The 60,948-nt window shown below is 38.6% G+C and overlaps 1 protein-coding gene across 1 annotated transcript; it reads right to left on the bottom strand.

Moving 5' to 3' along the window:
• Window positions 1–356: 356 nt before the first annotated feature.
• On the bottom strand, window positions 357–40,700 carry LOC149799716 (putative E3 ubiquitin-protein ligase makorin-1). The gene is made up of 7 exons (XM_089959084.1): window positions 40,552–40,700; window positions 36,149–36,274; window positions 20,974–21,203; window positions 16,939–17,165; window positions 12,661–12,875; window positions 10,732–10,842; window positions 357–3,477 (listed from the first exon to the last, which is right to left on the bottom strand). The coding sequence occupies exons 1-7, from the start codon at window positions 40,605–40,607 to the stop codon at window positions 3,162–3,164; spliced, it is 1,281 nt and encodes a 426-aa protein (XP_089815210.1). The 5' UTR covers window positions 40,608–40,700; the 3' UTR covers window positions 357–3,161.
• Between the last annotated feature and the right edge of the window lie 20,248 nt (window positions 40,701–60,948).

Below are 60,948 nucleotides of genomic sequence, written 5' to 3'. Positions count from 1 at the left end.
GAACAGGAGTGATATCAGGTGACTGCTGTAACAGCCAGATACATAACTGAGCAATCAGGTGCTTATATTGAGGTCTGTTCAATGACAAATGTGTGAGACTGATAAAACCATCATGAAAATCTGGCATGTAAGTGACCACTCAGGTGCCCATTCAGAGATCAGTTCAATGATATTGCCAGAGAGAAAATGACAGCTGTTTTAATTCTCTTTTCTTATGTTTCTTTCTTAGTTTTGCAAAACTGAATAAGCCACTAAAATAACATAACAAAGGGAGGTAACTAAATGCACCCTGTGGTACCACTTCACTCAATGATCCATTGTAAAAACCCCAGATATGGTCTCAAAATAAGAAGAAAAATACTCGTTTTCTTTATTGGCATATTGAGAAACGTTGTTCATATCTATGAAAAAATGTTTGGATTCACTGGAGCTAGGTATTGTACATATTTAAAGAACGTCACTTACTATATATATTCACTTACGAGTCCAACTGCAAACACCACAAACCGTGCATAATGTGATGGCAGATCAGTGTTCATGTTGTTTGCTCCACTGATTATTCCTAACAAATTGCACAGACCTAGATCTGCTGCATATTATGTACAGTTTACAGTTGGACTTGTAAGAGAGTATATATGGTACACTGCATAAGTATCAGGAGATATAACCTGCATTTCTAATAGTGATTTACACATATCAGAATATTGATACACACATCAAACTAGTGGTTTCCATATCAGACTAGTGATACACATATCGTACTAGTGATATACAGAGCAGACTAATGATACACACGTTGGACTAGCGGTTTACATATACCAGTGATACACATATCATACTAGTGATACACATATCAGTCTAGTGGTTTGCATATCAGACTAATGACACATATACTAGTGGTGTACATATGCCTTTAACTATTCACAATTTTTCAGTTTCAATATTTTTAACATTTCTATTTGTTTGTCTGTCTATCCATCAATTATCTACTTTTGCTTCTGAAGCAAAGTTTCAAAACTGTTGAAGATATCTCCATGAAATGTAGTACATATATTAGACTAGTGATGTAGCTTATGTGTGTGTGTGTGTGTGTTTTGGATTTTTAACATATCTTTTAAAAAATCCTGTCATATTGCTAAAGAGTCTGTAGTGAGACAGTTTATAGTGATGTCTAGCATGGGGCATCATACCACACACATGTATCATCATGTCCCACCAAATCACTTTATCCTGATACCAGGTTGACCAGTCCTAACATTAACCTCATAATGCTGAGTGCCTAGTGAGGCAGATGTCAGTACCATTTTTATAAGTCCTTGGTATGACTCGGCCGGGGTTCAAACCCATAACATACTGCATCCAAGACAGATGCTCTAACCACAAGGCCATATAGCAAATTTTAAAACCAGAACCGTACAACAAATTTCCTATGACTATGACCTTGGTTCCAAGGTCAATGGAGTCAGCATGCTATATTTCTATGTCACCTTCACTCAAGGGCAATGCGGTAAGCAATAATATTTCAGAATCAATTGCCATAGCTGTGTAATGATTCAAAAGAATGAATAAAATCTATAAGAGGGTTTATGAAATAGAAGCAAAATTAAAAAATGTTAACCACAACCTTAAAGCAGATTTTCCATGACCATGACCTTGACTTCAAGGTCAAAGGGGTGAACATGCATGTTGCAGAATGAATTGTCTTAATTTCATAATAATTTATGTCAAGTAATAAGAGGAAAGATAGGCAAATGAAATAACTAATTTAAAACCTTGATCAAGATGTTGACACTGCCACCACTGGCATAAAAGCAACTGTTACAGCTCACATTTCCACTAATATGGGTTCAGGCAAATGATAAACCCTGAAGCAAAATCTGAACAGAAATTCTCCGTGACTGACATGAACCCCAAACTGAAAGTGGCAAGTGACCATGAAACAGTGTGAACTGTCTTAGCTTCCTAACAAAATCCATGAAAGGTTTAGAAAATATAAGGTGCTGAAAAAATTTAACCAAAACCTTACTGCAAATTTTACAGAACTGTAACTGTGACTTCAAGTTCATATAGCATAAATGAAATGTCTTAACTTCGTAATGATTCATGCCAAGTATGAAGAGAATTTATCAAGTTTAGGAAATACATGCAAATAAAAACCTTTAGCCAAAACCTTAATTAATTAAGATAAACTCATTGTCAGCACCATTGAAAGTGACTGCTATGTCTAGGTTTCTTACCCTTCAGGCTTCGCAAAAAGTACATGCATTAAGTAAAAGCTCTGAGCAAAACAGTTACTAATATAGTTTATACAATGGAAGATAATTTAACAGTTTATGTGTGTGTGTTTGTGTGTGTGTGTTCATGTATCATGTGTGTATATATACCTTTTGAATGAGGTTACCTCCCTTAGGGATGTACATCTCTTGATTTATTCCGACAATGCACATCATTTACATGAGCCACATTCTTTGATGTATCCATTCAATTACATTGAGAAGAAAAAAAATTCCTTATTTGTTGTTGGATTCAAGAGTACTTTTAACATAGTATTAGCTATAAAATGATGAGGAAAGGGGAGCTCCCAAGTGCCTTTCCCAAGGACACATTAAGGCAGTGGAATAGCAACCACGCAAGCAACCCTGCAACAGCGAGGGGGGGGGGCACAATTTTCTTCTGTGCTACTGATCTGTGCTGAAGAACTCTTGACGACTTGTCTAATTTATTTGTACTGAAGAAGGGAAGCACCACTAGATCAGTTTGTAGAGAACTGGGTTGTGTGTTTTATACCTGTCCAGGCAGGTTGCCTTAGTCAGTCCAGGAGAAAGGCTCTTACCCTGTATTTCCTCGGCATGTACAACCAATGATGTGTTAAAATTGCTGTTAATATTAAGAAGAACAAGCAACTGTATGAAAGATTTAAAGGAATATGATTTTCAGGAGTGGTAACAACAATCACATTACTACCCATATTATGCAGGTATGTAAATCCTTTATATAAATATGTTCAAATTAGAGTAATTATTCTCATTTGCCAAATCTAATGAAAAATTAAATACTTGTCATAAAAGCCATGGGCAATAAACATATACTAACCTAGATTACAATATACAAAATGTGCAACATCAACATATTAGGCATGTACCTAGGTATGATTACATTAATTAATAATGTTTAAAGTCCAAATCTGAGTCACTGTCATCATCACCATCTGATGAGTCTATTGTCAGATTAAAAATCAGGTCATTCAGTTCATCCTCCAGTTCAAACAAAAGCAGTCTATTTTCACGTTCCTCCAGAAAATCCCACAGTATTAGTTGCTGTAACAGATCCATATCACCATCAGCATTTTGACGATGCCGTGCTTTTCGGGGCTGAGGTTTAGCCTTAGTTCCATCTGGGTAAGCATGTAGATAGAAGCATTTATCATTAAATGGACACTCCCCTTTCCCTTGCTTGAAATATCTGCATTGCTTGGTGCTGAAATATAAAGGAAATGACTTGTTTTTGTATGTATGTCCCCACTTAATGGTCAGAGTTTCCACTTTGGATGTGGGAGGTGATGGGCTCAAACCCCAGCCGAGTGTATGATTTATGAAAATGGTACTAGCAGCTGCCAGCATTAAGAGGTTAGTGATGAACAGGAATTTTAGGGTCATCATGCTGCATCAATCCAGTCACGTTATCTTGATGGCCAATCAGTCCTAAGACTAACCTCTAAATGATAAGCGTCAAATGAGGCAGCAGCCAGTACCATTTTAATATGTCTTTGGTATGACTTGGCCTGGGTTCTTACCAGTGACCTCCAGCATCCAAGGCAGATTCTCTAACCACTTAGGCCACTGAATCGGTATGAACCTTAAAATGGATACTTTCAATACTGGCAGATTTCTTTCTTTCTTGCATGATGTTCAACAAAATAATATGGACATGCAGTTTGAATTGCTTCAAAGAATTCAATTTTCTGATTGTTCTCGGATGCAAGAAGCAGCTAGGTCCTTGCATTATGCAACTGAGAAACAATCGGGCACTGTTTTACTGTAAACCATACATGCCAACCCCTGGCGAGGAATAAGTGTAATCCAAGTGGACAAAAAGAGTAATCTGAGCAGAAAAAGAGTAATCCACATATAACACAATAAAATTCAATGAGCATATGTACAAAATGATTTATTTATCCCTCTGGAACTTTAACATCAATTACTGCTTCAAGTTTTCGTATATAACACTTTCAGCTTTCAAAAGCAATCAACTCTCATATTACATTTCAAAACACTTTGTACCAGCTGAGATTATGAATGTTTTGGACACCAGTAAAGCACTAAGTGCCAGGTTAGAGAGCCTGGATATGAATCCCAATACTGAACAATCTCTCACAGTCAGCATTAGAATGATAAAGAACCAATATTCCTTTCATAACCTGACAAAGAAGAGGACATTTATATCTTACAGTTATTGGGTCTTTTAGCGGGGAAATAAGATGAAAAAAATCAACTCTGTCCGCATGAAGTACATTGTCAGGTAGAGTGGAGTGCCAACTTGATACTTCAGGAGTTCTTCTAATTTATCAGCAGCTTTTCCTGCAACATGGTGCATTATATGACAGAGACAATCTCATATGTACAATGATGGAGACATTTTTCAAAATATAGAATGCAACTCCTTTATGAATTCCAGTCATCACTGATGCAGTATCAGCTTAAAACCCCATAAAATTGTGCCAACTTAAGTTTATTCAAAGTATTATCAAACCAATTTAATAAAAATGTTTTCTTCAGTGGAATCTACTGTTAATTCTGGCAATAAAAGAACAGCACTCTGACTTTGTCCTTTTCATTGTCAGTCTCTTACACAGACTGGGTACAACTTTTTGTCACAATCACTACTCCTGTCTGTCGCAATACTAAATGACCCAATTTTCATGGCTTCTGCAATTTTAAGTGAAGTATCTTCTGCTAAACACCTAACAATATTAGATGATTTTGTACTTGCACATGCAAATGTAGTCTTCTACCGCTAAAGGTTGTCTGTGTTTTATTAAGAACTCGGTAGATAACGCATTTGCATTTATAAAATTTGTGTCCACAATTTAAGTTTGCTGTATAAAAAGAAGTTACCTCAGTACTGGAGTTAGTAAACTACTAATTCAAGGTTTCTTGTTTTACCACCATGACCAATATTAAAATCCTTTCCACACAGCCTAGAATGGGCATGAAGATCCCTAGAATGGAATGCTGTATTGTGTAATTCATGTATTCATCTCTGAATAGGTTTTTCGTCTTTTCCAAATCCATCTGTGAAAATTTTTGAAAAATATTTTTGCTCTAACATGCATCGACTAAAATAAATCTGACTTGACTTTTAGCACCAAATACCAACAGACTCGTTCCGTTCTGAATCAGAATAAAGAATCTGCGAGCAAAGATTAAAAGTTAGGAAACCAGCCTGTTCTCTCCTAACTAAGCCATACAGCTGCTATAAATAGAAACCGAGGTCAAAAGTTGAAAGTAGAAAACCAGCACGTTTCTTGAAGTAGGGAGCAGCTATAAATAGAACATAATACTGTTAGGAAAGTGCATGCAAGTCTTTGGATGAGCGTACTCTTATGTCGCAGTTACAAAGAAGCCATCACTTCTACAATACGGTCTGTGGGATTAATGGGATGTTAATAAAAATGAGAAAACAAATTAATAATTTTCTGGAGGAGGATATACTGAAAACGCGTAATCCGAATACAGTTACACATAATTGTTATTTAATTGATTAAATACAGTTTGAGTAACAAACTGTGCATCATTCTCTGGCCCCTTGTTGGGCCCATCGTTGTATACTATGGTTACTCTGCCAGACATGAGGTCAGTGCAGCCAGTATGTTAATAAGCTAGTAACTAAATTTAGATATTTTCATGTGGAACCAATCAGACGACCAAGCTGGAGCACGTGATGAAACATTGTTTGTTGTATGAGGCATTCAATCAGCAATTGGGATGCCTGTGGAGATGTGTACTTTTCAGTGTCGACGCTGCATTTAACGTAAAAAGTTATCTGCGGAAAGAAGATACAATCCTTCTTCTGTTTACCTATACTATATGTTACGTGATGTAATTTGGGGATCACATGTTTATTTAACTTGCAATGGCTTCTCGTAGATCAAGACGAACTGTTAATCGTTTGACCAACATTCGCAATAAAGAACTTAACCAGAGCACCGTCACTGCGACAAATTCAACTTGGGCAGACATTCCCGAAAATTGGACTGCATCAAAATTGGTTACAAAGTTAGCTGAGAAGAACATCAAGGTTTCCGTTTCAATTGGAAAGAAGCATCTTCTTCAACTGTACAGAGATAATGTACAGCAAACGGGAGATTTTTCTTCGGATTTAAGAGCATCATCACGTGATCAGACAGATGTTTCATATGTGTCATCACCAGCATCGTCACATGACCTGCCAGCAGCTAATACACCACGTGATCACAACATATTGGACATAGCAGCTGTAAAGCAACAGTTAGCCACATTACAAGCATCTGTCGCCGCAATGACACAATTCTGCACAATGTCTACCATATCACCGCGAAATACAACAGCTTCACATTCTTCATGGGGTCCGGCTGCTGAAGATACATGTCAATCGCATAGTGACTTTAACCTCCAATCAGCCCTTGCTAGGCGCGGGGATGACAACATGAGATTCTCCCAACATTGCATTATGCTGTACCTGTTGACAAACTCCCGCCAGTGGACCTGTGCCCACCAATATACGCAAGGATATACTCAATGGTAAGCACGTTAATCTTGCCCTACTGCTGATACCGGGAATGGACTCTTTCTCAGTGACCAGGGAGGCAATCAAATTGTAGTGAAAGGGAATGACCCATGTTTGGCAGGCACATTAACTATTTCTGAATTTCGTAAGGCCTTCTCTAAATACAAAAACTTTCTATGTGAGGTTTATCTGTTTAGGAGGCCTGAATTAGATTCTTATGCTGACTTTATTGATGAACTGCATCAGAAATATAATGGAACTGGTTTTTATGAATATCATAATGCATTTTCATGCAAGGCTGCCCAGTATTTACTACAACATAATGTTGTTGTTGATTGGTCTTCCAGGGATACCGAGTTGTTTCTAGCTTTTTTCTCTGGTAGAAAGACTGAGGTTTGCTTTCATTGCAACAGTACTCTGCATTCAAGTGGATTCTGTCCAGCTAACCTCACAATGCCTTTGAATACTCAACAAGCTAAGAGAACTACCAAATATTCAAATTTCAACTCAGCTAGTCATACTCCAATGGATCGGCGTGGCCATCCCATAATTCTGTTCAATGGGAAACAAATTTGTAACAATTTCAATGAGACCTTTTGTAGCAAGCCTAACTGCAGTTTAGTACATGTATGTAAACTGTGCAAGAACGACCACCCTCAGGCCACATGTAATCAGAGAATCAAGAATGATAACCCCATTAAAACTTTAAGTCATGCTAAAGAAAATAATAAGGACCGACTCTTTTCTGTTCCTGGTGTGGCGCTAGATAAGATACAAGGAAATTATGTTTCTTCCATGCCTACAACTGCCACTACCCCTTTAAATGTTGATGTGCTTCTTCAAGAGCTCCGAGCTCACCTTGATGCTGAGTTTGTAACAGATTTAATAAACGGTTTGCGTGAGGGCTTTCATTCTGGTATTCAGAGAGAACCTTCAGCAACCTTTGAATGTAAAAATTTAATGTCTGCTAGATCTCAGCCACATGTAGTTCAAGATATTATAGAACAGTACCCCATAATGGTGGCAGCAGTGTTGTGGGGTCAGGAATGGCAGCAAAAGAAAATACTTTTCCACTGTGACAATGAGACTACAGTTACAATAATAAAAAAAGGCAGATCTAAGAGTCCTGACATTATGAAATTAATGCACTGTCTAACTTTGGCAGCTGCTACTAATGGCTTTGTCATATATGCTGAACATATACCAGGGAAGAAAAATGCTATAGCTGATGCTTTATCTCGTTTACAGATTACACGATTCTGGCAGCTGGCGCCCACAGCAGCACAACAACCATGCGAGTGCCTTCCTCCAGCAAAACTACTGCTCACCTAGAGCCTACCATAACTTTCTTGTGGGACTCATCTTTGACCACGAACACCAGATGTGTGTATTCAACAGGCTTCCAAACCTTCAGGTCTTTCTTGCTAATGGTAGGATTGTGGGTTCCAGGATCTACTTTGCCCCCTGCTGTGAATGAGGACACCTTGATTTACTTTGTTGCACATTGTACGCAGATGCTGCACCTGACGTATCAAACTATGAAACTTTATCTAGCCGGTATTCAGCATTCATATTTACATCTTGGTGTTCACACACCATTAACTAATAGTAGCTCTTTAATTAGATTACAGAATATATTAGGAGTCAGAAAGGTACAATGTGACTACAGACAGAAACGACTTCCGATTACATATGATATATTGTGTGACATATGGCAGTGTTTGCAACACTATGGACTGAGTGAGTACACTAAACTCTTACTACAGACTGCCTGTGTACTTGCTTTATATGCTTTTTTGAGGTGTGGAGAATTTACTATTCATGGTGCCCATTTTTCTGCAACAAACAATCTGTGTCTATCGGATATAATATTCCATACAGATAAGCACCTATTCATTCTGCATCTTAGGGCATCTAAGACTGATGTTTTCCACCAAGGGGTGGATATCAGTATTTATGCTATGAACGGTGATGTCCTTATATGCCCATACCGTGAGATGAAGAAATTCCATTGTATTCGGTTATTAGCTGGAGCTCGCCCTTCTGATCCTCTGTTTCTCATGGACAATGGTCGCGCTTTAAGTAGAACTTTCTTTATCACTACCATTAAGAACGTTTTGTCCAGGTTAGGTTATGATTCACGTCGTTATAATGGGCACTCCTTCCGCATAGGGGTGGCTACCAGTGCAGCTTGGGCTGGAATTCCAGACCATCTTATTCAAACCTTAGGTCGATGGTCCTCTAATACATATTGTAGATATATTCAGGTGCACCCAGACAGAATTAACTTTGCACAGAGACAGATGTCACAGCGTGTGCTTCTCTAGTTGGTTCACGTTTGTGTCAATAAATGCAATATTCATTTCTTTACTGTATCATCTATTAGTGGACATATGAATTCCAAACTGGCTATCTAATACATATATCTAACATTTCTACGTTTATGCACATCAGGCTTATCATGCAATTCCAACCTTATTTCATGCATTTTCAACCATTATTATCCATATATATCCTTACATTTACTTTAAATTGGAGGCCTTCGTTACAGTCACACTGTTCCATAGTCACAGCGCTCCCTTCGCTTTGTTTGGGCCATTGCCAAGTTTCAGGCATTCATAACTTTGCTTCTGAACCCCCAATTTGTGTCAGTACTTAAATGTACTCAACTATTATGCCCTTATATACTTCATACCTGCTTCCTAAGGTGCATGTATGGAGTATCGGCTGATGTTTGTTATCATGGCATCCTCAGGATCAGACTTGTCGAGTTTCGGTTATCAGTGTCCCTATATACCAAGTATCAGCCACTTGCGGCTCCACATACAGGTGTCGGACACACTTCACAACCCTACAAACTCCCACAAGTCTCTCTTCCCGAGTAATTCCTATAGAACAAACAATTTAGAGCTAGGCTGGTGCAGTGTGCTGTGACAGGACTTGTCCCTGATATGCCAAAGATTATTTTATATGTATAATAAAGTGTCTATTGAACCTGGGTATTGTGTGTTATTTAAAGGTGTAATTTAGTGAAAAAAGCGTAATGATTACGCCAACAGCGTAATGGTTGGCATGTATGGTAAACCAATAAAACAAGCAACAAATAACGAATGATTTTCTTCATGACAAAAACGACAAGAAATCAAAACAATTTTGAAATGTAGAAAATCACATGCATTTTACATGACATAAATTTTTTACCTCATTCTGAGTTGAAAATCAGGTGCACAATGTACTTAAATTAGTACATGTTATACACAATAAAATATGGTAGAATAAAATGACAACATTCATCATATTGTTTAACTTTGGCAAATTTCACTTTTCTCTATGATAATACAACCACATTTGCCTTCATCTTGGGGTTAAATGACCATCCATGACATACATAGCATGTTATCCTATGGTACAAGAGCATATTTTTTATTCTATGATATTATTATTAGTGCATGCTCAACCATTTAACAGTGTCATCATCAGCAAGTTGCAAAGCCTGCTGTCCACCAGGGAACTTTGTCAGTGGACAGCAACAGGAAGAGTCAGTTGCCTGGCCCCATTGGACAAGCTTGACTGCACAATGACCCTGTCCTGTCTGACTGGTTCAGCGTGGTCCACAGATGATGTGGAAGGTTGAAAACAGGAGGGCTGACAGATGGCTCAGCTATGAGGGAGTGGTTTACAACATCTGTTGAAGACCACTCGATTCTCCATGCTAAAATAGCTGTCATATCCTCCAGCAACAAACCTAGCCAGATTGGGCATCTCGAAGTCAAGCGGACTTCTGAATGTGAGGTGATGTTCATGTACAGTGCAAGTTTCCCACTGGCATAGACCTTAACCAACACTTTTGTGGTTGCTTCCTGATAAAACAGCATTACCCTTTTGTAAAGTAATATCTGCTCAGGGTGAACAATTTATCATTTAACCTTAAAAGAAGGGTAATAATTGTACATAGCAGGACGTTACCTCAGAGCTTTCTTGTATCCTTCTATTAATCTGACTTTTTCCTCTGTACTTTCCACCCAATATTTACTTGGGGTGACAAAATCCGATGTAACTCTACACTCTGGACAAGACCTGTAAGAGAAATTATGGGCACCGCCATTTTAGTTTCAACTGGTCTTTCACTCAAAAAGAAAGAAACAAAAATCTCAGGAAGTGAAATGCTATGAATAAAACTGTCAACTGATTCATCGCATTCTGCCTTACTGATGTACGATGCATACAGAGTTACTCAAGATGGAAAGTCAAATGATGAGGGGTAGATATACGTACATGTGAATGGCATAATGATGATGTAGCTTTCTATTTATGCAAACAAGACAGGAAATTCCTGCATTATTAGAGTAGAAACCAGAAGCAAAATAATATTACAGGAAGACTGGAAATTCTAGCATTATTAGAGCATGAACTTTAGACAAAAAGCATACCTGCCAACCCTGACAAGACTGTCTCAGTAAGGCAGTCGATTGTTTTTCATAAGTTAAGGAATTTTTGAGTAAGGTGTAACAAATTAAATGTACTGCTATTGTCAAGCTGGAAAACAAGCATTTAAAAGTCCATTAGTGTGATTCAAGGCTAAACATGTTCAACTCAAATGCTTGTAAAGTTAACTTTAATCTTAATTGCCTCCAGTACAGTTTCACAAACATCAGTTCCAAACCCTATGGTACTCAACGGTTTCTTCATATCTCTCCACTTGACGTAATCCTAATACAAAAAGACACATTTCATGTGGGCCCGATGACAATCATCTTTCCTGCCATGTGATGTACTAAATGTAATTCCTCCAAGAATCTGATTATTCCATTTTATTCTAATATATTATTAAAACTTTTAAGATCTTTATTGTCCCTTTCATCCTGACCACTCCCTTGATGAATGCCATTTAATAATAATAATAATAATAATAAAATAACATGATCAGACATTCTGCACCACAAAATATGTGCAGTTTAAAGCATCTGAGGTACTCCGCAAAAGTTAGTCTGATTCCCTGACCGATTCCACTGAATCTAATATGAAACCTGGATCCAAACCGAACATGGACAAGCCGGTATCCAGATTTTACTGCAAACAATTGTATTTCCATAATTTGTGCTTTTATTCCGTTAAGTCCATATTTTAAGAGTAACTTCTGTAAGACTTAAGGCAAAATTGTAAGGGTTGGCAAATCTGCAAAATCGTAAGGGTTAGCAAATTTGCATAAAGCAATATTATAATAAGATAGGAAATTCTAGCATTATCAGAGTATGAACTTTAGAAATAAAAGTAATATTGCAACAATTCAGTAAATCCCAGCACATTAGGGTATGAACTTTCAATATAAAGTAATATTACAAGAAGACAGGAAATCCAAGCATCATTAGTGTATGAACTTTAGACACAAAGTACAATAACAACAGAGATCGAGTTCAATTTATCCACATATATTAGATGTTATGTAATCTTAAAAGCACAGCAGACTGTTCTTGATGACAACACTGTTCCCCATATTATTACTGTTGAAACAGTGATTCCCATGTCTTGCAATTTGCATGCAGGACAACAACATTTCCATGATGCAAATTCCATCTAACCACAAAATGCCCTATTCCTCCAGAGTCCTTTCTTGGTATTGCTACTCCGTCTAAAACAGGCCATGCTAATTACTTTTGTACTAAATATTAGTCCATATTATGTAGTTCAACATCATTAATGGCACTACTCTTTGTATGTTTCTATTTTAAAATGAGAAAAAATTAAATTTTTACTGGCAATTTGAAATTACAGGTATTGTTGTTTTTGTCAATACTTTTCCTTCCAAAATTTGGACACGAGTATTCTTGCAAAGCAAAAATTGTATGTCCTGGCCAAGTAAAACTTAAATTTCACCTGGCAATCTCTGTTTAATACCTGACTGTCTTGTTTTCAAATTGTTTTGCTGCTCTCCACTGCCGGATGCAGGTCAGACAGAAACAGTGGTTACAGTGAGACAGGATACCGAAACGCCTCTCTGTGGATGGCTCTTTATCCATAATGATCTCCAGGCAGATTCCACATGCTTTGTCTTTGCTTTGGGCAACTGCAAAAGCTAGTTCCATTTCCTTTTCATGGTGATTTATGCACTCCTGAAATCAGAAATTGTACATGTACGCACAGTAATTCATGCAAATTTTTTGGCAGAAAATTAATAATTGTTATCAAAGTAAAACAACAATTTAAAGCAAAAAAATTAATTTTGGGTAGTGACCATGTATAAGAAAGTATGGTTCTGAACATGACAATGAGCTATGTAACCAAAAAAAACCTGCCGACCACCCATGGTAACCTAATAAAAACTATTACAATTTTGCTTCTTATTTTGCCAATACATATCTCTAATCCAATAAAAACAAATTTTTTTAATAACAAATAAAACAACCATCAGCAATAAATAACTAAGAAGCCTTGGTGAATTGGACACTTCATTCATTTGTCAAAGTTTGACAACAGCCAATTAAGTTAATTGCTGAAGTTATGTTCAACTTGTGATTCTACAGTTACTTGAACCTGATGACTCTAAATACAGTAAAGAATAAGTAAAAGTCCTTTCAAAATAGAGAAACTCAAAGGTCCTTCTGCATGACAATGGTACATGCTATAAACAGAGATTACTTTAGTGCTGAGTAATCATTTCTCACTTCATAATTGTAACCCTGATTATACCAAGTTTCCAGTCAAAAAGTGTTGGGCCATGCTGATGAGGAACTAGTCTTTAATTGCATTACTCTTTGTTGATCAGATGATGTGACCTTCCTAATATGGACACTCTATACTTTAAAAACCACATGAATTATAAAAAAATGCATTAAACTGGTTTTTACAGGTATTTAATAATTCTGATCCACATAAGTTCCCTCGTTACTGTAAACACAAACATCTGTGATTTGCTCCTTTTTAAAGCAAAAGAGTTATGTTTCCTAGGTTATGTTAGTAAATGAGAGTTAATTTTTTGATAAATTTTGGACTCCACATGTTAATATACTATGCAACAACAATCATGAATGGTATCAACGAGAAAGTATATTATTATATTATCATTTTTTTCTTAGTTAACATTACATTGTCAAATTCATGCAGTTTTTTTCTGTACTGCATGACTTTTTGGTTTATTAGATTTGTTTGTGAAAAAACTAAGGAAACTTTTCTGTCCATTTTAAGTAGAGATGATACAGTTAATGATGAGTTCACCGAGTCACAAATTAAACTTTCAAACAAGCAAACCAATGAACAAGATATCCACATTGTCCACAACAAACGCGAGAGAAACATTATAAAAAATATCATTCTGATCATTTAAACAGTTATTTCGGAGAAATGTTAATAACTTTTCGCTAACAGAATGGTTCAGACTATGAACAGTGCTCTCTATGTTCTCTATAACAATAACATAGAAAAACATACCGTGTCCAAGGGCTATCACATATCTATCAGATACATACCATTTTACAAGTCGGTCAAAATAAAAAAAAATTGAGATTAAAAAATGGAACTGAAGGTTCTGGTAGAAAAATAACCACTTGCATACAGATACCTGTTTGGTGGGTTGAATCCATGTGATGTGGAAAGATATATAATTGTGACCGAATGTCTTGTTACAAGGGGTTGACAAAATAATGCTGTTGTTGTTGTTGGCTTAACACAATTTTTCAAGATATTCTATACATGGTATCCAGTATCGATGGTGGAGGAAAACCCCAGAAAGAACCATCGACCCATGAGAAGCTACTGGCAAGCTTTCTAATGTACCCACACTGGCTGAGTATTATTGGGACTAGAGTAGTGATCTAATGAACAAAGGTCTAGCTAGGAGTCTAGAGCAGATTCAATCAAGGGCAATTGCTACAAGCTGATGAGTGATTTCATGAGTAGACCTGGTTATGGTTCCAGAGGTAAGTTGAGATCATTCTCAATAGGCAAGTTGAGATCATTCTCAATAGGCAAGTTGAGATCATTCTCAATAGGCAAGTTGAGATCATTCTCAATAGGCAAGCTGAGATCATTCTCAATAGGCAAGTTGAGATCATTCTCAATAGGCAAGTTGAGATCATTCTCAATAGGCAAGTTGAGATCATTCTCAATAGGCATGGGCACAGATAGTCAGTCTGATCTAACAATTAGGTCCAACAAGGTCAAAACATCTTAGGAGAAGATTCAGTTGATTAATCTAAAACCAATGGATGGCTAATGATAGTTATGCATTGGAAAGAGTAATCCCATGGAATATGTCCATGTCCATGCAGGCAGAGATAGAATATTAACATATCACAATTAAAATCACGAATGATTAGATTATATGGTGTTCAACTGGCACAAGACTTTCCCAAGTTTCATATATGTTTCTTTTCAAGCGGTATCATAAAAAACAAAACAAATGGAGAAGAAAAAAAACCCCTGAAAATGCATGTCATTTTCTTCCTTTCTTCCTTCATCTTTTTCATTCTTTGATACATTCTCATCTAGTTCTTCTCCCTGCTTTTTTCATTCGATGTAAATTTCTTTTTTCTTTCATGCCTCCACACCACATTACATTATAGCGTGAGTCATCATGACATCAACCACTCTGGTGGCCTAGTGCTTAGAGCATCTGCCTCGGATGCAGGAGGTGGTAGGTCGAACCATTGCAGAGTCATACCAAAACTTATAAAAATGGTACTAATAGCTGCCTCTCTAAGCACTCAGCATGAAGAAGTTTGTGTCAGGCCTGACCTGCCTTGCGTTAGGATAATGTGATTAGGTGGACATGATGCTACATGTCTGCAGCATGATGCCCCAGTGCTAGACATCACTATAAAAGGCCACACAGCAGACTTCGCAGTGATATGACTGAAAAACTGTTGAATCTACGTTCAAAATTCAAATCATACACACTCATCATGGCATCATTTTGCCATAGCAAATAAGAAACGAGAATACATGCACACAAAATATATATTTTTCCAATGTATTAAGAGATTTCCCATCTTGTAAGACCACCCCTCTTGCAGCTGTAACGTGACCTTATAAGAAAATGAAAATGGTACTTCCACTTCAAATTACATCAAAAGAAATATAAAATGTGTTATTGCAAAAGATTCTTTGCCTTCAAACAGCAGCACTGGGAGAAACCTTGTAGACTGCAGTGCAATTGCAGCCATAAATAATCATTCAAGTAACGCAAAAAGCATGAAATACTCTGTTGAATCTTTTATATGCTGCTCATTGAATAAAATAAAATACAGAAGATCCAATACTGTATGTAGAATATAAAGATAATGAATAGTCTGAAAAATACGAGTGTGTGGGGTGTGTGTGTGTGTGTGTAAAAATGTCAATACAAGAAAAACTAAGCTAGCTGACCTTTCTTGCATATCTGGATGAAATGAAAGACACCTGAACAACTATATGCATCATGAATAAAAATTATCACCTCTTCTCAGGTGATTCCACATGCAGTTGTCTGTATGCTGGGCATTGTCTGGAAATGCAAGTTTCCTATTTTGTGGCATAACCAATCAGTGCAGAATTTACTTGTTCTTCAGCCAATGGAAAAGGGACTTTCAAAACTAATTTGCGATCAACACGTGTATTTTAATCTACATGCCGGGTCTACCTGAGTGTGTCTACGCATAATGTTTTGACTGATACGTTCACTATGGACAAAATAAGCCTTAGCTGATCCTTGACAACAATATAAAAAAAATACTGATTTCAATAGGGGGTCCACTGTTGCCCTTCGCCCTCATTTTTGCATCATAGACCACACATTATTTACACACACACCCTTCAAACACCCTTGTTTGTTTTTAACTCACTCTGACATCCAGTTCTGGCACCAAGGTTTTTTAAAACTCTTAACCATGCACCCCTAGGGGAAACAGTGGGGGGACAGAATAAAATCGCATTGTGCCGCACTGTCATGGTGAATTTCTTCTCAATGATTATTAATCTGCCCGAAATGTGCCATTCATAGAATAAGCATAATATAAATGGAAATCCAGAATTTGTCAAAGAAACCTGACAGCTAAATATTCTGGAGTTAAACATTAGTAATCTACATAGGACAAAACTTGGTTGCTTTAAATGAGAATGAAATGTCTTGGTAAATTGGAGACACTAACTGCTGGCAAATATTTGTAGTTTATAGCAGTAGCTACATTAGTCACAACTCACACTTCTGTGTTTCTCCCGCTGTTCTTTATCTGTTGGGTGTAATACTGCCAATCCGCACAGGTCACAGATCTCACCATGGAGATATGTGCACTTATTGCCGTACGGACACTCTTTATCCACGGAGAATGGACAAAGAAGATTACCATCCCCCACAGGAACTGATGTACTTGTGGCTTCATATTCAGCATTTGTACCAACCTGTGCAGCTTTAGCATAAGAAAATGGAACTGGAAAAGGCAATGAAAAAGATGTGATGTAACTTCTTGTTAATGACTGCTTACTGGAGTGGCTGGAAGGGCAATTAAAAAACAAAATGCACACCATATACACATTTTAATTAGACTGGTCAGCATAAAACACTTATTACTCCCACCATCCACCTGTGCTGTGAATTCATTTTCAAAATTATCAATTAAAGGTGTAAAGATTCAACGATACACCCAGGTACTGCGTAAATTCTTTCTGCAGATGCATGTATTGGCCAAAATCATTAATTTCTGATTTATCATAATGCAACACATCAATGCATTCATTGGCCCAACTCATAAAATATTTGCATCATGCTGCATAAAAAAGAAAAATATACATGTAATCAAGCAGGAACCTTCCCTTGCAACACAGCAAAATCTGATTTTCCTCATTTTGTATCAACTGAGAACAATCCATAATCAAAGTAGAGATAAAAAAATAAGGGTATTCAAATAATGTTAAATGAGATACAAGTGTATGTCAAGAAGAATAGCCTTAATATTAAGTACCAGTAGAGTGTCTGGTATTTCCAATATTCCTGGTAACAAAAACATCTATCTTGCTGGTGGACTTGTTCGATTAACAAGGCATTATCACACTGCAAATTCAATCTCACAATGTGCATCAGACCTAGAATTTAACCAAACGTTTCTTGTGGATTGAAGGACTTGTAGATTGAAACATTTTACTAGTCCTGCTGAATCTTCACTACTCCTTCACATAAAACAATGCCAGACATGTATCCAGATTAACAATAATTTTATTTCCTAAATATCAAATCATTCGTATTTCAAAATTACAAATCTTGTTTTAGGAAACCAACAAGGTTACTTGAAAAAGATTCACTACAAGTTCACGTGAAAGACGGTGACTGGTTTTTCCAGACATTAACTGTAAAAAAGATGACCCAGTAAACATTTATAGAGCCTCCTCATCCAGAAAAAAAATGATGACAACAAAAGCCTCATTCACACCAGTCATTACCATAATTCCACAGACAGATGATTTAAAGCAGTACCCATTGTGACACAGTGTATGTGTGTTTTTGATTTTTAATGTAGCTTTAAAAAATTTCAGTCATATTGCTACAATGTCTGCAGCATGGCATTTTACAGTGATGTCTAGCACTGGGGCATCATGCTGCAGACATGTAGCATGATGTCCCACCCTGTTACACTATCCTGACACCAGGCCGACCAGTCCTAACACTAACCTCTTAATGCTGAGCGCCAAGCGAGGCAGCTGTTAGTACCATTATTGTAAGTCTTTGGTATGACTCGGCCGAGGATCGAACCCACAACCTCCCGCATCCAAGGTGGCTGTTCTAACTAATAGGCCAACAGAGCGGTCTATTGTGACACAGTGAAAGCAAGGTGAGAGGAACCCTTATAACAGCATAGTAATTGTGCAGTTTTCAATACAGATACAAGCCTTTGGATAAAATATTTAACATGGCACTACAATGGAAATGTTAATCACAATATGGATTTGATGACCATGGCACTGCAATGGAATTGTTAATTGCAATATGGATTTGATGACCATGGCACTGCAATGGAAATGTTAATCACAATATGGATTTGATGACCATGGCACTACAATGGAAATGTTAATCACAATATGGATTTGATGACCATGGCACTGCAATGGAAATGTTAATCGCAATATGGATTTGATGACCATGGCACTGCAATGGAAATGTTAATCGCAATATGGATTTGATGACCATGGCACTACAATGAAATGGTTAATCACAATATGGATTTTATGATCATGGCACTACAATGAAATGGTTAATCACAATATGGATTTGATGACCATGGCACTGCAATGGAATGGTTAATGATAATATGGATTTGAAGACCATAGCACTATAACAGAATGGTTAATCAAAATAGGGATATGATGACCATGGTATTGCAATGGAACTGTTAATCAAAATAGGGATTTGTTGACCATGGCACTGTAACAGAATGGTTAATCAAAATAGGGATTTGTTGACCATGGCACTGTAACAGAATGGTTAATCTAAATATGGATTTGATGACCATAGCACTATAAAAGAATGGTTAATCAAAATAGGGATATGATGACCATGGTATTGCAATGGAATGGTTAATCAAAATAGGGATTTGTTGACCATGGCACTGTAACAGAATGGTTAATCTAAATATGGATTTGATGACCATAGCACTATAACAGAATGGTTAATCTAAATAGGGATATGATGACCATGGCACTGTAACAGAATGGTTAATCTAAATATGGATTTGATGACCATAGCACTATAACAGAATGGTTAATCTAAATATGGATTTGATGACCATGGTATTGCAATGGAATGGTTAATCTAAACAGGGATATGATGACCATGGCACTGTAACAGAATGGTAAGCTTCTGACAAAGTGGGTGAAATAAAAAATGAATTTTTCAAAACTGTTCAATAAATTTTTAGTAACAAACCAGCAAACCCCCTTCAATTAATAAACAACTAAACAATGTGACTGTCTGAGTCTGCCATTGTGTATTTACCAAACCAAGCTAATCCTCAGTTTCACTCTGGTGAAACCAACGTCATTTGTTTATAACCATACTCACCAAAACTGCATAGCAATAACCAAAGATAAACCTTGCCACAGGTTGCCAAGACACACTCAAAACTGCATAGCAATAACCAAAGATAAACCTTGCCACAGGTTGCCAAGACACACTCAACACTGAGAAATCAACTAAACAATGACTGATGTAAAACAAGATTTAATAGCACAAATGAATTATTATCTCCAGACAGCATGTATTGATACAGAGTCTAAAAATTGTTCAAGGCATTCACATAACAGATTAAGGTCTATATTATTTTGATCTACTGATTAATCTTAACAATCTGCATAGGTCCAGATCTGCCAGCACATTATGTGATGGCAGATCTGGGTCTGTGTAGTTTGCACTTAGACAAGACTTGTTTATTTGAGTCTTCCTGATCTCAAATTCTTGGCAAGGTTTCCACCTTTTGGTTGAGTCAAATTCCTATTACCTTTTCACCAATATTTTGCACTTTTCACAACAGCTCGTTCCTTCATCAGCAATTTTTTTTCTACCACTGTTCACTGTGCAGCTTTTAAAGAAAATGCTACTCTTACAAAGGAAGTGATATTTAAATGTGGTTGACTGGTTATAGTGTAGTATTTTGTCCTAAACATTTCTCTTTTCCATGCGTAAGAAGCCAAAAATACATTCATACAAATATTGCGTCATGCTAATCTGTGCTGAAGAATACTGCACTTTTGGCTGCAAGCTTTTGTAATCTTGATAATTATTGGCAGAAATGATAGCCATTAGTTGTCAAATTGAGAGAAAAAATGTCAGACATCTCAAAGCAAAATAAGTTAAACAATATTTCTATGTGATGTTAACTTGTACTGAGTAATAAGCACATCTCAGTTGTTACATTTCATAATCATTTGTAATTATCAAAGTGAGAAAATCTGATATCTAAAAAACAGTGTAAGGGTACTTGGATTACTCACCTCTCTCTATGGATTAAAGTTGAAGTACTTTATACACATGCTGGAACAAATGTCTTTTTGAAGAAATTTTGAAATCAATAAATATTAATTTTTACAATGAGACCACGACTACAGCAAATTTTATATCTACCATATGTACAAAAACACCTCTGTGCAAGCAAATTGGTAGCATGAGCAAAGCTGCCACGATGGCTGTTAATTTTCCTTAAACCATCAGAACAATAAAAGCTCAATCATGAATAGTTCATACTGTATTACCTGAGTAGCAGACAAAAGGTTGCCCAGGAACAAACTCATTTGCCTGGATCCACTCCTCTGGTGGTAGCGGAGTGCTGGGAGTAGTCTCCCCTTTCAGAACTTTCTTCAAGGAAACCATGTTCGATGGTGATGGGTATTCATTTGCCAACATTTGCAAGTTTGTTGACCTAATTGCATTATCCACTTTGTGATCAACACTTACTGTATTGGAAGGTTTAACATGAACATATCTGCAAAGAGAATCAAATTCCTACTTATAATACACCAACTTTTATCTAAAGACCAGACGATTGTAAAATCAGAAAGGCCAATGTCATAATGTCAGTGATATTTCAAAGTGATGAAAAATATTTTTTCTCATCCAGATGGTAGCAAATGGTAATTTAATTTTTAGAAACATATTTAACAAGTCAATCTGCAAATCAAAACAATATGGATGCAGGAATGGTCCTGGCTTTAAAAAAGTTGTCACCAAAACAATGGCCAACATCAATATTTTGTCGCCAATTTTAAAAAAATGTTGCCAGAACAAGTAGTGAATATTTTTCCAAGTCCATTAATGTTGTTGTTGTTCTAATAGGGTTTAACACCATTTTTCAGCACAAGTGATAGGCTATACATGGCAGCCAGTATTAATGGTGGAGGAAGAACCCGGAAAACCCCCGAAAAAGAACCAACAACCCATGAGAAGCTACCGGCAAGCTTTCTCACATATCCACATTGGCCGAGCCCGAGTCTATTACTGTAATAGGCAATAAAAATTGAAAAAGATGGATAGTTATTACTTTATTGACAGAAAGCAATACAGCATAATATTACAAAATAATCATTATATTTTGCACTACTTCCATGGTTTTTGCATCCATAACGCCATTAGTGCATAAGTATGATTGTTGTCACCTGAAATAAATGCATTATCAAATGTAAAATATCTGGCTAGCGTGGGTACGTGGCAAAGCCTGCCAGTAGCTTCTCGTGGGTCACTGGTTCTTCCCTGGGTTTTCCAGGGTTCTTCCTACACCAGTTATACTGGCCGCCATGTATAGCCTATCTTGTGCTGAAAAATGGCATTAAACCCTAGAACAACAACAACAAAAATGTAAAACATATCTACTTTCTTGACATCTACAGTCTCTCTCTCATTTTTTAATAGAAACATCAAGTACATGTATTAAGCAAATCTACGTTATGTATATTATTTTCCAAATAAAAGTTTTTTAAGGAACTTTAGTTAATGACATTTTAATAGTAAATCCCTATGATTGTACTTTGCAATATAAGATAAGTGACATATAATGCGACCGTCTATTTCATGCATTCAGGAATTAAATGACCCCACCCACCTCCCCCTCCCAATTTTATGGCTAGCTTCACAAAGTACATCTCCATCAGGAGTTCAGAAATTTATTTTTGCTGCACTTTACATGCTTTGTTGTAGTGAATTGCTTCCTAAATTCCGCAAATGATAACTGAATGCTATACTATAGACTTTTTCTTGACAAGCAAACTACGAGTCAACACCTGGCATTAATGTACCATATATATAAGCAATAATTACCATCATTAAATTAAAAGAAGGAATGAAGAAACATATCACAGAGTATATGTGCCCCCGCCCCAAAAAAACTAATTTGGATCAAATATGTTATTTAGTAAACAGTGTTATATGCATATATGAATTAATAATAAGGAAATAAGGTGGGATGTAAAATGTGGGAAATAGTTATCTCATGTATGGTAGCTTGAGACCACATTTGAACTGTTAACATAAATTCCCACCCATTTTAGGCATTGGTAGTTATAACAAAAAAGGGCATTGTTTATTTGTCAATCAATTGCTAGTGCTTTCACTCACCGTAGAACAGGCAGTTTCTTTTAAGCACATCGAAGAGGCTTGCGTCTAACCTTCAGCTATTGTGCATAGCTCACCAGAATATGAAATGGGGGCATGGGGGGGGGGGAATAGCGCACTCCACAGGGAGAAATGGTGTGTCCTTTGAGAATTTCATGTGTATTGGACCCAAAAAATCTGAATATTTAGTGAAAACAATGCTTAAATATGCTGCAAAAAACTTCCCGATGGCAGGTCCCAATCTGCGTGTTTTCGGATTCGATCTCGCCAACTTGGTTTTTTGAGAAGATTTATTTTTTGCATGAAATGCTAGAATAACTGATCGGTATTAACTAAATTTATTCAACGACTATTTGAATTCTTTGGAAATCTTTCTGTACATTTTAAACTTCAACACAGAAGGGAGCATTTTACGTTGGAATGTATTTGGATTTCTTGGAACTGTTGGAATTGAAAGGACTTTTAGGAAATAGGAATTCATTCACCATGCTGTAAGTTAATTTAATTCTTTCACTTCTGTATTTTGCAGACATGGTTTTGGTATTCCACAGAAAAGCTGAAAATCTGAAAGGGGGATTTAGGGGTCCTACCTCAATGGGGTCTTGAGGGGCAGGGGGCCAAAAATGCATTTTACAATCATAACAAACTGCTCCTGGTGCAACTTAAGATCATAATATATAACAAAATAATCATCTGAGAAACTAACAACTTACAAAAAAAATTCAACTTGACTTGAATAATTCAACAATATTTATTGTCACTTGATTTTGTTCTCCAATACTATTGGTGCTTAAATTATTGCATGTGCATATCAGTGTTCACATCATATTAAAGTCACAATAATTTCTGAATTTTTGCAGCAAAAATATTATACTTCTCTCTTTTCATAACAAATCTGTAAAATGAACACCCAAGTACATCAACTATATACAAATAATCCCATACATTCACTTGTCTTTTTCTCCAATGGACACAACCTGTTGATATGCCAGTCAAGCTCTTTTTGCGGCTTTGACAAAGATTTCTTTAACCTTCCTTTTTGACTAACATTTTTGGCTCAATGTGCAATCATTTCTTTTCCTTCTAAATGAGAGAGTGTTTCCTTTCAAGCTGGTGCTGACAGAGAGCTACATCTGTTCTCTCATGCAAGAAATCTTTCTTATAGTAATTAATTGCACTTTTTCCAGATGCCTTCTGATCTTAAACTTTTCTGCATGCAGCTTCTTTTGTAGGTGCTGTTCCAAACTCTTCTAACCATGATTACTGTAGAGCAGAGGTCACAAAATGCCAGTCCTCTAGCATTCAGTTTTCTTATAAAATGACCAACTAAATTTCCATCTACTTTTTGCTCCAACCATTCCCATTTCCATACGTTTTTTTAAACCTCTACACTTCTTGTGTCATGGACTTTCTCAACAACCTGGGATGCCATTTTTTGCAAGCACACTTCTTCTTTCCATTGCCATCAGTTTCCATTACACAAAGATTCATTGGATGAATGTAAGCTTTTGACCAATCAGAATACTCTTATGAGAGTCATGGGCTAAGTAATATATGGAACGAATACCTTACAAGGATTGTCGCAGAATGGGACCAAACAGACTGTTTAATAAAAAACTGGATCGGAGATGATGATTAAAAAAATGGGACTATATCAAGAAAAATTGGATTCAAATCAGGAGAAAAGTGGAATTCCATTTTAGAACAGAAAAATCATGTCTGATTTTGAGAAATAAATTATTTTCAATTATGCAAAACTTGTTTGTTTTGCTATTTCTTGTTGCGTAGTTTAAGTCCATAGAGTTGTAACATGGGATTGATGGAAAAAGTAAAAGATCAGTGAACAAAATTAACATATATTACTTACCCTGCCTGGATTCATGTTTGGTGTCACACTCCTTCTTCAAAATATCACAACCAGTTGTAAATTAAGTGACTTGTGCCTTGATACATATAGGACACAGAGATCTCAGAAACGCTTAATTACGCGTATTTGGATGCCAATATTTGATCTGGGACGCAGAAAATTACTGAGGCAGGAGTCCTCCATATGCATGTAATAGGTGTGGGGCAAAATTCAAAGACCTGCCAGTCCTGCTTCAGCCACCTGCTTTGTGGGAAAATGTGTTAATCAGTTAGCTGTGCTGATATTTACAATGACCGAATTCAGTGACTGAAAGAACCCTTGATACATACATGCTGCCATTTTATAAGAGTACATAAAAAAGAACATGATGCAATAGCTGGACGGCAAGTTCAAAGACTTTGACTGGCAGCCAAGTGGAAAAATTTAGATATTTACAGTGATTCAATTCAGAGGCAGAAAGACCCAGAGATGTACATGTGGTCATGTATAAAAGTACATCAAATAAACAACTTTAGCTTTCGTTATTGTCTTCATTTCCGAATGTAGCGGAATAAGCAGTGCAAGTGACCTCAGAATCAATACATGTTGAGACTTAGACAAAATGCCATTCGTAAGTGGGTGACAAGTCGCCTAAAAATGTACACTTCGACTTCTTCTGTCAGGAAAGCAAAAACGACTTCGCCCTGTGATTATTTAAGAGGTACATTGACTGACCATAGCATATTTATTTTAAATGCCCCTCGCCTTAGCCTGGTTAGTGTTGTATTGAAATGTACTCATCAAGGCATCAGTAGCTAGGCCTAGTTTTTATATCAAGTACGTTGACAAACTCTTGCCCGGTGACAAGCATTATGTTTTGATAACTGATTGACCATTAACCCTTTTCTGAGTAAGGTAGTAACTATCAATTTCCTGCATGCTATCCTCTAATGATTAAGACATACAAACTTGTGTTTTAAGATCAGAATCAGTGATCTGAAGATATATTAACTGCCTCTTATACACTATTTCGTCATAAAATTAGTTTGAAACTGTAAGCGAACCAGTAGGCCTAACAGGAAATAATGGCAGACTTCGCTAAGTCTGGGATGTACCAGTTTATTAGACTGTTGGTTTTCTTAAATCATCGGGCAAACATATTCAGAAAAAAATATACAAATCATTGAAACCAGAGCCAAGATATTATTTTCATTAAAGATTGAACTTTAAAATCAAATTATGTAGGGCAGAAACGTATAAGACAATGCTATGTTGTGGAATTTGCGAGACGCGCTTTAAGGTCTAAGCTGTTTTCTGAATTGACACGTATTTGCGAAAATACGAGAAAAACAGCAAATCAGGTATTATTTGTTTGCCTAAAATTACTACAAGTATGTATACAAATAAATAAACCATAAATCTGAGAGCCTGTCAATGGACTGTTGTAATGAAGCTATATTATAGTGAGTGGTTAAGTTACGAAAACCTCTCCATCTGAAAACAGATGCATTCATGTCTGTGTTGATTCTGTAGGAAACAAGGGACTGCAATTTTTGATGGTGGGACTCCTATTTTTGAATTCCTAGCGAGACCTCTGTCACAGAACATCTGCTTTAAGTTTGTATCACATCTCTGCCATGGACACCCAACTTTCCAGCTGTTTCTCGGGAACTTTTGACCCGTTCATCATGATGTGGTGTTCCACCTGAAGCATTACTACCATCACTACATGTTGATTATGTTGGACTGTCAGGTATAAAATCAGGTTCAGTGACTGTGTTGTCTGATGAATTTGCACAAAATCCAAATCCTCTTAATTTTGTTAACTTAGTCTAAGGATGAGACGATGAACACGCAATGTCTAACTTACATTTACCCATGATAAAGTTGCACTGTTGACAGTATATAATTTTGATTGAGATTTTTTCCATTTGCTTTGTATTTATGCACAGCAATCCGTGATTTAACGGTAATCAAATTTCTCTGAAGATTCAGCAAAAAAATTTTTATTGGTACATTTAAAACAACATCATGAGGATTAGCCATCATTCAACTAATTTTTTAGATGTTTCTGTTTGCATTTTCAGAGGTCGGTCAATTGTGGGTATAGTCAGGTAGCATGACTGAGTGTATCACAGCATACAGTACTCAGGCCAGATGTCAACATAAGCAGATTATGATGTAATAATGCACTCTAGAGATGGGTTTGTCAATACGAAACAAAGGATTTGTTTATGTAATGGATAGATGCATTGTGTATCCAAGTTTATGGCTTCCTTTCATGGTCCCTTTGAATTTCTCCACTCCAAATCCATGATTGTGTGTACAAATCAAACAGCTAAAAAGGCTGTCACCCAAAAAATCACCAGATGGTATATTTTGTCACCAATAAGGGGAAAAAAAACTGCAATTTGCAACACTGGTGAAGCCCAGTACGATCCCTGTGGATGCATTCAGGCCTTAAGTATTACTGAATTAAAAGCACAAGTATTTGGAATGTGAGGATAAGTAAATGTTCTCACTAGGTGCAACAAAAAAATGTTTAATATGATCACACAATATTCTTTTAAACTAGAAAGTATTACCATATTTACTTGCTTATAAGTTGGCTTAACTACAAAAAAAAATACCCTGGTCTGTAACCATATTGTGCCAGGAGATCAGAGTGTACGCTGTTTGATTAGTCCTTACAAAATGCAATGATCTAGACATGCTAGTATGTTATGTGATGGAAGATCTAGGTCTGTGAAGGTTGCAGTTTGTCATGACTTATAAGCAATGTTATGTATGTCTATATTCTGTTTTTTTCTTCATAAATATTATACAATGTACGGGTCAATTTCGTTGTCATTGTGTGTGTGATTTGGATTTTTGACGTAGCTTTAACAATTTTTCAGTCATATTGCTACGATGTCTGCAGTGTGACAGTTTATAGTGCTATCTAGCACTGGGGCATCATGCCGCAGACATGTAGCATGATGTCCCACCCAGTCACATTATCCTGACACCAGGCCGACCAGTCCTAACACTAACCTCTTAGTGTGGAGTGCCAAGCGAGGCAGCTGTTAGTACCATTTTTGTAAGTCTTTGGTATGACTCGGTCAGGGATCAAATCCACGACCTCCTGCATCCGAGGCGGACACTCTAACCACTAGGCCACTGGAGCGGTCTGTTGTTATTGTTGTTGTAGGGTGTAATGCAATTTTTCAGCGCAAGATAGGCTATACATGATGTCCAGTATTAATGGTGGAGGAAGAACCGAGGAAAACCATGGAAAGAATCACCAACCTATGAGCTACTGGTTAGCTTTCTCACATACCCACATTGGCCAAACCCGAGACTCAAACCCACGCAGACATAGGTGAGATGGCAGTGATATGTAACGGTGAGCACTTTAGACCACTCGGCCACTTGGGCCCTGGTCAAATTCGCAAACAAGATATTAAAGGGTTAATTTTGTACATGACTGTGGGTTAGTGCTTTAAGATAATGTCATTTTGTTTGTATTCATGTTTATTTTTTAAATTCTATGGTCCACCTGATTTCTGATTGGTTGGCTGTTAAAATTTCATTGAATGACCAGACCTTATTTACAACAAGTTAGAACATTCTGGAAATAACTTAAGACCCTCATCCTGGTTCTGTTATTGTGTCCTACATTTTCACATAAAGATTATTTACATTTTTGAATTACTTCTTCCATATTTTAACATCAGTCTTAGTGGAACCAATTTGAGTTTCATTTAAAATTTGAGAGGATATATGTATTTAAATTATTCGCTGAATTACAAAGTGCTCAATAATACGTTCAGATTAAATCACTATTTTGGAATTATTGAGAATTCATTTAGAAACATTTTGGTTTATATCATTGTGATACATCAAGATTGTTAGCACATACACACTATTCAGGGATAGTGATTAGGGGTGAAACGATTCATCGATACATCGATGCATCTATACTTTTGCCATTTCAATACACATATCGATACACAAGGTGAAGAATCGATACAAAACGATATCTACCTTATAATAGCTACATAAATCTTCAGCAGTTATGATAACACTGGACAACAAATTTTTACAAAAGTCATGTTACTGAAATAAAATTAGTCAATTCTTATCAATTTTTATGTGCTGAACACGAATATGACAGTCAAATTGCAAAATTGGCTCTAGTTTTTTTGTAATCTGCAAGAAATTAATGTTTACATAACGAAATGCATTCCAATAGTAAAAGGTCAACTGTAATAGCCTACCTATAAAAAATCAAGTCATTGACTACATCTTAGATTTCTTCGCCTGTCTCTTGTACAGCTGTTCGGGAGCATCTCTGAGGAGTGTCCAGCAGTAGTCAGCCAGCATTGTAGTGGACCATTTTCCCTGGTATCTTTGTTCCATTGTTGCGATATCTTGATGAAAACGTTCGCCGTGTTCATCACTAACAATACCACAGTTGCTAGGAAAGAAATCCAAATGGGAATGAAGGAAGTGAATCTTTAGAGACATATTGCAGCCAAGTTTCTTATACTTCATCAACATGTCTTCTACTAGTTCCTTATAGTTTTCTGCCCTAACATTTCCGAGGAAGTTTGTAGAAACTAGGCGAAAAGCATTCCATGCTTGTTTCGCGTCACCTTCCAGCAAGTTGTTGAACCGGTCGTCTTTGAAAAGCTCTCGAATCTGAGGACCCACAAAAACTCCCTCTTTAATCTTTGCTTCGCTGAGTCGAGGGAATTTTTCATGCAGGTATCGGAATGCTGGCAAAGTCCGGTCAATGGCTTTCACGAAGTTCTTCATCAAACCTAGTTTGATGTGAAGGGGTGGTAGCAAGATTTTCTGAGCCTCAACCAGAGCTGGGTGTTGGATATTCTTCTCTCCAATGGCTACATTCTGCCTGTGAGTCCATTCCTTCCTCATGTAGTGCATTTCCCTTGCTCGGCTATCCCACTCGCATAAGAAACACATGTATTTTGTATATCCTTGCTGCAGTCCCATTAAAAGGGCAACTACCTTCAAATCACCACAGAGGTGCCAGCTGTACTTGTTATACTCAATGGAATTCAGTAGCTGCCTTAAGTTATCGTATGTCTCTTTCATGTGGACAGCATACGCTACTGGAATAGATGGAAGAATGTTTCCATTGTGCAAAAGCACAGCCTTGAGACTCAGTTTCGAAGAGTCCACAAATAGTCTCCATTCTTGTGGGTCATGAGTGATTTTTAAAGCATTCATGAGGCCCTCAATATCGGAACAGAATATCAGATTACTTTCCTTTCTGAAGAAAGGCTCCAATTGCTGGTGGCGCTTTCGATATGCAGTAATTGTGACATCTTCTTCTAGAAGATTCCATTGTTGGAGTCTTGATCCTAGCAATTCTGCCTTGTTCTTTGATAAGTCCAAATCACGAATCAGGTCATTTAGTTCTTCCTGTGTTATTCTGTGTGGGGTTGATGATGCACCACAGTGAAAATCTGGATCACTGCATGCTGATGGACCAGGAGAAGAACAGGTCGACTCACCTTTGTCTTCGTCAGATGAATCAAGAGAATATTCTGCTGGAAATTCTGTAATAGGAAGTCAATCTCCATGTGGAACTGGTCTCAATGCAGAATGAATGTTTGGGTAGACTATTCTCGACTTCTTTCGCTTCGTTATTCCGCCGGAAAGAGGAGGAACCAAGCAGAAGTAACAGTCATTTAGGTGGTTGCTTGGCTCTCTCCACACCATTGGGACTGCAAACGGCATTGATGACCTTTTGCAATTCAACCACTGTGAAAGCTGTGTTGTACATGTAGCACATCATATATGCGGAGCCCAAGGCTTGTCTTGGTCACCAACCTTGCATCCGAAGTAAAGATGATATGCCTTCTTCACTTGAGAATTGATACTTTTCTTCTGGTTGGCAAATGTCACTTCCCCACAAATATAGCAAAAATTGTCCGCGGTATTAACACACTTTCGAGGCATTACTGTTCTTTATTGTACGTAAATGGATAAAATAATAAGTTTTATGTAACAGTAGCTTGAACTGTCTCGCACAACGTCTAAAATATTTTAAATGCTGAACCTATCTGATTGGGCTTTATATAGTACACTGCTTACGTCAGCTTCAGCAGCCGCCTGGCATTAGTATAATAGGCCTACACATGTATAGTACACTGCTGACGTCAACTTACTTCAGCAGCCGCATGGCATTAGTATTGCATTGCATCAGAAAATGATGCAATCAACTGTGGATGATGTGAGCATGATGGTATTATGCAATGTTACATCATTATTCCGGATGTTGCTGCAGTCCTACTGGAGAAATTTACACAGTGAAACATAGAAAATGAGGTATATGAATATCTTCAAAACGAGAGCCAATACAAATTTTTCACGGTTATATTCGTGTTCGGCACACCAAAATACTACAGATTAGGGCCTTTTCAAGTCAGTAATGATTTCACTGTTGACCAGTGTAATTAAATTAGGAGCTCATTAGACCAAACTGTCGCGGTAGTTGTTTTGTATACACAGGAAGTATAGTGTGTGAGATTCAGTTAGTCATCTCCGTTCCCGCACCCGGACCAGTTCTATAGATAAGAGTTTCCTTGTACTAGGAAATTACATTATTTTTTGTTTTTTAAATAATACCATAATTTAAAAATATAATCAAAGACATAAATTAATAATAGTTTCTGAAGGAAAAATTTTTTTCTCAAAATTATTATAATAATGTAAGTGTCAATTCTTTTCTCTTTGCGTGGGACTAAACTATTGGTATGGGTGTGGAACCGGTGATAGAACTTATGATTATTCTTAATCACTAAGACGTTTGGGATGCTTTCATGCAATGAACTACAAACAGCAGGGTGACCAAGGTGATTCCAACATCCGGTCAAATGGAGCAGACGCAAAAGGCCAAAAAAATTGAACTCGAGTTACCTGCGATTAGAAGATCATCAGCCTGGAACTTTTTTGGATATCCTGTGGAGTATGAGAATGGAGTAAGAAAAGTAGACAAGTCCAGGTGTGTTTGCAAACTGTGTTTTACAGCTCTTAGGAATACTGGAAACACCACAAATATGTCTACACATTTAAAACAGCACCACCCAACCATTGCCATTGGAATTCCTTTTAAAGATGACAAGATTTCAGCTCCCAAGGTCAGTGTTTCTCCTACTCCTAAGCCATCACATCCAACAACCACTGGTCAGCTCAGATTGACTGAAGTTTTTCAGTCTCCATTAATTCCATCATCGCAAAGATCACAGACAATCACTAAGCATATAGCGATGTTTATTGCACATGATATGCGCCCTTTCTCAGTGGTTGATTCGCTAGGTTTCAGAAATCTGATTCGTACCCTGGAACCTCGCTACATCATCCCATCAAGAACACACTTCGCAGAGAAAGTTATCCCAGACCTATACCTTCACACCAGACAAGAAGTGCAAAGCACCATATCAGAGGCAGAATCAGTGGCCATTACTACAGATGGTTGGACTTCAAGGGCTACAGAGAGTTACATAACAATCACAGCTCACTTGATTGATAAGGAATGGTGCATGAAAAGCTTTGTTCTTCAGACGAGACCTTTACACGAGTCTCACACTGGTAAAAATATAGGAGCAGTACTAGTTGATGCCAGTAAGGAATGGCAACTGGAAAGGCCCCACAAGTTACTCCCCATAGTAACAGATAATGCTGCTAATATGGATGTTGCTATTCAAGAGGCAAAGTTCACACCACATATCAAGTGCTTTGCACATACTATAAATCTAGCAACCCAGAGAGGGTTGCAAGTTCATCAGATGTCACGCCTTCTTGGGAGGATCCGGCACATTGTCTCGTTTTTCCATCGCAGTACAACTGCTACTACCCTGCTGAAATCCAAACAAGAGCTGTTGCAGCTTCCTAAACACAAACTTATCCAAGATGTCCAGACACGTTGGAATAGTTCTTATGATATGATTGATCGATTTTTAGAGCAGCAGCCTGCCATTGTAGCTACTCTATTAAGTAAGGAAATCAGACAGAGGGAGACGGACTTAAACACTTTATCAGAGGATGATGTATCAAATGCAGAGGATATTCTCAAACTGCTCAAACCAATGAAAACCATTACAACGATATTGTGCGATGAAGCAGCACCTACCATATCAATGATTTTTCCTCTAAAACATCGTATTATTAGTGCAATGGAAGTGCAAGAAAGTGACTCTGCACTTGTGAAGGCAGTCAAGGTGGCAATCTCCCAAGACCTAAACAAAAGATACAATGACAAGGACACGCAGCAGTTTCTGTTGCAGAGTTGTGCCCTAGATCCAAGATTTAGGGCTCTAACTGATGTAGACGATGCTACAAGGATCCAAATATATGCTTCCATTGTCATGCAAACAGTGAAGGTCGATGAGGTAAGTCAAAAATTTACATATGAGTATCGTTGTGTTATCTACGTGCAGCAGTTGAAGGATAACATAATATTATTGTCCCCTTTCAAGATTTTAAGGATATATGAAATTTCTTTTGGTAGTTAAAATTGGACACTTGTCCCAAAAGGTTACCCTAGATGCACCACTGATCTTGGTATGCCCCAGAGTCACCTTCAAAGTTCTTATGTCATCCGATTCTCTCCATCTCCCTCTGAAACACTGACACACACACACACACAGAGCAAACACACAAACTATTACATAACTTCATTGTTTGAAGTTCATAACTTCATATACACAAATATTTCTTAATATTCAATATTGATCTTATATTGATAAAATCATGCTGTTTTATTTATATTAAATGCCAGTGAATTAATGCTAAAATGTTAATTAACATAAAATTGCGAGATTCGTATTAACTTAAGGAGTACATATTATATAATTTTGATTTTTATTACAGTGTGAAACAGTAGTGAAGACAGAGAAGACTGATGAACTCATTCATGTACTACCATCTAGTCTTCCCCGACTACCACAGCTTCCTGCAGTACAAGTTACAGAACGAGATAACAGACCAGCAGCAACAGCGAAGGTTGAAGTTGATGAGCCTCCAGTGAAAAAGGGTGCACTTGAAGATCTTTTTGGAGATGTGTACGTGGTCAAGGTGGAGCCATCAAAGTCCCTCTTTCAGAGGGCTGACACAGAGATAACACGTTATAGGAATGAGACATCTAGTATACATATTGGTGACAACCCACTGATGTGGTGGAAATTCAATGAAACATCATTCCCTTTGCTGGCCAAACTAGCCAAGATGTTGTTGACTATTCCAGCAACATCAGTGCCATCTGAAAGAGTCTTTTCAACTGCTGGAGATGTTGTATCAGCACAAAGAGCCTCTCTGACTGGGGAGAATGTGGATATTTTGATTTTTTTGAAGAAGAATATGAAACTTTGAAAGTTGTGACGAGTAGTCTGACAGTCTTGTGCATATGTTATGCAGAATGATCTAATTCAGTTCATTTATGCTTTTTACAGAGTCATCACAATTGCCAGATAGTTTTAGAACAATGAGTTTGTGACTTAAGAAGACTCATTCATTTTCTGGAAAACGCATTTATGTTGATGAGGATATCATTTTCAATCATCATGAACTTTTCTTTAATTCAGTTATTGAATTCAAATACACATGACAATTTATGTGAAATTACATTTAACACTGTTTGCAGTTAGGTGCTTGCGCGTTATAGACGATATAGCATATATCAGGTTCAACATTATTTGCAGTTAGGTGCTGTGTATTATAGATTCATATAACAGATCTCCGGCTCAACGTTGTTTGCAGTTGGGTGCTTGTGTGATAAAGATGGATGTAGCAGATCTCAGGTTCAATACTGCAGTTAGGTGCTTGCAAGTTGTAAATTGATATAGCAGATCTCAGGTTTGACACTGCAGTTGGGTGCTTGTATGTGTTATAGATAGATATAACAGATCTCAGTTTTTACACTGCAGTTGGGTGTTTGTGTGATATAGATTGATATAACAGATCTCAGGTTTAACACTGCATAATTATTATTTCTGAATCCCAATAATTTTAAATTTATTTTTTATTTTTGTATTACATGTACTTTTTAGTGTGTTATTGTGTTGCAGTATGTTATTGCATGATGAATCAGACACAAAACTTGTAATAGTCCTGTGCATCTGTTAGGCAGATTTATCTAATTCAGTTCATTTATGCCATTTACAGTCATCACAATTGTCAGCTAGTTTTAGAACACTGAGTTTGTGACTTAAGAAGATTTATTCATTTGCTGGAAGATGCATTTAAGTTGATGAGGATATCATCTTCAGTTATTAGGAACTTTCTTTAATTCATCTATAGACTTCAATTACACACATGGCAATTGATGTGAAATTAATTAGTGTTTGCTGCAGTGAAGTTTATCATTTGTGTTTTCTAAGATGATCTTTCTTGAACTGAAGAAAGGAGGAAAGTATACAGCTTAGAAAAGGTTGCATAATTATGATTTCCTAATCCTAAGCATTTTAAATTTTTGTTGTATTTTTGTGTTACGTGTACTTTTTAATATATTATTTTGTTCCAGTATGTTGTTGCATGATGAATCAGACACAAAACTTGTAACATTTCATTTTTATTGAATGAAGGATAAAGAAACACATCAAAGATTTTGTTATATTTTATTTGGTTACATAGAACAACAATGTTAGTAGTCGTGACATTGTATCTTGATTAAATTTTTTCTCTGTTATCATTATACATAACAGGTTAACAAGGTGACTCACTGCTGATACATTGCATATTTGACACTGTTTGAACTTGAAAATACCATTCAACATATACATTCACATGATTAATCAAATGTACTGTGATAATCCCATTTTCAGTTTGATACATGTATTGATATGTATCATATCGTAGGCTGTGTATCGTGTATCGTATCGATACGTGGCACAGGCGTATCGTTTCACCCTAATAGTGATACATCAGCACTTTCAAGATTGTTTGGAAAACCACTGGATATGTGGAATACTCTATATTTTTGCACCTGCAATAGAACTGTTAGGACTATTTGCGATTTAATTCACAATGCTATAAGTTCTTTTTCTATTTTCACTTTTGTATTATAGGGAAATAAAATATTTGTTGAATTTTACAAAACTTGTTGCTTTTCACTCTTTTTCTGTTACATAGTTTAAGACCATAGAGTTGTAACAGCATGTATATACAGTAATAATTAATAAACATTCTATTACTTTACCTGTATGTGTACTATGTCTACATGATTATTCATTGATGGTAATACTGGTAAATCTGCATTGTATTTTACAGAACAAACCTGATAAAATGCTGGCTTTCACAATGAAGTTTGAAATTACTTGGCAAGCACTACAGGCTGATCAGTATACACAGTTATTAAAGTAACGACAGGAAACTGCATCATAGAAAAATGATCATGGATGTGGGTACCAGCTCTCTAGCTGTAACTTATTTATTTATAAATGCTGAAAAGAACCTTCATTTACACATACCTGCATCTCTCTCCATAGGCACAACAACCTCGAAGAAAATACCTGCAGACATCGTCAGGTCGGTCTCTGCGATCATGAGAAAAATGGCAGTCACTCCCTGCACGGCAAGCCCCATGAAGAAAATACCTACATGGAGAAAAAATTAAGAAAATTAACTTCGTCATGTCCTTTCTCTGAACCTGATATTGAATTACATGATACAGTTTGCAGGGGTAAAGTGAGCCTTGAACTTTAGGGAGAAGTTACATACTTCTTTTGGACTGGGAGATTTGAGAAATAAGCTGGGAAAATAGGGAGTGAAACAAGAATGAATACATACATGAATACATACATACATACAAACATGCATGCATGCATACACACACACACACATACATACATACATAATGTATTTAATAGCCAATAGGTCAATGCTGAGTATAAATTCAATTGCAAATTCTGTCAATTTTCCATCCTTCATCCATTTATAAGTTGATGCTGACTATAAGACAAAGACAGATCAATACCATGGCTTTGTCTTTTTCATCATAGTTCGTTCCACATAAAATCGTGAATTTTATCCCATCTGCAACTCACTTAATATTCAGGTCAGCATTATTCAATGTAGCTAAATTCACTTCATACAAAGTATTTTAAATGGCAGCTGATTAATTATTGATACCTATTACAATTATGTAATCAAGATACTCTTAACAGTTCAAATTAATCATAATATATAGATTTTGCTTTGTTTACACGAATCATATGGCCAAAATACTTGGTGTAACAATCAAGATGGGGACATGTAAGTGCCCATATATTCCCTCTTGATGATACTTTTCAATTTCATTATTGTATTTTATCAGTTAATCAGATATTGTTAAGTGTTTGTTTTCTTCGTGTGATTGATATTAACACATGCAAAGGCTACAATGCATTTTTCCAGGGGATATAATACTGTAACTACTTGGTTTGGGTAAGGGAGCTTCTCAAAAGCTATAAAATATTGCCATTCAGTGAACATTCTTAAAGATCACAGGGCAAAGTAATTTTCTCTTTGCTCAAAGTATATGGTTTTAGTAGGCTTAAAAAAAAAAAAATAAAACTAGCAGAGAGATTGCTCATTGTTGTTTTCTGGTGTCTAAAACAGTCCATTATATGCAATGTCTTCTTTTAATATTTTGTAAAGTGTTTATCAAATAGTAAAGTCAAACTGTTATATACATGTGTTTAATGAAATACAACTCCAAATACTGAAATGCCAACTTTATAGTGTTTGGGACCATTGGTGAAAATCGGATTATAAAATATAAATAGATGAATGAATTGTGCAACTTTTATATCCCTGATGTTTTTGTTTTTAAAATCGGTAGTAGGGACCAGCATATGGGAAGGTGTGGGAATACTGTAGTTTTAATATTTCTATAAAAAAAAGTGGAACAAATAAAAAGATGTCCTCCACTTGCACTTGCATGTTAAGTGGGTGCGATTATGGCCATATTGAGCAGTAGCATGGGTAAATGGTTCTTTCAAAACAAGTAAACTGGGTCATAAAACAAAGCATGGACATTGATGGTTATTAAGCAGAAAACTCACTCATGCTGTGTCTTCTATGCACAAGATTAACAGTAACCATGGAAATTAAGGAAAAATCAAATTATGTCCCTCCTAGAATACTTATCCAACAGCAATAATATTAGGAATATCAGCCTACTACCTCCCCAATGCAGCCATATTGAATGACGAAAATTCATCTATTCTATCTGTTGCTGTAGGGTTTAATGCCATTTTTCAGCACACAATAGGCTAAACATGGCGGCAAGTATTAATGATGGAAGATTTTGTTGTTGTAGGGTTTAATGTCATTTTTCAGCACAAGGTAGGCTATACATGGCGGCCAGTATAAATGGTGGAGGAAGAACCTGGGAAACCCCAGGAAAGAACCACCGATCCACGAGAAGCTACTGGCAAGCTTTCTCACATAACCACATTAGTCGAATCCGAGACTCGAACTCACGCAGACAGAGGTGAGATGGCAGTGATTTGTAACAGTAAGCGCTTTAGACTACTTGGCCACTTGGGGCCCCAATGATGGAAGAAGAACTCGGGAAAACCCTGGAAAGAACCACCGACCCACGAGAAGCTACTGGCAAGCTTTCTCACATACCCACATTAGCCGAATCCAAGACTGAACCCATGGAGACAGAGGTGACTATTCTATCTGTATCATACAGACAAATGGTATTAGCTCTTACCCAATACCTTCCCTTGTACATGTGGCTAGTTTACAAGCTGAGTGGAATACAACAGCAGGGTGGCTAGGATGGTTAAAAGTAATGTGATCTGGTAAGTATTCTCTAAGAAAAATAATTTCCTATACAAATTTGCTTTCTCCTTCAAATGTATCCCCTGATCACATTAACATTAATTAGGAAGGAATGCAGAGCATCATATCTAAACTTCAGGAATCCTTCCAGGGAAGAAAGATTGGATTGCCTATATGAATGAAAAGCAACTTTCCTACATAAAACAACAGTTTGTGGCTGCTATAGATATTAGGTTAAGAAGATAATTTTGTTGTACACACCCTTTCTCTCTCCCTCTCTGAATAATGCTATTTAAATGTCCTATCACCACATTTCTATATCTCTCTCTTCAACTTAAAAGGTCAAATATTGAGATTTCTGTTTATACTTATTTTAAATCTTTCATATCTAAAAGCAACATATTTATTATTATAAATATCTATTACACGGTGTAAAAATAATTGCATTTATGATCCTCACAACAGTTATGTATGCAGAAGTGATTACCACTAGAGCAAAGAACTTGCAAACATTAAAGGTATTAAAGTATTGTGACAGGTTGTGAAACGTAATCCTGCAGAAATTTATGCTGCTGAAACAAATAATGTTATACCTATTGGAAGTATGAATATAATGAGAAAAAAAATGTGTGTGTGCATGTAATTTGGATTATTAATGTAGTTTTAACAATTTTTCAGTCACATTGCTAAGGTGTCTGCAGTGTGACCGCTTATCACTGGAGCATTATGCTGCATCACGTCCCACCCAGTTACATTATCCTGACACACGGCTGACAAGAACTAACCTCTTAATGCTGAGCGCCAAGTGAGGCAGCTACTAGTATAAGTCTTTGGTATGACTCGGCCAGGGTTCGAACCCGTTATCTCCCGTATCTGAGGCGGATGCTCAAACTACCAGGCCATTGGAGCGGTTGAGAAAAAAAAAAAAGGACTACCATCATTGGAAAGAATGATGAAAATGCTGTGCATGGAGAAATGTGACTACAGTGTACTTTCTATCGTAGTCCTACCTGTAAGACCCGACGCTGATATTTATGTTGCTGGCGTCAGGGTCTTACAGCCTAACTAAAGGCGCTGTGTAGTGTGTTTTGATGTCGACTAACATCGTTACGAAATTAAAATTTTCAGGAATATTTCACACAACTGACAACTAAAATAATGACGCTTTTCTACAAAGTAAAGTTATAATGTTTTAGTCAGACTTTACTTACTATGATGCCTTTTCTCTAATAAATTCAAATTTTCACAAAAGAAATGGACCCGTTTTCAAGTTTCTTTGGCCTACTTTTCAGTTGGCTGGAAAGCGATGAAAGCCGAGAATGCCAAAATCGGATAAAGTGGAAACATCAATTTTTAACGAAACGAATAAAAATATATTATGCCTATTGGAACTGTATGCAACGGTTCGTTTCGTTCAAGAAACATATCCCAAACATCAACCTACTTGAACTTACTTCGGCATACTTCGACTACCGTCGCATTGCAACAAATTCAAATGTATGTCAACGGAATGTGAAAATGCATCAATTTGCTAGTGTCATATTTTCATTCCACCAGGATAAAGACAGCACAGTAAGTATATTAATTACACATAAATTAGTGGAAAAATGTCGATATACGCTGCCAAATGTGTGAGATGTTCCTGAAACTTTGACTACTCATTCCGATGTCAACAACATCGGAACACACTATACAAGGCCGTTATTTGGATAGTAAGACATAGCACCTTAACAAAATCAAAATGTGCTATGTCTTACATGTAGGACTATTTCTATCGGTACATTGTTTAATTAAGCCCAAAAATCTACCTAACATCGGTACCAAATTTATTATACTACGTAAATTGTATCTTGAAATATAGGCGTTGATTCTTAAAAAGGTCGCGGGAGAAGAGATACAAATTTCCTCCATTTTAGGATTATACACTAGGTCTAAAATTATAATGTTTTGGTGATACCAGCCTCTGTGGTTGAAATCAACAGAAAACCGGTACCGGTGGAAAACATCCACATGTCTTGTACGGTAGCCGCGGCACAACTGAAAACGTTTAACAAAATGCCCAAATCTTCAACATAAAAAAACCCCAAAGCATTATAACCTGCACAATGTCTGACTTGATGTTGACCGGTGCGACGTCGACAATGCCTCTGCCATTTGCTGAGGCCTACAAGAGTGCTGGATATGTACGCAAAAACGGCTTAACAATTGCGGATAAATTTATATCTCGGGGACATACTAATAAATGAAAGGACATAGCAGTATTGATGCGGAGAATTATTGTAGATATTAATTTTATGTGAAGCTGTTGTCGTAGATTTTGTCAACAAGTGTTACACCCTCCCCCACTACAGCTTTAAACTCTAATCGTGTTTTGGCCTATATACGTAAAATTCTATATATGGCCACTGCATGTCTGCAACACCACCACCACCACCAATGAAAAAAAAAACATAAAAAAACAACAAAAAAATAAACATTATGCAGGCGACCCTGTTACAACAACACATAAATAAATACCAACACAGTTACACTTCACTTAAGCTCATCTACTTGTCATCATATTTTTACAGGATTAGCAACAAAGTTATACATGGATAACAAAGCACATATACACATCACTCATATTTACGATTATGCAACAAAAGATTGAAACATAAATATAAGTAAAATACAAAAGTAAAATTAGCGAATGTGACTAAACTAGCTCGGTGTAATATGCTGCAAATTAATATACACAGAGAAACAGCTAGTTCATCATTTAATTTGTCTTAAAAGAATCATAAATGAATTCGATAAAATTAGAGATAATCTATAATTAAAGACTAGATGAAGAAAATAAAAACATTATTTTGCATTAATTAAATTGTGTTTTTTTAATGATATATCATTTACAATGCATAAAATGCGTATATATATATATATATATATATATATATATACACACACACACACACACACACACACACACACACATATATATATATATATATATATATATATATATATATATATATATATATATATATATATATATATATATATATATATATATATATATAATTATGTGTTTTAATGGAAAGATTTAAATTAGACGTTATCATTTATATTGATATTAGTGGAAATATTATTTAGACCAAAACAGTTTGTAACGGAAAATGTCCCTCAAAATTCTGTATCAACATGCTTCGATGAACACATCATGACCACAACTTCCACCCTCATAATCAGTTCAACTAATATTCGTAATGCTATTTTATTATTATTATTATTATTATTATTATTATTATTAAAAGGATGTTATTTTGTTTGCTTTTTTAAACCGTTTCTACTGGCAGCCAGGTTCAGTCTAGCCTATATTGTGCTGAATAATGAGGTTAAAACCCAATAATAACAACAAGACCTCTTTTCGTCAATTAGGCTGTTCAATCTGCATCAGAGTTGTCTCGGAGTAGAATAATGTGTAGGCGTACTCGATTTGTTTTGTAAGAATCATTAATGACCTCCCAAAGTGAATCGTTTCGTATATCGTCGTGCAGTTTTTTGAACGTTTCCAAGCAAGTTCCTGGTGAAAAGACATTGGATATAGAATAAAGATATAACTGACATGAATGACAGCGTAAACTTATCATGTATTTGAAATTTTTGTTCCCCACGGGATGATTTATTTATTTAATTTTATTTATCTTAAATATATTGCATGCGTTCATCGAATATAATATTTCTGCTGGAATGAAAAAGTCACCCCTCTCTCTCTAATAATAATAATAATAATAATAATAATAATAATAATAATTGTAGTATACATCCATCAGTTTCATTTTCCGAAAGATTATGGTAAAGCAAAACTTAAACAAAATCACGGTTATTATACTGATATACAAAAAATTCTGAAAACAAGTAATGATGGGATGAATTACTTTCCTTGCTATAGATAAAATGACTGACATTAGACTTCAGCTTTATTTTGACCATAATACGTTTTGTCGAACTTCAATTTTTTACGACCGTTATCAGGAAAGATGTCATAACCACAGGGCATGGACTCGCCTTAGGAAGATCGCCGTTTTGATTTAATTATTCTTTGACCATATGTATGCATGTATGTATGTATGTCTGTATGTATGTATGTATGTATGTGTGATTTGGATTTTTAACGTAGCTTTAACAATTTTTCAGTCATATCGCTACGATGTCTGCATTGTGACAGTTTATAGTGATGTCTAGCACTGGGGCATCATGCCGCAGACATGTAGCATGATGTCCCACCCAATCACATTATCCTGACACTAGGCCAACCAGTCCTGACACTAACCTCTTAATGCGGAGCGCCAAGCGAGGCAGCTGTTAGTACCATTTTGTAAGTCTTTGGTATGACTCGACCGAGGATCGAACCCACGACCTCCCGCATCCGAGGCGGACACTCTAACCACTAGGCCACCGGAGTGGTGTATGTATGTATGTATGTAAGTATGTATGTATGTACGTACGTATGTATGTATGTATGTATGTAAGTAGTTAAGTGGGCCACTTTACCGTCAATGGGAATTAGCATTACAAGACCCCTTGGGCAACTCTAACGTCAAGGGAAATTTAACATGGAGAAAAATCGTGGGCAACTCTAGGGACAATGGGAATTTAACATAGAGTTTGGGTCTGTCTAGGGACAAGGGAAATTAACATGGGGAATAAAGTTTGGGCTTTTGGGATTTTTTTTTTTTTTTTTTAATTTTTTTAAATTTAAATTTAAATTTAAATTTAAAAAAAGGGGTAGGCAATGGAAAGGCTATCTCTTTTCGAGAAATATGGCTGGCCCTGAAAAGGGCCTTTGGGTTTATGTTAATATTAATATTAACATAGATGGCATCTGTCACATCTTCTTCTTCTTCTTCTTAAACTCCTTCTAGCTGCCGGTCCATACACAAGTACCCACTTGAGACATCCTTGTCTTTCTATGTAAACTCTCCTCATCCATTGACTAGTATCTGTCCTATCAACAACAGTCCACTTGGACCTGACATACATGAGCATGTCCGTCCTAAACATCATGGAAGACACAAGGGTGGATGACTCAATGAGCGGGTACAAACACAAACACACAAACACAAACACACAAACACATATACGCTAAGAATCAATAAACAAATCCATAATCTACTATCCACACAATCGTACGTGAGCGGTTACAAAACCCAAACTATACTCTCCACATACGCTAAGAAACAATAAACAAACCCATAATCTACTATCCACACAATCGTACGTGAGCGGGTACAAACACAAACACAGAAACACAAACACACAAACACATACGCTAAGAAACAATAAACAAATCCATAATCTACTATCCACACAATCGTACGTGAGCGGTTACAAAACCCAAACTATACTCTCCACATACGCTAAGAAACAATAAACAAACCCATAATCTACTATCCACACAATCGTACGTGAGCGGGTACAAACACAAACACACAAACACAAACACACAAACACATACGCTAAGAAACAATAAACAAAATCCATAATCTAATATCCACACAATCGTACGTGAGCGCTTACAGAACCCTAACTATACTCTCCACATACGCTAAGAAACAATAAACAAAATCCATAATCTACTATCCACACAATCGTACGTGAGCGCTTACAAAACCCTAACTATACTCTTCACCTACGCTAAGAAACAATAAAGAAACCCATAATCTACTATTCACACAAACATACCTTAGCTCTTACAAGCACCAACACACAAACACATACCCTCACACTATCTTAAAAAAGAGTTAGTGTTTATATTCACACTACTCTACCTACACATTGGCAAATTGATGGTTATTTCTTTTCTAGAGTATTGGGTAGCCCTGAAAAGGGCTGTTTATTTGTTTGGAACTTCATGGACACCTGGTTAATGGTGGCACCTTCCAGGCCTGGCGCCGCATACACATCTTATCCCCCAATTACATTTTACCTTTTGGGGGGAGAGAGCAGAGGCAGGATATGTCGCTTCAGAATCCCAATTTTCGCTCTCTGGGATTCTGAAATTTCTTCTTCTTCTCTCCTTTTCCTCCTCCTCCTCCTCTTCTTTGTATCTTCTCTCCTACTCTTTGTATCTTCTTTCCTCTTCTTTATATCTTCTCTCCTCCTCTTCTTTGTTTCTTCTTTCCTCCTCCTCTCTTATCCTTCCCTCCTCCACAATGGCTTCCGCGGCCAGTTCATTTAATATGCGCCTGGCATATTCCAGATGCACATGAAGTCCCAACAGTTTCTCCAGTCTCGTGTTCATTTTTGGTGTTGATCAATCAACAAGGGTAGCTGGACTGCCGAACGAGTTTCAATTTATAGTGAAAGCGCGGACGTGAACGAAAACATCCCCTAAAAACATAAAATTGATCTTACCTAGATCATGACCATAAAACAACGCGCCGACCTAAAAGAAACACTCACTCACTTTTTTATGCTACCCATCACTATTTTAAATTTTTTTATAAATCACTTCAATAGACTATCCACATACGCAAAGCAATCCAATCTAACTCCAAATATACACCTCAAACACCAAAAAAGACATCATTTTAATCTACTATCCATACCAACTTACTTAACCACTTACAAACACAAACACACAAACACATACCCTCACATTTTTTAAAAAAAGAGTTAGTGTTTATTTTCACACTACTCTACCTACACACATTGGCAAATCGATTGTTATTTCTTTTCTAGAGTATTGGGTAGCCCTGAAAAGGGCTGTTTTTTTTGTTTGCTATGGCATTCTTTTTAGTTTCTAAGAATGCGATGTCCTCTGAGGATAGACTTTCTGGCGATAGGTCTGCTTCTTCGGAAAGAGAAGAAGAACTCTTTGGTGTCGATACGACAATCGACAAAGCCTCTGTCAGCTTCAGGTTGCTGCTGCTGCTCTTGTTGTTGTTGTTGCTGCTGTCTCTGAAGTCTGTACTTCTCTGTCCATTCTTCTTTTTCCCTGTTCATTTCTTCTCTGAAGAGCTCTTCTATCAGGTCTTCAGTGATTTTTAACATTCTCACATTCTCTATTTCTTCTGGCTAAGGTATCAGACTGTGTCTGACCCTATGCAAATTCACTTAGGCTTCGTTGAGTTTAGCTAGTCTGGAGCACATCTTCTTAGGAGGATGAGTCGACAATGGATGGTTAGACTGGAAACAACCCGGTTCTTAAAGTCAAAACGCGGACGTGAAGGAAAACATCCCCCACACGGTTTTTGAGTCGCAACGTTTAGTGAGTGTCATGAGAGGGATAGTAAGAAATGAAAGAGCATCAATCCAACATTCTTATAGCTAAACAAAAGACAAAGGCATTTTTTTTTCAAAACACAACATTTTTTATTCAAAAATCACTTAACACTAAACAACAACTCTAACATTTTTAACAATAATCCAACAATATAACATCAAACAATCTTTTTCAAAACACAACATTTTTTATTCAAAAATCACTTAACACTAAACAACAACAACTCTAACATTTTTTAACAACAATGCAACACTAAAAGTTTCTCCACTAGGTAAAGAGGGATAACAGTCTTCCATGGTTTCTAGTAATCTAGGATGACTTCTCTCAAACTGTTGATTTCTATGGTATTATCGAATTCTGCATACAGGATGACGTTCACCGTTTCATCAGGGTCTCGGTCTTTAAACTGAATTTCCACACGAATCTGGCCGGATTTTATAGGGTGGAAATGTCCCTCGTCGCTGCCTTGGTCTGGAGTGAAATCGAAAGCCCACAAAGCGTAGCCTCCTGCATAATCCTCGTACGTAATACCGTGACTGGTATTGGTTCCTAACTGTCCGGTGGCTTCGTACAAGGACAAGTACGATCTCAAGTAATTCTTCTTTTTAAAGTCAGGTTCGAAAGGTCGGGTACACAAGGTCTTGCCATCGCGACTGACTTCGATTTTGGACACGCCAAAGTGTTGAAAGTAGAAAGGATTTTTTTCGGCAGCTCCGTTGAAGGCTGTATTCTCGACGATACCAACGATCAAACGTTTGGGTAACTGTCCTTGGAACAGATGATCTACGATCATGGATCGCTGTCCCTTGGGAATGGTGAAGGTTTTCACTTCCACGCGTCGTATGGGATACTTGGCGGTCGTTCTGCTCAACGTCTGACTGATGTCGTTTCCCACTTTAGGTAACACTTCCACACGGCGTACGATTTTGGTTTTGTAACCGTCACTATCAGCCATCAAATGGAAAGCGGCACTGCTACGATTCAGTCTCAGGCGGACATCCACCCCGTTCAGCAAATACTTTTCTTGCAACCACATGTCCAAATGCAAACGATCCATCAGTTCTAAACTTGTGTCGGCTCCCGTGATTCTCTTTCTTCGTTCTACAAATCCATCATTGTTGTCTTTCTTTTCATCAGTTTCCAATATTTCAAACTTGGTAGGTTCGTCAGCTTCCCATACCACACAGGCATTGAGATGAGTGTTCTTGGCATCTATTCCGTACGTCAAGAGATTTTCCAGGTAGGCACGATAAGGGTAAGTATCCATGCTGCTACTGACCAGTTTGTTATTCAAGTACAAGTCCACTCCACTGAACAAGGAATGCATGAAATTGTTGACGGGAGCTACTGCTTCATCGTCTATAGCACCTCCAGTCTTATCTAGAATTTTGACTTTCAGGTACAAGTAACTGCTATTCAGATCGATGTAATCTTCGGGCTGTCCTTTGATTTCAAACTCGATGGGAGCGGAATCGGTCAGTGAGGAGACGGGGTGAAATTCCACCCACTGGGATTCTTGCATCGTCATCATGGTGGGGGGCATGGCAAACAGATCCAGTTCCGTCTTGGAACAAGCGCAAGATTCTCGGTGCATCATTTTTTTGTCTCTTTTCTCAATAATCGAAAACGTCTAAGTCTCGAACGGTTCTTCTTTTCTTGGCCTTTCTCGCTTGAAGTCTGGTGAAAGGGTGTTTTCTTCGTCGTCTCTTTCTGCCTTGTCCTTGCTGAATGCCTGACTCGGTAGCGTGCAGGGCATTTATAGGTGTTTCTCGTTGGCCTAAAATGTCTTTGCCCGTTTGCAGCAAGACATTTTTGCCTGCCCTCATGAAGGCTTCTTTAGGGTTTTGTTTGTCGATGATGACATTTTGGAGAAATTCTTTGCCTTGCGTCAGTGCCGCATCTTTCAAGGCGTGCAATCCGCGTGTCACCATCGGTTTCAACACCGGGGCCACCGAACGAAAGGCCGATTTTAACATATCTCCTAAGCCGTGTCCTCGCTGTCGAGCAACCCCTCGGTACACTGGATACATGACTTAAGAGTCGTGAGAGAACCGTTTTCGAAAATGGAGTTTCACCGTGACTTTTCCTTTGGTGAATGGAATATTTTGTCCCAGATCTCCTTTTATAGCAATGTTGACCGTGTCCAAATACGACTTACTGACCGGCAAATAGTGAGGATGGACAAATTCGCGGTGGACGTGGTAAGTGTTTCCACCTTCCTCGTCAGTGTTCGTGGCAGAATCCACTTTGAAAGGAATGACACGCAGTAACGGTACGGAGGTGTGTCCCACCCCGTTGTACTCCACCACATCGGAATACACGAACATCAAATTCAGTCCTTGGTTCAGTTCTACCGGGGCACGAAATAACTTGCTAAAAGACTCGTTGTCGTAAACGATGGGTAATTCGTTTTTCTTCATCATGGTCTTTCTCATGTCCATGTCTCCGCCCAACATGTCATACAATTCAGGACAAAATAAAATGGACAGGATTTTACTCCGTTCAAATTTCATCAAGAAGCGACGAGCTGTTTTGTGGTACTCCATGGTGACATTTTTGTTGACATGCTCCAAAGCTTTCAGAAACACGACATTAAACCTGGAGGTTATGGTGCTGACCAAATGTTGACCACTAAAATAATAGCCTGGGGGAATGAACAAGTGATAGGTGGTGTACTTTTGTGTACGGGTTTTCTTGTCATATTTGACATTGCTATCCATCCACTGTTGCATTTGCTCGTCATGAACTTCCACATCAAAAACATTTTGATTGGGAAGGACATTGAGGACTTGGGTCGGGTGAATCATTTCTACTAAAGCCACTTCCCAATGGGCTTCGTGATCTAACTGGATGGCCTGAGGTAATTTGGCCGTGTAACAGCACAACGTGTTGTTGGGAAACACCTCCATGGAACTGTCACTGGGTAAAGTTAAGTAAAATTGGTTTTGGTGACTCATAATTCCAGAGTTCTGTGGCTGTCCGAGGGGTTACTGGACGTCAGAGGCGTGTCTCCGTCTAAAATGGGGTTCTGGTTGTGATTGAAGTGGTGACTGCCACTGGCACTGGATACAAGGTTCCCGGGGTTCCCGTTCGAGGTGAATTTCAGGGAGGGATTAGGAAGCAGGTAACCGATGCAACTGCTCAATAAAATGGTCCACAATTGTTTGTCTCCTTGTTGCAAACTTAAATTGGCGATGGCTGCCCCGATGACACAATACACCACGAAGATTTGGCAGACAAAGACGATTTGCGTTTTAGGCACACGTTCTCCACACCACACCCACAAGGGTTGTTTTTGTAAATCTTGCACAGAAGAACTAGGTGAAGGAGGAGTGGTCGACGTAGCTGCGTCTGCTGTGTGAAAGGGCATGATGGTCACTTCTTTTTATAGTCGATGACTTGCGAAGCGTCGATCCAAGAATCAAAACTGGGTGGATATCCTTTCCAACGTACTTTGACTTCTTTGACACGTCGTTTGCCCACTTTACGGGTTCTGCGTTCGAGAATGCTTTCGATGTCGTACACGTCGTCTTCTTTTTTGGTGACACGTTGTAACTCGGGCAAATAAAACGTTCCTTTGAGCACTTCTCCGTTCATGTCTTCCAATTTATAGACGGCAGGATGACGGCCATGCACTCGTCCAGTGACGCGAAACAATTCGGTCGTCCAGTTAGGTAAGTAACCTTTGTCGAAAGTGCGTTTGGTTTTGCCAATGCGCACCCAATCTCCGACGGCCAACTCTCCACTTTTCTCGGGGACAGCCCTCGTCGGGGACGTACCAAACAGGCGCTCAAACACCAACACTTCGTTGTCGGGAGTCACGTCTTGCGGGGCACGTCCGATGCTTCGATGGTAAGATTGGTTGTACGCTTGCACCAGGTGCGGTAAGATGTCGATGTACTTCAGAGTGTGGTGATGCGTAAAATATTTCCACATGCGTTCTTTCAAAGTGCGTTGAAAACGTTCCACGATGCTGGCTTTGGTTTCGGGATTCTCGGTGGTAAAAAAATGAATGTCACGTTTCTTTAATTCTTTTTGGAAAGCTTGGTTCAGAAATTCGGTGCCTTTGTCCGTTTGCCATCGAAGAGAGTGACGACCGTTTTGTTTCAACACCCGTTGCAGGGCTCGCACTAACTCGCTGCTCGATTTGGAAGTCAAGGGCACGACCCAGGCAAATTTGGAAAAGACGTCGATGACACAAAACAAATATTTGTAGCCACGATTGTAGCTGGCCAAATGAGAGACATCGGCTAAATCGGCTTGCCATTGATGATCGATGCCTTCCACTCGGGTGCGACTTCTGGCAAACTTGCGTCGAATGGGTTTGTGTAAAGTGTAGGTAGCTTGTTCTTGTAACCATCGTTGCACTTGAGGTAAACGGAGACTTTTCAGTCGAGTTTTGGCAGCACGATACAATTTTTGAACTCCTGCGTAACCTGCAGGATGGGAGGGATCGTAGTAAATGGTGGCTAAGACTTTTTCCATTTTTTTTTTGTTGGTTGGTGTGTTAATAAGACACCCACTCTTGGAGGATGCTACTCTTTTTCTCTTGGGGTATTTTCATGGATTGCAATGCTTTGCGTGTGCGGCCAGCAATAGGTGTCGAAGACGAGAAGGATGTCTGAGCGGGGGATATCGGTTCTTGTTTCACTTCTGTCTTCACTTCTGTCTTCACTTTCTTTTTCTCTTGTGAGGAAGAAGGGGTGGCCATCATCTTTTTAATCCATCCAATTCTGGAGGTAGGTGGTGTTGTTAACTTGCGTACTTTTTCTGGTGGAGTTTGAAACCCTTCCTCTTCTTCTCCTTTTTCTGTCTTGGTCACGGGTACTGGTGGTACTGGTACTGGTACTGGTGATGGTGCTGGACTTTTCATCAAGGTCTTAAAATCTTTCAGAGTGGGTAGAGCTGTTTCGTCTAAAGCTTTCTGGTGAAAGAGTTGCAGTCTTTGCAAGAGTTGACCGTACTTTTGCAATGTTTCTGTTTCGGACAAATCTTGGCGATCCATCAAGGACTACAATTCGTGTTGTAACTGGGACATCTCGCTCAAATGGGGATTGGGAGATAAATGCGGGGTGTGTTGTTCTTGCCACCGATGGTATTCCATCCATCGTTTGTAAGGCACTAAAGCTAGTTTTCGTCCTTCCATGGGGTTGTCAGGGGTCGATTCTGAGATCTTGGAACTTCCGAGGCCTTTTTATCTTGCTCCCACCAGTCCTCCCAACATGGTTCCCAAGACTCCTTTCAGTATGGGGCCTAACAAGAGAGGTAAAATACCTCCACGTTGCACTAACATCTTCTTTTTTTGACGAATTTGAATTTTCTTTTGAACCATTTGGCGAAGAACGTGACGATGTTTGCCTAAGCATTGTTTCTGGTGTTTGGACAAAGGGATCGTGCCTTTCAAAACGTTCAAACAACATTCGCACACGGTATCGATGACCTCTTTGGAGGCTGTTTGAATGAGTTTTTTTCGTAGGGGTGGAGAAGCTTTGGACAGGACAGATAACATGTCCCCATGTTTTGCTAAACGTGGTGGCAATCCTTTCCTTTTCTTTCCTTGGGGTTTTCTGGAGGGTGACATCTTTGAGTCTTCAGGAGCACCAAAAAACACTGATACCCGACTTGGTCACAGGCCTTTTTTATACTGGAACGCGTCGCCACTGATTGTCTTTACGTCGTATTAGTTTGAGGACAGGCATGACACGTCGTGCAGGGGTACGTAACGGACTAAATCGAGCCAGTTCTTGCTTGGACAAATCCAGTAAACTTTGTAACATGCCCGATCTTTCTTGAACTTTGATTTTGGGAGAAGGTACTTTGTGAGCAGCAGCCACTGCCACTAAATTGGAAGGTTCTGCCACTGGGGAAGTTCTTTTGGGGGTCATCAACGGAGAAGTTCTTGGTGTGATCAACGTCTCCAAGTACTCTTCAGTTCTGGGTGTCATTAACAGAGAAGTGGACAAACGTGAAGCTGCCGGAGACGCAGTCACCGCCGTGGCAGGTCGTAGTTTGCGAGTGTAAGGTTGCGTCCTGGCCGAAGTGCCTCTCTTGCGACTAGTTTTCTGTGGACTTTTCTTTTTCTGGGGGCTTCTTTTCTTTTTCCGGGGTGGTGGTGGTGTCTGGTCAGAGGAGGGTCCTGCCACTGGAGAAGTTCTCCTTGGGGACCTGGTCTTTTTCTTCTTGGGGCTTCGTTGGACTTTTGTCTTGGGTATAACTTTGGGGGCATTAGGATCCCAGCTTAAGAGTGAGCGAATGATGACCCCTCCTAGAGTACCGCTCCCTCCAGGTTTCAAAATGATTTGTTTTTTGGTTTGAGTGTCGATGCGGGGATCGGCCAGTTGGACCAAAGCGACTTTGTTTCGATCAAAAAAGCGTTTGGTTTGATGAGGAATCTGAATGATTCCTTGGAGTAATTGACGTGCCGTCACCGTGAACCATCGTAAGACTTCTTTGAGACTAGCTTCTAAGACACGAGCTCGTGTTTGTGGATTTTTTTCTCGACTGATGCCATACAAGGCACGAATCAATTTGACGGGAAGATGCGACTGAAGGGACGTCATGTTCGCACTGTGTGAGACAGACGAAAAAGGGTCTGAGGTTTTTATAGATTTTTTTATGGGGAGTGAAATGAAGTCGAGGACGGAGACGTGTACAGGACAGGCCCTCCGTCTTGGCACCAGTGGTGAAACAAGTGGGTACGAAATCGCAAATCCTCAGGAGTCGTAGGTTTCAAATCGACGAGTAAATAGGCGTGTGGCGTTTGAGTGGCATCGTCGTACGCCTGAGTCAGCCAAGGCGTTCCTAACTGTTTGGCTAAGACTTGCACTTGCGATTTATCTCGAGGGCTTTTAAACAAGACCACGTAATGCGCATTGAGACTGATGGTGCGATGGGCTTTACTTTGTTGAAACAAATTTTGGGTGATGTAAACGACACTGGCATTACGGTGATGCCCTTTGCGCGTGAACCACAGTTTAATTTCTTCTTCGTCTTCTCCTAACATGTCGTCGAAAATGACCAAATGGGTTTGACGGGAGTCAGAGACGATGCCGTCGTCTTCTTTAGGAATGCCTTCCACAAACACGATGGAATCGCCTTGACTTTCTCGCAAGAGGTTGTACGCCGATTGCCACTCTTTGTAACACCACACGATCCGTCGAGGTGGCCGATCGATCAAATGATGTTTATGTTCGATCAAACGTTTGACGAATTCGGTTTTGCCTGAACCGCTACGTCCAGCAATGAGCATGTTAAAGGGATGGCGAAGATACAAAGCCTCCCAACTGGCACGATCTAAGTGTTCGTCGATGACTTTGACAGTAGAGGAAGAGGGAGCAGAGACAGCAGAGGTAGCCATGGTGTGAGAAATGTCACTTGTGACACGAAAAACAAACAAGACAAGAGTTTATATACTTTTTCAGAACACGTTTATTGAATTTTTTTTTCAAACATGAATACGAAAGACAAAAATACATAAAAGCCAAAGGCTTAAGTACAAGAATAAAAGGCACATGAACGTGGAATAAAAAACAAGTGTCTGTACAACAACCACATGTTTTGAGTAAAGTTCTAACCAGTTCTATAGTAGGGGGTAAGGTCACACAAGTGTCCTCCCGAAAGGGTCTTTCAGGCCTGTCCACGACAGTCCTGTCCTGGGTGACGGGTTCTTCTGGCACCGTCACTAACACAGGTTGAAAAGTAACTTTTTTCCTTGAATAACTCTCGTGCATACTGGGCCACCTCTTGTGTCCAAGCCTCAAAACCCTGGTCTCGGTGATGTCCAACATTTGACTCCTAATCAATCTGGTTTCTTCTTCGTCAACGACATGGTAAGTTACTTCAATGAACAATGAACTATTGGTCTTGGACGTTGTTCCTTTTTATATGCTGACCAATATCGATTGGGAAGTCTCACTCGCTTCTGGTACACGATTTGATAGATTTTTTCCAGGGGCCGACTGACGATGTGGTGAGTGGGTAAACGTACAATCTTGTTCGGTTGATAAGTGGTCACTTTAAAGTTTCCATCCTCTCCCGATTGCAAGGCTTCTTTCAATACCCCAAAGTTGACTACTCGACTGGTACGATGATTCAGAGTCAGTCCTTTCACTTTGCACGTCGTGTGCACTTCTCCTTGTTTGTCCCGGTATTCGTAGCCGTAATTTTTGGGACCACCACTGACGAAACTTAGAATCTTGTCGTCGGGATGCTCGTCTGTCCAGGCTCCTAAACGGTCTCCTTCGATGTCAGGGTGCTGTTGAATCGGGTGATGGATGTAAATGCAACTGTCCGTGTCAAAGTACAGGACGCGTTCTTCTAACAGTTCTAAAGCTTCGTACAATTTTAAGCGAGCATGAGCTGTCACGTAAGCCGCAATGATGACATTTCCAAAAGGGTCGTCTTGTACAAAGTCCAGATCTTCTTCGTAATTGACCAAGATCAAATCCTCTCGAACGACGTCCACGTGTTTCATGTATTTGGTTTTGTCGTGAATCATCTGGAAGTATCGGGAAGGTTCTGTCAAATATTCCGTCTTGGGTAAACACGATCGTTGTGCCATTTTACCCCACAAGCAATTTAACATCACTTTGGCAAACGATCGCCTGCCTTCGTTTTTTTCGATGTGGTCTAAAGAGATGCCTTCTTGTGCGTAGTATTTCTCTTTGAATTGTATTTGGTCTTCGGGAGTGTGACACCGGGAAGGATAGCCGCTGGCTTCTTGTTTCAGTTTCAAAAAGGCATCCACGTAGTCGGCGAAAATGCCTTTCTGAGTAGGGTCACCCTTGTGGTACTGTTGTGTCTTGGGAAAGTGACAAATTTCGTACACTTCTAACAGTTGGTATCCCATGTCCAGAGCTTTGAACAATTCCACGCTGACCCAGGTTCCCGTCAAGGCACGTTCTTCCTGGCTGTGATGGCAAGGTTGGTCCTGGTTGCACGTTTCGGCACAAGCACGGCACAATGGAAACATCAGTTTGCCTTGACAATGGTGAGGTAAGACGGGATGGTATAGGTTCGTGGGAGGCAAAACTTTACACTTGATCAAGCCTTCGTATTGTCGAATGTTTTTCAGGTCGATGTGTTCCGTGAACAATTGCGGGTGCCCTACAGGAAAGCGACAATATTTGCACACGTAGGGATACAGCGAACACACGTCCAAGTATTTGATTTCTTCTCCTTTCTCTTCGTCGGCTTGGTACAGCAAACAGGTGGCACTGGTCCTTCCTCCGTACAAACTATCCCTCGGGTTCAGCGGGTCCATGAACTGGTAACTTTCCACGAGGCGTTTAAACTCGGGATCGGTTTTCAAACGGTGATCGTACTCGTGTTCCCACATTTCCACCACTTGGTATCCTTGCTGTTCTAACTTTAGGCGTCGCTGACAAGTGTCCTGGTACAAGTCTTCCATGGTTCGTTGCAAAAACTGATTTTTAGTGTCACGGTCAGGGTAACAGACGGGACATCCGTGAAATAAGCAACCGTTAAACTCGTACACGATCTTGGGGTTTTCTAAGTCCCAGCCATCCACCGAATACGTTCCGATGGTCTTTTCGCCTCCTCCGTTGCGGGCATGCTGAATCCATTTGTCTTCCTTGTCGCACAAGTAATGTAACCAACGTAGGGCTTTGACCGAGTATTGACGCTTGACATAGTGGGTCGTTTGAGGACTGATGACAGCCACGGTGTTTTCAGGCATGAATCGTTGGCGGTACACTAAGGAACACGCTTTGGCAATGGTGCAAGCTTCTTTCAAAGGATCGACCCCTCCGTGTTCCATGAACAGTTCTCGAAATTTTCCACAGCAACGCCGTAAAATGTCCACGTCGGAACGACAATACTTTAACATTTCTTCCTGAAAGTCGAAAGGGTCCGAGGCGTGAGCTTGGTGCCAAGCGTAGAAAGCTTCTCGTTGTTCGGTACGCATGTTGTCGGGGTCGTAATAGTGAGCCTCAGGCAAAAGGGGTAGAACAGCATGTTGATTGGCTTCCGTATTGAAAAAGTGTGGAAAGTACCCTTTAGCCTTTTCTGTCATTCCAAACGTTTTAGGCATTCGGCTCAAAGGCATGGCCAAGTAACTCATCGAATCTTTAAACTGTTCTTGTCCCACTTGCATGAAAATGATTTTGGCTCTGTTCAAAATCACTTTAGGACGTTCGGTGCCATGTTCCGTATAGTACCTCAAAAGAAACTGTCCATCGTATCCGGAGAAATTGTGAGCCATCACCGTGGCATGACGATGACAATCTCCGTAACGTTCGATGTCCTCTTGGCTCCACGTCTTGTCGATGGGGTCTAAGACCCATTGGGCAAAATCGGCTAACGTGTTTGGTCCCCGAAAGATTTTTTCACGTCCTCCAGGAATGTTGCTGCAGTGAGGGCAATGACTGAAGATAGGTTCTTGAATGCACTTCTCGCACGCTCGATGAGCCACGCAGAAATTAGGAATGTGAATGCCACTCTCTTGCATGCATTCGAAATCGAAAAAGATGAAATTGCCTTTCTTCTTGTGACCGTCCTCTTTCTCTGGTGGGGGTTGGTATTTTTGCACGTAGCATTGGTGTTCCAAGTCCACGATGTGGTGACAAATGTGACATTTTTTCTTTCCTCGACATACGTGTGCCTTGGCATTGTTGGTACGTATACCTTGTCTACACGTAGGGCACAATCTCAGGAGTTGACAAGCACATTTCTTCTGTGAACCTTGTGTTTTCAAATGTTGTTGGTAACAGGTAGGGCTGACAAACGTGCGCAGACAAGTCGAACAAGGCACTGGTTCTTCGCTCAGACAGGGTGGAGAGGCCAAACATCCTGGGCATTTCCATCCACAATGCTTGTGTTGCTCTCGATTATTATAACCATAGTCACATTTCTCACAGTAATATATGTATCCCAGGAATCCGGTGATACTGGTAATGGTATCGAAATGGTCATCGTGATGATAAAGGTGAATGTATTTTCCGTCCTTAAAGTCTTGGCCTCGAAACAACAGAGACCCGCGCATTTCTTGAGGGTGCACTTTCAAGGTGTAGCGTGGAGCTAGGGCATCTTGCAATTTTTGCATCTCAGGAATGCCACAGGGTGTGTCTTTGGACAGGCCAGCTTGTTGCAACAGGAGTTCTGCTTCGTTTCGTTGTTTGGCTCGGTCGGATTGTTGAATAGTGTTCCAGGTTCTTTTCCATTCTACCGTGTCGTTCTTGTTGGCATAGGTTCGTCCCACCACGATGGCACGGGCTAAACACATCTGGTCTTGAGGGTTGTTAATTCGGACGAGACTCTTTTTGGTGTTGCGAGGGTCGTCCACCAATAACATCTTTTTGCGTCCTGTCCCTAGAGGAGGAGAGGCGTGGGCCATTTTCAGTGTGGCTTTACCATCGGTGATGTCAAACTGGTCATTAGATTGTTGTACGTGTTGTATCTTGTCCATGACTTTGGAAGGGGTCAGTTCTGCGGGTCTGCTAAACTCGATCCAAACAGGGGATTTCAAACCGTCGTGATCTATGGATAGTGTCAAGCGATCGTCTTCTTTGGCTTGACATTGTCGCTTGAGTGCGGTGAGCAAAGAATCCCACATCTCGGTGATAAACCCTTCTGCTTTCTCCAAGGGTACGTCGGACTTGAAATCTTTAAACTTCACCGTGTAGGTGTAAGCCGTGGTTCTAAATTTTCTAGAGGAGCGCTTTTCCGTCTCTCGAATGGAATAGTACTTTTCAGGGTTGACTAAGGGTGGTGAACTTGGTTTAGAGGGTTCGGATTCTGGTTCACTCATGTCCTCTTCAAAATCACTGGCATGAATTTGTGCCAAGATTTCAGCCCTGGTACGAGGCGATAGATCACGTTTCTGCCTCTTACTTTCTTCTTCTTCTTTCTTCTCGAATGAATGGGATCGTTTCATCTTGAGTGCAAAACGTCAAATGACTCAAGTTTAAACACCATAGACTAATTTATAGTCTTGGCAAACCAGCGTATATAAAAAGGGTGTGTGTCTTGTCCTTTCACTATTCATTTCACTCTCAAGCTGAGCACAACGATAGAAGAGACTACCCAGATGGAACGTTTCGTCAGAGCTTTGCGAGGGTCATTAGAAAATTCTCTTCAGACCAGCCGACAGACTACTCTCCTTTCTTTCGAGATAAAAGTCAAGATACTTGCTATATCTGTCAGAAGAAAGGGCATTGGTCTTCAGAGTGTCCAGACCGTCAAAAAAGAACAAAAACAGGGGCTAAAAAAGACAAAAGTCAAGATACCTGTTATTATTGTAAAGAAAAAGGACATTGGTCTCCAGATTGCCCAAAAAAGAAACAAGAGGAGTCTGAAGAAAAGAAGGATTCTTTAAAAGAAGAGAGGGATTCTTCGGAAGAAGAGAGGGATTCTTCAGAGGAAGAAGAGGAAGAAAGAAGACAATTCTATTTAAAAGAGGCAAAGAAACAGGAGAAGAAAAGAAGAAGGGAAGAAAATGAGGAAAAAATGGTGAAGAAATTCAAAAAACAGAGAGACTAAACAAGGAGAAAGAAGAAGTGTACGAACTTTTTAAAGTGTTCTGTGGTGAATTGTGAATTGGATTGTAAAAAAATGGATAAAAGAATACATGAATGATATAAGGTAAGTGTCTTTGAGTTTTGATTTTAAAATAAGAAGCTACACTCACGCACTCATACACAGACACGTACTATAAGGGTAAAATGGGTGGGTTTATTTTTGAGTTATTGGCAAATTGAAATTGTATTTCTTTTCGAGAAATATGGCTGGCCCTGAAAAGGGCCTTTTTCTTTATGGTGTAGGAGTGAGTTTAACCAATCAACTTTAACTGCCTTAAGCCTTTGCCACGGCCAAGGCCTACTTCTGATGATTGGGTTGAAATCACTAAGGGTGGTACGACAGGCTTAGTCACATGGTTGGCGTGTTTAGCTCGGGAAGGTCGTATTCTCTTCGGTCGTGATAAAGAAGTCTGATACATTTGTTTCAGACTTCTTAACTCCGCTAAAATGTCCAACAGTACCGTAGCCGTTTGATTTTCACCCTCTTGTTTCTTTGCTGCTACTTCTTCTTGCTGTTGTTGCTGTTGTTTTTTTCTTACCTCTTGTTGTTGCTGCTGCTGTTGCTGTAGGAGAAAAGCTTGTTCCGCTTCCTTTTGTCGTTGCATAAATTTCTCCAATTCTTCTTTCTGTCTCTGTCTAAAATTCTCCACTTGCGGTAATGAAGAAGGTAACGAAGGTTCCGGAACAAATTCTTGCGAGGTAAGAAAATCCACAAAATCCCAATGTACCTCTTCTGAAAGTAAGTCCGGGTTCCCTTGGGCAGTCTCCCCTGCTGGTGCACCCCAATGGATCGTTTTCTGAGTTTCCGTCATGTTGAATCACTGTCGCATAGATTGACAGCACACAAGCGCTAGCGAATCTATATAGACCAACTGACGTCACAGACTACTCTCTTCGGATTGGATGCGGGCTGACTGAATTTTGTAACGCGTGTTTGGATTGGTGAATGAACTCAATCCGTTTCAATCCTTCCTCTACCTATAAATAAGCGCAGTTCAGTGCATTGATTCACCTGTTCTCGTCGCTTCAAGATGTGGACCGATGTGCAATCTTCTACGCTTGTGTCTTCCATGATGTTCCGGACGGACATACCCATGTATGTCCGATCCAAGTGGGCAGTTGTCCACAGGACAAACACCAGCCTGTGGATACATAGGATTTACGTAGAAAGACAAGGATGCCTGAAAAGAGTGCTGATTTACGGACCAACAGTGAGACGTAGCCTAAGGACAAGAAGAAGACCAATGCGGTACCATTTATGTTAATGAATACATTAACATAAACCCAAAGGCCCTTTTCAGGGCCAGCCATATTTCTCGAAAAGAGATAGCCTTTCCATTGCCTACCCCTTTTTTTAAATTTAAATTTAAATTTAAATTTAAAAAAATTAAAAAAAAAAAAATTCCCAAAAGCCCAAACTCTATTCCCCATGTTAATTTCCCTTGTCCCTAGACAGACCCAAACTCTATGTTAAATTCCCATTGTCCCTAGAGTTGCCCACGATTTTTCTCCATGTTAAATTTCCCTTGACGCTAGAGTTGCCCAAGGGGTCTTGTAATGCTAATTCCCATTGACGGTAAAGTGGCCCACTTAACTACTTATGTATGTATGTATGTATGTATGTATGTATGTATGTATGTATGTATGTATGTATGTATGTATGAAGATGAAGCACGAGTCATTGACTTATGCTATGCAAGATGTTACTTTTCCATCATTGAGTACGATGTACGAGGAAATGGCAAAGGGAAACAACTCCCACAATTCAATTCAAAGAGTAGACTGTTCGCAGTAGTAATTGGAGATACACTAGCGACACCATAACCCTATAGTGACAATGGGAATTTATAGTGCAGCCGGCATCTTGCAGGCATTTCGTTTAACTCAGGCTAAGGCAGTGACAAGGATATTTACACCATATAAAATCAGGCCAACTCATTACAGAACTTGAACGAACAGTATTACCCGTGAACATGGTGAACATGATCTTGTATGCCAAATTCTACAATATCCTAGAAATAAACAATCTCAAAGAAGTGGTCCTAGAATATTAAAAACACTGAATACCAATCCTAGGTTATGATACTCCAGTATAAGAATTACACAAGTAACATACACAACATCTTATGGATGGTAGTGGTTGATAAGAAGAAAGCAGTGCCACGATGACCAAGAAAGAACAACACAATTTCTCTTATTTTGCTGGTACTTAACCTGAAATAATAAGACCCCTCACCATGAAATAGTGTTATCGTTGTCATATCAATGATGCTAGTCAGTTGCAAGAAGAAAAGTTTGAAAGTTATGAATCTTTTGCAGTAGAGTACCAATCTTTCAATTTCTTACTTGACAAACTGAAATTCATATGTTTATTCATTACTTGTCACTTCCTATGATAATGAATATGATTATATGAAACACCATTAACTCTTGACCAACAATTCGTAAACATTGTTCTGAAATCCAATGGCTTGTGCTGAATACGAACTTCATTGCAAACGTAAAGACGTTGGACCTTGTGTTTTCAATATACCAAATGCAATCTTCTTTTTCAACGACGACAGGCGTGGAATATTTGATTCGTGTAGATTACGTCCTATCTAAGACAATATAATGGAAATTATGAGAAGAAATGATGGACCCACACAAATCTATAGTTAGAGATCACAAAGACATGATTCAGTGGTGTGTG

The sequence above is a fragment of the Sinohyriopsis cumingii genome, chromosome 5 (genome assembly GCF_028554795.1).
Source record: "Sinohyriopsis cumingii isolate HCF-2022 chromosome 5, ASM2855479v2, whole genome shotgun sequence".
NCBI lineage: Eukaryota > Metazoa > Mollusca > Bivalvia > Unionida > Unionidae > Sinohyriopsis > Sinohyriopsis cumingii.
This window is presented reverse-complemented; position numbering and strand designations above follow the sequence as displayed.

Coding starts and splice junctions, on each gene's coding strand:
- LOC149799716 (XM_089959084.1), bottom strand. CDS start 40,607: ATGGCAGAGGCATTGTCGACGTCGCACCGGTCAACATCAAGTCAGACA. Junction 21,204..36,148: donor GCCTATGGAGAGAGATGCAG/GTATGTGTAAAT, acceptor TTCTCTTTGCAG/ATATGTTCATGTTAAACCTT. Junction 17,166..20,973: donor ACCTTTTGTCTGCTACTCAG/GTAATACAGTAT, acceptor TGCCTTTTCCAG/TTCCATTTTCTTATGCTAAA.